Source organism: Acomys russatus, chromosome X, assembly GCF_903995435.1.
Source record: "Acomys russatus chromosome X, mAcoRus1.1, whole genome shotgun sequence".
Taxonomy (NCBI): domain Eukaryota; kingdom Metazoa; phylum Chordata; class Mammalia; order Rodentia; family Muridae; genus Acomys; species Acomys russatus.
In genome coordinates this window covers 78,998,639-79,070,481 of record NC_067169.1, presented here as the reverse complement: position 1 = coordinate 79,070,481, position 71,843 = coordinate 78,998,639, and the positions used below count along the sequence as shown (strand labels likewise).

Genomic DNA, 71,843 nt, shown 5'->3' with positions numbered 1-71,843 from the left:
CAAAACAAAAACTTAGATGAACCCTCTAAAGTAATTATTTATATAAATCAGCCCACCTTAAACTTGCTGTACTTCCCTCATCGGGGATGCAAACCAGGTGGTAGGTTATAGGAAGGAATCTTCCAGAGTTTACTTGTGGGATAGGCTATAGAAGTAAGGCAAGATGTTCATAAAGAAGGGAGAAAAATTACTAGTTTCTAAGGTAAGGGTAGAACTCGGTTAGTAGAATGTTCAGCATGCATGACGTTCTGGTTTCAGCTCAGTGCTGGAAAAAAAATTATAAATTTGAACTGATTAAAACACAGTAAGCTTAGTTGGACATCACAAATGTCTGTAATCCCAGCACTTGGGAGGCAGAGGCCAGATCAGTAGTTCAAGGTCATTTTCACTGCATAACCAGTTTTGCTGATAGACTAAGCTATGGCAGATCCCGGTCTCAAAGCAACAACCGGGAAAAAAGACTAATTTTTTAATGCTCCGGTACAATCTGGTTTAGGATGAGGCTAAAAGTTGAGAAAGGGGAGATTCGAGCCTTAAAAGTGCTTTCATAAGATCCACAGATCGATTCTGGGCTCTCAAATCCACTCAATAGGAGACCGGAAATGAAAGGGGTTAAACTTTTACAGAGGAATCTAAAATTCAACAGTTCGGGTTTAGGATTCTGGCGTACAGATCGGGGAGGGGGTCACGAAGGAGGTAAAGGAGATCTCGGAGGAATTACTAGAGTCCAAAGAGGAAAAGGGGAGGAAAAAAAAGCGCAGGGAAGCCAGTCTTAAGAAAAACCAGAGGGCAGGGGGCGAAAACAAGGAGCTGGGAAGAGGATTTGGTCAAAGGAAGATGGGGGAGGGGGTAGCCCGCAGCTCAACCCGGCACACGAGGGACCAGTAGGAGTCCCCCAGGAGGGCGACCTTGCGTCCTCAGGCCGCCCGCGGTGCTGCGGGAAGTCCGCCCCTGCTCTGGGAAGAGATCCTTACCTGTTGGTGTGAAACCGGTGGAGCGGATCCGTGCGATGGCAGGAAGAGAGCTGGCAGCCAAAGTCGCTGATGTCCAAGCACCCGGGTTCCTCGCTGGGGCAGGTGCCTACCCCGCGAGGTGCTCCTAGGAGCGGAAAGGGTTCCTCTGGGGTTAGAAACTTCTCGTAGGAAGTGGTGGCCGACGTCTCGTCGGACATGGTGGGAGATGGGCTGGCTTGGACTCACTGGCTGGAGAAGGGCTACTTCGGTGCTCGTCCCCTCCCCCACGCTAACCTGTCCGCGGTGGCCGACGCCCCCGGGTGTGCCCACCGCAGCCGCCCGAGGAGTGAACGGCTCTACACAAAGGTTGTTGGGAGACCGCTGCGGCCCACCGGCCACCCACTCCGCTTCCCCTAAACCTCCGAAGCCGCCACCACCACCGCCTCCGCCGCCGCCGCTGCCGGGCCCAAAGAGTCACTGCGGCGCTGCTGCCCGGCTCGGCCGCCCCGCCCACTGCGCTCGCCGCCCGCTGCGGCTTTGGTCCGCCCCGCGGCCGCCGCCAGCGACAGGGCCGCCCCAAGCCGCTGCCCTTGCCCCCTGCCGGAGTGGAGGAGGAACTGAATGTCTGTGGCTGAAGCCCACGGCGACCTGCCCCTGCCCTACCTAGTCCGGGATTCCGGGATGCTTGAAGGGCCCACGTCTCAACCAACCTCCTCCTTGCTCTTCCCATTCGCACTCAAGAATGGAGCCATGGCTAAATAACAACTGTAGCCCTTAGGACTAGGGACTTAGGCAAGGTCGCACTAAGGGAGTATGTGAAAAAAAAAATGAGTCCCAGGTGCCCTTGAATACGAACTAGCTCACGGGACCACCCTGTCTGGATTCTGCTTGTAGTGAGCTCCTGCAGTGTGTGTGCCCGGTCAAAGCAAAGAACTGTGAGGGAAATGGGCCTTAGAGCGAGGGAATAAAATCACCCTGCCTCACTTTTAAATCACCTCCCTCCAAAATCACTGATGACAGCCGCTAGGCTACTCAGAGCTGCTGGACAGTAACGTTCTTTTGTGCTCTGGCCTTTCCGTTGTGTACTCTCTTTGGAACATCCTGCCAGTCTCCTCTGCTAATCCTTAAATCCCCAGCTCAAGCACTATCTTCTTAGTGAAGCCTTCTCTATCTCCTAAAGGAGGCTTATGCACTACTCCTGCTGTTATGTCCTGCAACCTTGCTTCCGTTGATACTATGGAGCTTAACTCGTTCGATTTAAAACAACTTACTAGGTATCACGTGGTGCTTTTCTCCTAGCACCTCAAATTATCTGTGTCCTAGACAAGCGATTTCAAATCTTGGAGGCATGTTTTTTGTCTTAATATTCAACTTATTTAAACCCTTTTTAAAATGTGTATATACACCCTTGGTTGTCCCTGGAATAATTCTAATTAATCCTGACTGCAGGATCCCTAAACAAAGGAAAATTAATGGAAACTCAAATTCATTATATACAATTATATAGTATTTGCTATAATCTACACACATTTTCCAAAATACTTTAAATCATCTCTAGGGTGTATAAATGCTATGAAAAGTTATGCTACTTTGTTTGAAGAGTAATAAAAATCTGCATATTTAAAATACCTTTGTTTCTCCAGGGGCCATGGCTCATGGCTGTAATCCCAGTACTCAAGGAGTCAAAGGCAGGCAGATCATTGTGAGTTTGAGGACAGCCTGGTCTACAAAGCAAGTCCAAGACAGCCAAGGCTACACAGAGAAACCCAGTCTCCAAAAACCAATCAAAACAAAACAAACAAACAAACAAAACCCATACAACCCCAAACCACCACCAACAACAAAACCCATGTGTTTTAAAACACTATATGATGGGAATTGAAACTAGGGCCCTGAGCATGCCTCACAACTGTTCAACCACAGAGTTCTACCCTCAGCCCTGAGTGAATTCCAGAGATGTAGATAGCCAGCCAGCTATGTACTGGATGGAGGTATTCACATACCTGCTGGACGTGGATGTTTTATTTAGATTGCAAAAAAAAAAAAAAAAAATGTATTGCACTGAGAATGTGACTTTCAAAACTATCATTCCTTAAGATCTAACGGGGCCAAGTGACTTAAAGTCGGTTCACATGATGGTGTTTTGCCTCATAGTCCCCAATGTACCAATCTGCAGAGGGCTGTGTGGGATCGGTGAGGCTGAATAAGCCATAGAGTACACAGAAGAAGGTGAGCAGTATTTGGGGGGAGGAAATGTTGGGACTGTCGAGTCCTCACATGACCCCCTTATGCAGCATTCTGGAGCCCAAGAGCATACTCTGGCCAATAACTGTTTACATTTCCCAGGGAAGTTTTATTTCTGCAAATATCATGAGCCATATTAACTTTTCAAAGAATCCCATACTTAGTTTGTAAATTTACCTTCATATTGAATTTGTAGAAGAAGCCGAGTGTGCAGCAGCAAGGCAGATTTTCTTCTCGGTCCCGCCTGCGGACTGTAGATTTTGTCTAAACTAAAGGAACTATTAATAAGTCAGGGTAAAAGCCAGGCATGGTGACTGATGATGGCAATCACTGCACTCAAGAGTCTGAGGCAGGGGGATTGCCAAAAGTTTAAGCCCAGCCTGGGCTGCACTGTAAGGGCCTGTATATAAACTAAAACAACATGGTGCAATCATTGTACATCTTCACTATTATTCAAAGTGTTGCAATGATGCATCAACTTCTCATCTATGGTTCTTGGGACCTTGGGGTCTTGTGTATTGTGCAAATCCGTACGCCAGATTTCGTTGTACTTCTTGCTGTATGACAGTTTATTGGAGCATTAGATAGAACAGTGGATGTAATGGGAAATCACACACCTAGAACTGTAAAATAAACACATTTCTGTAAGGGCTGTGATAGAAGTTATAGCTAAGAATGCTGCTCAAAGCAAAGGACTAGGCTCCATGTCCAGTCTGAAGTCTGCCGAAGTACCTACGAGGTAATTATCCAATCTGTCCAATGTAAGGTGTACTCTCCGGAGATCAAAGCACGTGTTCTCTCTCTCTCTCTCTCTCTCTCTCTCTCTCTCTCTCTCTCTCTCTCTCTCTCTCTCTCTCTCTCTCTCTCTCTCTCTCTCTCTCTCTCCTCTCTCTTCTCTCTCTCTCCTGAAGTAACTATTCTAAACCAAGGGCTTTTCAATTTCATGGCCTTCTAGTGCAAAGGAATTCTTTAGTGCTTAGATTTCTGAAATGAAAATGGTAACTTAAGACAACAACAATTTATTTTCATGCTGTTCTGTAGGCTGAAAGTCTGAGGTCTGGGAAGGCCATACTTACTCTAGACTTGCTAGGAGGAGAAATGGGTCCTTGTCTCTTTCAGTTTCTGGTGGCAGCACATACCTTCCAGCACCCATGACTTCATCTTTACACTGCATCTTCGTCTTAACAACATTTTCCTTTGTGCGTGTGTGTCAGATCTCCCTCTGCCTCACATCTGTGACCACACTGTAACTAGGCTTCAGGCATAGTCATACAATTCAGTCCTGTGTGCTCCAATCAAATTTTTTTAAAAGATTTATTTATTATTTATACAGTATTCTGCTCGAATGTATGCCTGCATACCAGAAGAGGGCACCTGATTTCATTATAGATGGTTGTGAGCCACCATGTGGTACCTGGGAATTGAACTCAGGACCTTTGGAAGTTAACCTCTGAGCCATCTTTCCAGCCCTCCCCATCAAAACTCTTAATAAATCTATTATTTTGCCACCTACAGTAATAGTCACAAGTTCCACATATTAAGAAGTAGACATGGGGCTGGAGAGATGGCTCAAAGGTTAAGAGTACTGGCTGCCCCTTCCAATGGTCCTGAGTTCAAATCCCAGCAACTACATGGTGGCTCACAACCATCTGTAATGAGATCTGGTGCCCTCTTCTGGTGGGCAGGTGTACATGCAGGCAGAACACTGTATAAGTAATAAATAAATCTTTTTTTAAAGTAGATATATCTATCTTTTGAGAGAGCTGTTATTCAACATACCACAGAAGATGGTTTAAATCATGTATTATTCTCTGAACCATAACTTGACTTGTTTACTTATGACTCCTCTTATAAGGTATGAAATTAAGAGCGTCACAGAGACAAGAAACGGATCGACAATTTTGATCAAGTGGTTAGGGGGTCAGGTGTTTTGTTGTTACTGTGGTTTGAACCCAGTGCTTTGTGCATACTAGGCAAGTGTTCCACCACTGAGCCACATCTCTAGCCCAGGTTTCAGTTATTGAATCAGAGTTCCGCCTTCATTTTCTTTCTTTTTTAAAGATTTATTTGTTTATTTATTTATTTATTTATTATGTATACAGTGCTCTGCTTGCATGTACTCCTGCAAGCCAGAAGAGGGCGCCATATCACATTACAGATGGTTATGAGCTACCATGTGGTTGCTGGGAATTGAACTCAGGACCTTTGGAAAAGCAGGCGGCGCTCTTAACCACTGAGCAATCTCTCCAGCCCCCTCCTCCTTCATTTTCAATGTCTTGCATTATCTATTTTTTTCTTACAAGCCAAATAGTATCAAATGAATAATTTCAAAATCAATTCCAATGATAATAACTATAAGGACAATAATTGAGATAATTTCCAATGAAGACTTGAGAGGCAGAGGCAGAATGATTATGATTCAGGGCCATTTTTGGCTACATGTGGAGTGTTAGGACAGCCTGGTCTAATTGACACCTTGCTGGGCTTTGAACTTGGGAACTTGAATATGCTATAGTATGCTTCTACCGCTCAGCAAAACTCCTAGCCCTTGCTTTCATCATTTTTAAAAAATCGAGACAGTCTTGTTAATTAAGTTGCAAAACTAGTCTTAAATTTCCTATTTATTCCAGGCCACAACCTCCTATCTTCCTGTCTCAGCCTCCCAAGTTCCTGGAACAGACTACAACACTGCAGATATATAAACATTAGAATATATAAATAATTTTACAAATTACAGTGACATACTATGCCACAGGTACATCAAATATGTAAGATATAGCAATAACATCAACTAAAGAAAGTATTTATTCTCCAGCAGGTCCCCGCAAAAAAACCCTTTATTCTAATAAAATATCCTAAATTTACTGCGAATACCTAATTAAAAACCACTGACCTAAAAGAATACTAGATTAAAATGAATAAAATATTGTGACCAAGTATGTTTTTGTTAATAGTTAAAAATGAGATTATCAATTTTGTCTCATCAGGCAAAGTGCCACCAGCACTCAGATAAACAGTGATATCTCCCACAAAAATACCACTTCTGAAAATTTTATACCATTTTATACACATTTCACATGGGTAGTGCTGACATCTCTTCTGAGTAGTCAGTACTTCCTATGCTATCATCAACAGGAACATCAACTGAATATAATTGTCTTCAGTATCTCTATTTTGATAAAGCAAAATTAATAACTCCCTTATTTTCATCCATGAACCTCTGAAAATCAAAAGAGTTCTTACTTGTAAAACAGCATTTTGGAAGGTACTCTAGTTCACATTTAGAAATTGGTCTTAGCAAAAAAATAAAAGCTATCAGGAAACTCGAACAATTAGTCTAGTTAGTAATGAAAATTAAGTTATGAACTTATTGGAAAGTAACAGAAAAACATTTTTAAAATGGGTTTTATTATGATCAAGAACCATATCTTTTCATAAATGAGAAAACTATTAGAACTACTACAGAAGGGATTTCAAAAATCCCCAACAGGCCAGATAAATACAATGCCTTAATTTAATCAAAATTTCTTATGAAAACTGTTTATTTCAGTTACCAAACCAAAAGAAATCTTCTTATAATCTGATTTTGGAAGGGGGACATTGAGTATATTTTTATAAACAACAGAACATGTAAATTAATTAAAATAAGTTACAGTATAATAAACAAATGTAAATACTTTTAAAAAACAAACTAAGTACAGAAAGTCATACCAAAAGGAATATTTTTTTTCCAAGACAGGGTCTCTCTGTGTAGCCTTGACTGTCCTGGACTCGCTTTGTAGACCAGGCTGGCCTCAAACTCACAGCGATCCACCTGCCTCTGCCTCCCGAGTGAGTGCTGAGATTAAAGGCGTGCACCACCACGCCCGGCCCAAAAGGAATATTTTTGAATATGTTCTGAAATAGGTTTTCAGATAAGACTGGGTCCTTTGTATAGATGAAAGTTATTCGGGAAGATAATGCCAATAAAATTATTGTCTTGGATCTTTTATTATGGGACAAATTTGTTTTGACTAACTGAAATGAACATGGATAACTATATAGGGTCCATATAATATAATATACATGTTGGGGAGAAGAGTGATTAAGATGTCAGACGGAATGAAATTTTCATGGTTGCAAATGTACATTTTAAAAATCAGATTGTTTTAACCTACATTTTTCAGTTTTACCATTTCTCTTAACCAGTATTCCACTGATATCATAATGAGGGCTGCTATGTCTTGTGAATTATAATTTATTTGTTCAATTAGCACTGCAAAAAAAAAAAAAAGACTAGAGACTGAATTTTAGTTCAGTGGTAGAGTAATTGCTACCACGTGTAATGCCTTGTTTTCAATTTCCCCCAGGGCTAACCAAAAAAATATGCCTTGCTATATAGCCCAGGATGGCCTAAAACTGATAATCCTCTTGCCTCATTTTGCTCACTGATTACTGGATTATAGACCTGTGCCCTCTGGCACAGGGGGTGCATGTGTGCATACATACATGTATGTGTATTGGTGGTGATTTTTAATTGTTGTTTTGTTTTTGTTTTTTGAGACACACGTTCCTAAATAGCCTAAGCCAGCCAAGAACTTACTATGAAGCCGTATCTACAGACTGGTAATGTAGAAATTACTGAAATATCGGCTGGTGACAGAAGTGTTTATTGCAGTCTCTTGGTACTCAGCCAAATAAGCACCAATGGTACCCTATAGGGTCTATAAGAACGGAGCGAGGTGAGGAGGATCTTGCACTTTTACTCCCAGTGGCCTGAAGTGAAGTGCAGTATTGAGGTCAGCATGGCCTAAGGGGAGGTTGGTAGGTGATAGGGAACAGTGCTATTTAACTCCCACCTCCGCTGCCTAGCTTTCATGAGATATATCTTTATTGGTGGCTATCCTTATGTTCAAAAGAGAACCCATGTGTCTGACCTGATTCAATTCTTGTATGTGTTTGGGGGGGGAGAGGGGGGCAGCAATTTAGAGCACTTTATGGTCCTTTTCTTGATGACATTTGAGAAGTACAGAGGTATATCTAAATTTTTCTCAAGTGTTCCCCCCCCCCATGCTTCACCTTATTCCCTCAAGACAGCATGGCCTCTCACTGAGCCTGGATGTTGAGGTAATACATTTACAGATTTTTACAGGAGAAGTGGGGGTTTGAACTCAGGTCCTTATGCTTTCTTGCGACAAGTTCTCCTATGGGTGGATCCTCCCAGTCACACGTGAGTCTATTTGAATTAAAATATAGGCTCCAGTTATTCTTCATCAGTGCCAATTTTCAGGACATTGTCTTCTTTGCTAGCTGACTAAAATGAATTTTCAAACGTGCTGTTTCAAAAATCAACAGGATTAGCTGTCAGTGGGACTCAATGGGAGAACACTAGCCTACCATGCCTGATGCTGTGGAATCAACTCCCACTGGCGAAAAAAGAAACAAAAATCCACACAAAACAAATACAAAAGGAGAGCAATGGACAACATATTAAACTACCATCAAATGTTATTGTGAGGATTAAGCAACAATTGTTGTTTTTTTATTTTTTGCAAAGCCGTGTTACCTGCTCTATAGTTCGTTATTATTCATGGGCAACTCAAATTAGGTGAGACTGTAATTCCATCAATTTTGAGAATTATAATTGCTGGGTCCTGGAGAGATGACCAGTCTGTTTTGAGCTCTTGCTGCTCTTGCAGAGAACTAAGGTGGTCCCCAGCACCCACACGGTGTCTCACAACCATCCATACAACCCTTTTCTGGCCCCTGTGGTCACAAGGCACACATGGGGTGCACATGCATATATGCAAGCAGCAAAACACACAGATACAGAAAATACAATCTTTTTGTTTTTTAATTATGGGGCTGGAGAGATGTCTCCGTGTTTAAGAGTACTGGCTGCTCTTCCAGAGGACCTGAGTTGATTCCCAGCACCCACACGGTGGCTCACAACTTTCTAACTCCAGTTCCAGGGGACTCAGCACCCTCTTCCGGCCTGTGTGGGCAACAGACACCCACTTGGTGCACAGACATAAATGCAAGCAAGAGACATACATATAAAACAAGTTTAAAGATTAAAAATAATTATATCTATATCGATATACAGCTTAATTTTGTGCTACAAAATGTCTCTCTTCTTACTAGCATATTTGCAGTAGGTACTGGTAGTATACCCATTCTACAGAACAGAAAGACAATTGACTATTAACTTAATTTGCCCAAGACACCATGGCTGATAGTGGGGGAGTGGAGATTTCTTTCAATCCAGAAACTGCAGTTCAGAAAATTCCTATGGGCCAGTGAGATGGTTCTACAGATGAGACCCTGACGACTTGGGTTCAACCCCCAGATCTCACACAGTAGTAGCAAAAGTCAACTCCTGAAGAGTGTCCTCTGACCTCTACACGAGCGCGCCTTGGCACACTCGCCCATAAACATAAAATAATCAGCGCCGGCACTTAAGGCATGCAGTTTAAGTCACAGGAACCACAAGGATGAGAACGAGGGGTAGAAAGAGTTACAAGTTAAGTGAATGTATCAGAAATGGCACACGAGGGCCGGAATTGGTCCCAAAGCCTAAGTGGGTCTCCTCAAACTATCACATTAGAAAATGAATTTCAATTTATGAATAGCTGATTAGGATGAGTCAACCCCAGGCATTTTACAATCCGCCACCTAGCAACTCTCAGAGTCAAACCCTGATTGGACGTTTGGGCGGGCTGGGGCTGCCGCCAGAACGCTCCGGGGTACGGTGTCCTGGTTGGTCCCGGAAGGATAATGCGCACTTCTCGGGAGCCGCGACCTTCGCAGAGGCCTCTGGGATCGTGCCCAGTGTGGCTACAGCCCCTCGCCCCTCGCCATTGCCGCTGCCGCTGCAGTTGCAGCTGCCGCTTGCCGCTTCCCCCAGAGGCCTCAGGGAAAATGACAAGGCGGGATGTCGCGGCGGGTTTTTCCAGTTCAAAGCTAGAAACCTCCAGCCGCCAAAGGCACAAAGGGATGGGAACTGAAGTGTAGGGGTGTGTGTGTACGTGTTGGGATAGGGTTGGGTGGGAAATAAGAAGCGGACCGTACTCCCGGCCACTGTTGATGACGCCACGGGGGGAGGGGCGAGTCTGTTTCCGGTGTGCTAGCCTCCGGGTGTTTTATTTTGTTTTTAGATTGTTTGCGGTTAGCGACCAGCGGGATGCAAAGGTGGGCGCCAAAAGATGAAACGAAGATTAGAACTTGGCGAGAAATTGTTGCTGGCCAGTACTCTCACTCGGAGGTCTTGTTTGTATGAAATTAACTGGGCCTTTCCTAGGTTTCAGGTTTTTTTGGCGGGGGGAGGGGGAGTGAGATGGTTGTTTTGTTAAACAAATTATCGAGTGCTCCTACGGTGTTCTGTGGATTTGGTAATCCTTTGTGAGCTGGGGGCGGGGAGGGATTAGGCCTTATTTTTCCATTTTACAGTCTGAGAATTGTCATTTACTTTTGAATTTACTCTATACTGTACAGAGAGCGAAGGGTCTTTGATTGGACTGTTTTCAACTCTTGAATAGAAAATAAAGCAAAACTTTCCTCCAGGCATTTTTTCCCTCAGGGCTTTTAGTTCCTGTCGCAGCTATTTGGCAGGATTCAGGAGTGGGGAGAGCAGAGAGGTGGGGGCGGTCAAGTAATATTTAAGTCCCAAAGTAGTTTATTACTGGTGAGGCAATTTGCTAGTTAAGAGCAAGACCACTCTGGAAAAAAATTAAGTCTTAACCTGAGATCAAAGTCCACTCTTGCGCTTGGATCCTGTATGTAATCTGGTTAGGACATTGCTGCACTCTTATTATTTGCAATTCTTCTGTGCTATTTCTTTGTTTAGTAAGCCAAGTCAGTTGACAGCCTGAAATCCTGCACCCTTCAAAACCTTAAGCAAGCCTTAAAAGATTTTGAACGGCCTGACCTCTTGCTTTATTAATGAGAGAAAGAAGAATATACCAGGTAATCCGAGTTACTGCTTCTTAAATTTCTCTGGGCATCCTGTTTATCTGGGGTATGGGGTAACTTGTTAAGACAGACTGCTGGGCGTCACTCATAAAGTGCTTTCTTCCGTTTTTTTGTTTTTTGTTTTTGTTGTTGTTGTTTTGTTTTTTGGTTTTGTTTTGATGGGATGCTTTCTAGAATTGAAACTTCTAACAGTTGCCAGGAAACAGCACTGGCCATAGGACCATCTTTTCCAACCTCCCATTCCTAACAAACCTGTGTCTCCTGTGTGTATCAGCATAGCTATGAATGTGGCCCAAGACATTTTGAGCACCCACGACTGAAATGCCAAACATTTGAACACAGCCTTGAACAGAGGTGACATGTAAACTTGAAAGCATTACTGGAGGGCTTCAGTGCAAACTACTAAGTAGTATTTCCTGATGACTTGGGTCAAAGTGCTCCCTTACGTTAACAAGAAAAATATTATTTATGTATATAGTGTTATTAAGAATGAGATGCTACTCAACCCATATGATATGGAGAGATTTATTTGGGGAAAGGAAGAGGAGAGGAGTTAGGGCCTGAGTGCGCCACGAGGGGAGAGAGAGACAGTGGGAGAGAGAGAGAGAGAGAGGGAAAGGGGAAGGGAGCACTCTTTAGAGAGAGGTAAGAAACAGCAAGAGGTGGCTGGTTGGTCCTTTTATATCTGATGCTCTGGCACATACTTGGTGGATGGGTGCAGATGGTTATGTCGGAGGTTGCTGAGCAACCTAGAGGCAGATTAGATTGGCTAGCAGGCTAGCAGATCAGCTTGTGAACTAACATATATAACTGAATTTCTTCGCAGTTTTAATTAAAACTGAAGAAAGACCTTCTCAACCTGTCTCCACCTTACCCCTAGCAGTGTTACAGATTATAAAAAAAAAAAAGATGATGCAAATATCAGGAAATATATATCTATAGGTTGAGCTTTGGACTTGAGGTTACAAGAACTGGGAAATGGGTCTTCTTCCAGGTACCAGCGCCTGGTGTGAATCCATTCCCACTATCCAAATCATATTTCTTGTGGGAATCCTAATTTCCGGGGACTCATACCAGTAGAGAGCTGTAGGATGCCTAGAACACTCCCAAATAAATTTTGTTTATGTGTGACATAGAAAAAAATTTGTGTGTATATGCATGCATAGTGGCACCTGTGTGTACCAAAAGTCAACCTTTTGTCATTTCTTAGGCACCATCTACCTTTTTTTTTTTTTAAGACAAGGTCTTATTATGTAGCTCCTGTTTGGTCTCAGATGCAAAAAGATCTGCCTGTCTCTGCTTATGAGTGCAGGGACCAAAGATGTGTTCCACCATACCCAGGTCCATCTTGTTTTTTTGAGGCAGGGTCTCCTACAGGTCTAGGATTCACCAGTTAGGCTAGGCTGGCTAGCCAGCAAGCTCTGGGGATTTGCCTATCTCCCCCCCTGCCCCCCCCCCCGCAGTGGGAGGACCAGTGCACACTACAGTTTTAGGTGACTTCTGGGGATTGCACTCAGGTCCTCATGCACGCATGGCATGTGCTTTACTGAGTGAGCTATCTCCCAGGCATAATAGAAACAGCTTATCATTAGTTGAGCCTGGTCTCATAGGCCTGTAATTTCAGCACTTGGGAAACAGAGGAAGGAAGATCGCCATTTAAAAGCAAACCTGCCTTCTATAAGGAGACCTTTTCTGAAACAAAACCAACAACAACAACACAAAGAAAACAACTGCATCTGATTCCACTCATAGTGAACTTGTTGCGAGGACACCCACCAGAGACCACCACAGGACACTCTGAAAGTTAAAGTCTTTCTTGCTAGGTGGCAGCTGCCCAGGGAACTTTCCTAAATCATACAGGCCAGGGCCTTATAGCCCTTTGTCTTTTAGGCACAAAAAGTACATCCTGGTTGTCACACTTCAGATAGCAAAAAGCAGAACTACAGAAGCCAAAAAACAAGGCTAGTATATTTTGAGATTTTCTTAGACCTGCAGACTAGGTCTTTGGTGGATTAGGTCTTTGTTCCTGTTTTAGCAGGTGATAGGGCCTACTTGCTGGGTTTTAAGGTCAGAATGGTGCTTCTAATGTGTCAGTTGTGCTAAGGTCTAGGGGCCTGTTAGAATTCTACTGAGGTCTTTTAGTCATTTTGAAATTGAGTTGTTTTTTCCCCTCCTACTGTATGTAGAGTTGTATTATTTATAGATACTGATATCAAACCTCTTAGCAGTTATCCTTTTTTTTTTTTTTTACCATCTGGATGTTGTCTCTATACTCTTAGTTGTTTTCTTTGCTGTGCGGAGTGCCTTAATTTGGAATAACCCTGTTTATCTATGGTTAATTTTGTTACTTTGGGGTTCAAATCCAAAAATCTTCGTAGACAATGTCATGTCATTTTCTTCCTTCTTGTCTAGTTATTTTAGAGATGGGGCACTTATATTTGGCTTTAACAAACTGGATAGCTTTGTGTTGTCAAAACTTATCAGCTGTAGGCCTGTAACGCCATTGCTTGGGACTATGAGGCAGAAAGGTGACTGTAGGTTCAAGAAAGGCAGGCAGGGATACATGTTGACTCCTACCTAAAACAAAACAAAACTAACAAAGACAAAAGGCAACCAAACAAAAGTGCAACTATAGCAGAACAGTGGGGATTCTATACCAGAAACCAAGATTATAAAACATCTCTGCTGTTTAGGTATATGATAAAAGTCAAACAACAAGCTACAGTGCCAGGGTGAACACAGTGAACATAGCACATGGAAAGCAGCCGTTAAATCAGCCGCTAAAACAGGTCACAAAACACTGCTCACTGAAGAAGAAAATGAATTCCCACTTAGGAATGAACGGTGAGTGTGCCTCAAACACAGATTTGGGGAAATGTTAACAAATGTTTAAGCATAAAAGATGCTCAGATGCAAAAATCAGTGCTAGGAACTTCACAAGGTCAGACCAAGGTTGGAGGTTGGAATGGGCTGGGGATGTGTAATGTGATTCCCTGTGTCTGGTGTGGACTTCTATTTTGTAGCAACCTTCCCTGATGCCTCTGGGTGGAGCCAGTGAGGCCAGAGCTGGCTGAAGAGGAAAAGATAAAGCACCGCGGTCCAACCAGGGGTGCAGAGACTTGGGAGCCAAAATGAGAGGTGACTACAAGGAGGAAGGGGAAGAGACAGAGAACCAGTGAGGCAGCATGTGGAGGTTTCTGGTGTGTTGAAGAGATTGGAACATTATTATTGGTGAGCAGCTGGTTCTAAGGGAAGGCAGCAGTGGGCAGATAAAAGGAAGATAAGGTTAAGAAAGATCTTGCTGGCCAGAATACCTGTATCTGCATTGTTTCTGGACAGAATGAGTTTAGTGCCTTGGTGTCCAGTTTCACTGCTGGTAGACAGGTTGGGTTAAAAGTGCCAGATGGGCTGCTTGAGAGTACTGTCTTTCAAGCTCTGGCTGCGCAAAAGGAATAGCACTTTATTTTCACCCTTTGCAGCCTACCAGTAGCCATCTGCTTTGCAGCATAGACACATACTGTGTCAGGAAAACTTATCTGAGACTGCCAGACTTTTCCTATAGAGTCTGGGACAGGAACTTTAGTGTGGTACATAAACATGTTTTGGTGTATATACAGAAAAACTTTCCTTCAGGCATGTTTCTGACACACTTAGGTTCCTGTCCACCAACTTGGACTGACAGGCTGTAACTTTGGTCTCAAATCAATTTAATCCTGGTCAGACCATAATAGCAGGACCCCTGTGGAAGAATCTATTTTACTCGATGCTAAGTAGTGTCTCCCATTACAGGTAGAGCCTATACTGTCTAGTCAGGACAGCAATGCGCGAACTCAGGGATGGGCTTAGTCCACATAAACATTTGAAATCATTACGAGCACCACCACCCCAGCCAACTCAGGATGTGAACTGTGTGCCTGCCCCAAACTCTAAACACGTTTTCAGTTATTTTGAATTGTCCATCCTGCTGCTTTGGTCACCAGAGAAACAGCTGTAGTTCAGGCTTCTCAAGTTTCTCTGTGCCTCCAAGCCAGCGGTACAGAGTGCTGAGTGGTCAGCTGTGGGGTGATCACCTGAATGGAAGTCTCAAATACATTTTGGAGAAATGCCATTTTGCTTCTGAGCTGATGTTGGGAAACCTGGAAGTGTTGCAGGAGCCCAAGGCCATAAAGCCTGACCTAGATCAGCATGGTCTTCCACATTAACATAAACACATTGATAACACCACATTATGCATATACACATATGTATATATACATATGAATATATAAAAGATTTGACTATTTTAAAAATTATGTGCGGTGGTGTTTGACTGTGTGGGTGGGTATGTGCACCTGAGTGCTAGTCGCAGAGGCCAGAAGCACTGGATCCTCTGGAGCTGAAGTGGTAGGCGGTTGTTACTCATCTGACGTGGGTACTGGAAACCGAACTCAGGTCTTTTTGGAAGATCAGCAAGTACTGTTAACTGCTGAGCCATTTCTAAAGCTCCCATGAATTTTAATCTACCTATAGTTTTGGCAGAATCTAGAGAACCAGAAATTCTCAGTTTGTCTCCCATTTTCCTTAGTGGTGTTAAAGGAGGGGGAAAAAAAGAGGAAACAAAATTCAAGAAATAGACACTTGTGGAATAAGTTGTAGCTTCGCTGATGACAACTAGAAAATGAGTATTGCTCCAGGTACCAGGGGAAAGGGTTATTGATTGTGGTTCATTTTCTTTTGTTCTTTTTTTTTTTTTAAGTTTTTTAAGGCAGGTTTCTCTGTGTAACTTGGCTGTCCTGGACTCACTTTGTAGACCAGGCTGGCCTCGAACTCACAGAGATCCTCCTGCCACTGCCTCTCCGAGTGCTGGGATTTAAGGTGTGTGCCACCACCGCCCTGCTGATTGTGGTTCATTTTCACTGCCAGCATGACATTTCCCTCAGTAATGCTGATTCCTAGCTCCCCTTATGCAAGACCTCTATATGGAAGGATAGTCAGCTATGAATGACAGTGTACTAGAGAGGAAGGCAAATACATTGTTTTTACAGTGCAGGGAAAGAAACTCTTACAATATTTTATTTACATTATTTTCTTGACTATTGAAAGTTCTGTGTGTGTATGGGTGCACAATACTGTATGTGCTTAATATGGAATGACAAAATCAAGAGAACTAACTTATCTGACGCCTAAACTACTGGTAGTTTCTGATAACATTGGAAACATTTCCTTAGCAATTTTAAAACGTGGGATCCTGTTGTGAATAGTAGCCCCCACCCATTGTAGTAATCGTACAACATTCCTCACATCTAATGGAAAGTTCAGCCCACTTCAATTCGCATCTTTACTTTCTCCTTAATCTCCAGGCTCCACACCCTCCAGGTACATGATTGAACTCTGCTCCCATGAATATGATTGGCTGAGACTCCTGCAACATGTCAGCAGATAATCTGTCCTGTGAAGTTCTGGCTGTTTTCACTTCATACACATTCTTCTATGTTGGCAGGGTAAGTGCATATGTGCAGACGTGTGTCTGCATGGGATCCCTTTTATCGTAGGCACATGTGCACTACATGCTTTTGTATGGTGCTTTCCTCTAAGTTGAAACATTCTGTCTAAGCGTGTATGGGAAGTCTTGTGAGCAGACAAATTCTGGGAGAACAGAAAATTGGAAGGTTTTTTTTTTGCGTGTCATTCTAGCAGTATAAAAAGAAGTGAACAACTGCTGGGTGTGCAGCTTGGTGAACCCAATTTCAGAGAAGAGAGTCTTAGACTATCAAGTTACCTGCAAGCTGGGAAGAGCTCCAGGGTTCCTAGCAGCTTTTGTGAACGTCACCCATGTTGAGGTGGGCTTTGGTGATACAGTTGCTTTTGAGTTACTTGAGTCCCTTGTAAGCATCCCTTCACTCATTATTGCTGTTAGTACGTTCACTAAAAACTCACTGGTTCACCAAGTCAGACTTTGGTGCAGTCGCTACTTTCAACCACTGTAGGCTCCCTTTCTGAGGTGAGTAGACATGTGTTGGTTAAGTAGCCCCAGTAAAAGCCTGCCTGGAGGACAGTCTCCCATATCATTCTTCAGGCCATATATACAATTTTGTTCTTTAGATACTGTCTCTCATTGGCCTGGAACCCTTCATATAGGCATGAACCCAAGGGATCTGCCTGTCTTCACCTCCCCAGCCATGGGCCAACACATTAAAAACAGATTGATTTATTTCATTTGATGTGTACGGTTGTTCTGCTCACATGTATCTATGTGTACCATATGCATGCCTGGAGTTTGGGGAGGAGAGTTTCAGTGTCCTGGAACTGGAGTTGCAGACAGTGGTAAGCCACCGTGTGGGTACAGAACAAGTGCTCTTAACTGTTGAATCATCTCTTTAGCAACATGAGTACTGCGTGCGTGCGTGCGTGCGTGCGTGTCTCTATTCTAGAAGTTCTAGCCTGGGAGACTGGAGCTGATAAATGAGGCAAACTTGAGTCTCACGCAATAGCCAACTTTATATACTGTGAGGGCTAAGAAAAATCAAGGGAGTAAAGTTCGTATGAGTTCAAGCTGTTTACAATTACAAGGAAAAGCCACACATGACAAAAACATGTTTTTCCATTGAGGCATATAAAGGATACTTTAAATATTTAACTGAACAATAGCAGCAAGCAGTAATGAGTAATCTGACTTAAACGCAGTCCTATCTGCTACACCTGGGAAGAACAAGAAAACACACCCCCAGAACAATTCTGTGTTTTGAAAGAACTAATGTCACAAGACTCCTGTATTGTTTTCCTGGAGTTTTCTCACAAACACTTTGAATTCTCTTCACAGAACTCCATTCCTGGACTATGTTCAGACATGTCTGTGTGATATACACACTGAAGGAGGAGCTTATGACTCACTTAGTGTGGCTGGCCAGCACCCCCTAGGGCTTCTGTGGTCCTGCCTCCCAGCGCGAGATTACAAATTACCCTCCAGGACTATTTATTTAGATCATCTTGCTTATGGGACAAGCACTTTACAGCCTTTTGTACTTGGGTTCTGGGGATAGCATTAAAGTCCTTGTTCTGGCAAGGCAAACATTTTATGGACTTTGTCACTTCAGCAACTGAGCAGCCTAGTCTCAGATTTTACTTCTTTTTGGAGGCTTTTGTTCCATTGTGTGTATATACAAATTTTCTTTATCCATCAGTTGGCACATTATTAATTTTGCCATTTTTAAGATGCTTAAGTCAGTATTGGCATGTATCCTTTTCCTTCCAGCTTCCAATTTCTTGTTTGCATATGAAAAATTTCAGGCTGGGCCCATAGCTCAGTGGTAGAACTCCTACCTGGCGTGTGCCTGGATCTAGATTCTGTTAAAAAAAAAACCCACAATGAAAGTGAGGTTTACATATATATAATGTTGTGATCTTTCTCTTTATTCTAGTTTTTCTTTAAAAAAAAAAAAAGATTTATTATGTATACAATGTTCCACCTGCATGTGTACCTGCACGCCAGAAGAGGGCATCAGCCCTATTTTAGTTTTTTTTTTAAAATATAACATAATTAGTAAGGGAAATACTAAATTTCCCTGCAATCTGCATGAGTTCCCTAGTCTGTAAATTCTCCAATACTTATCTGTGTATTTGAATTTTTTCTCTCTTTCAAATTGTTCAGCTAGCCCATCTTCACCTATCCATAGAAGTTTTGATTTGATGAAACCCTGTAGATTGGTGTATGTACTTAGTCCTTTTGGGCTAAAATCAAAAGGCTCATTGCAAAGATCAGTGAGCTGTAATTTTCTGACTCTGTTTATGTCTAGCATTTTTACATTGCTGCTCTTATGTGGGACTGTAACAATGAATTTGTTCATGTTGTTTATTGTTGTAAGTTCTGAATTGTAGTGCTAAGATGATGATCTTTCTAAATTAAGAAAAGTGGTTTTCTGCCATTATTGATTTCTTTAGTGGTTTGTACACAAAGTGAAGAGCACAGAATACCTGTTTTGGTTTAAAAATCATCTGTGAGATTCTATTTACAGTAGCATTTACAATTGTACTTAATCTATCTTCAAGAACAAAGGGTATTATCTACTTTGTGGTAATAAACTAAAGGTAAAGAATCAGAAAGACAGACCAATTGGCAGAGAAACCATAGTAGGAATCAGTGTTTAGAAAGTAGTGTAGGTAGTTTTGTTTTCACCCTTGATAAAGCTCTCCCCCACCAATGAAGACATAATCACTGTAAGGAGTCCAAAGCAGATCAGGAGTACTGCTGTGGCCCACCTTCATTTATACCTTTTAGAGGCTGGCTCTTAATAGTCTCCTGGAAAATGGCAGATAATTACATCTGCCTTTTACATCCTCTTGCCAACCTGACAGGTTATCAGGAATTCTATGAAGGTGTCTTCCTTTCAGAGTGCCTTCCAGATCCTTGTCCTGGCAAGCTACAAAACAAAGTGAAGCCCAGATCAAACAGACACACAACAAAGAAAAGCAAAGAAATCCACTGAGCCAGGCACAGTGGTCCAGTGGAGTAATCCAAATAGGAGCAGGTCTCCATGGGCTGCTTAAAAAAATACCAGATCAGTGAGGAGCACATGGGGATAATGTGTAAAATTCAAAATCAAATAAATGAGGCAGCATAAAAAGATAAAAGTCAGGGAGTCAATAAAACAGTAAAGCCAAAGCAATTCAACAGGGCAGTTGTGGCACATGCCTGTTCCCTCAGCACTTGGACAACCTGTTTTAAGTCTAGCCTGGGCAGACCGAATTCACAGAGTGACTTCTAGGATTGCTAGAGCTACAAAGTTGAGTTGCCATGTAGCAAATACTCTCCTCCCAGTTCACACGCATACTTAGTGACAGATTGGCCGTTCAGTTCCAGATCTGAGGTTTAATATGGCTGTGCTTATTAGGTATACAGTGAAAGTCTGATAGTAACCAGAACTTAGGGGATCAAACTTGCCGGAAGTTGGAGTAGGCTAGGGGTGCAGGTGGTTTGTTTCCTGACACTTCTTGACCACCCTTGGAAGTATGCAGGGCGCTCAGTGATGATGATCACCCTTGGGGCCTCCCAGAAGGGCTGGTATGGCCAGTGTCACCACTACTGCTCCAGAGGCCAGTAGAATGCCAACACGGGGGAGGAGGTGGCAGTGGATCTCGAGGCTTTTTCCTGCTTAAAGCCACCCAGGGCACAGAGGGGACAGCAGTGAGAGGGAATGATGAGGGGAGTGAAAATGGAACAAACTCCGGGCAACTACTGATGATGTCTTCATGTTTTAAAAACAGAAAAATCTTCCTCAAGGCCTTGGGTATTCCCAGTTCAGCCTCCTTGTGCAGCCTCGTGGGAGAATTGAGCAGCATATGTGCCCAAGCTAGTTTTTTGTTTGGTTGGTTGAGAGTGTTTCCCACATAATAGGAGGATCTAAAAAAGGGAATCCACCTGACCCAGCCACAAGGGCTTCCTCAAAGGTGCAGCCTATCATCTTGAGTTAGGTAACACAATGCAGAACTACCAAATTTGCTGGTCTGAACATCTGACATATTTGTGTGCACATTCATTTTGCAAAGAACTCTTTTCACATCAGGGAATTGTGCACATACCAGAAAATTATAATTCTTTTGAATTATACAGCCTAATGCTTTGTATGCCATAAAATTGGTGCTATTGCAAGCAACCTAAGTCAGCGATTCTGACTTCTCCATGCTTCTGAGTCACCTGCAAATCTATTTAAAGCATAGGTCACTAGATTCCCTATGGAGGGAAATGCTAATACTACTGAGCTTAGGATCATACTAAGAAGCCTTATCTACACCAACCTGACCTAAATGAGCTTTCATGTCCAACCATAGCCCCTGGCTCTAATGCTTTGGCTTTAGTCAGAATGCTCAATTTTTCTCTCTCTCTCTCTCTCTCTCTCTCTCTCTCTCTCTCTCTCTCTCTCTCTCTCTCTGTGTGTGTGTGTGTGTGTGTGTGTGTCTCTCTGTGTGTTTCACAATTTGTGTGTTTCCACAGGGAAAGGTGGTAGTCAGAAGGCAGCTTTGTACTTCTACCCTTTTTCGGCTAGAGAGGTGGCTCAGCAGTTAAGAGTACTTACTGCTTTTGCAGAACACCTCAATTGAGTCCCTGCATCCACATGGTGGCTCACAACTATCTGTAACTCTAGTTCCAGCGAATCTGATGCCCTCTTCTGGTATTTTTGGGCACTGGGAATGCATGTGGTACACAAACACACATTCATGTTCATCTGTGTATCATGTGCATGCCTGGGAAGACAGCATTGGACCTCCTAGGACTCTAATTACAACTGTTTGTGAGTCAGCATGTGGGCGCTGGGAATCACACCTGGGTCCTCTGCAAGAACAACCAGTGCACTTAACCTCTGAGTCATCTCTCCAGCTCTCTTCTTCTACCTTTATGTAGACACAAGACTAAGCTGTCTTGCTGGACCTTAATGGATTTTTTTAAAAAATGAAAAGTGAGTTTACTTAGAGTTTTATTCAAAATTGGAGAGTGAAAAATTCTTAGTCTTTCTTGGTCTTGCCAATATCAATGTTATACCTCATAGAAGAGATTATATTCACCTGCAGAGTTAGCTGTGGACTAAGAGGTAGGGAGGTGGGGAGACACGGAGTACCAGCTAGAGGGCTTTGTTCTCCTGATGGCCTTCATCCCCTCTGCATCTTACCTTCTTTCTGCCTCCACTTCCACAGGGTTCCCTGAGCTCTGAGGGGAGGGATTTGATGGAGACCTCCATTTAGGGTTGGCTGTTCCAAGGCCTCTCACTCTCTGCGTGTGTCTGGCTATGGGTCTCTATGTTTATCCCCATCTGCTGAAGGAAGAAGCTTCTCTGAGGATGGCTGAACAAGGTACTGGCTTATGAGGTAGCAGAATATTCTCATATTCCCTACTATAACCCCCTCTCCTTTCCCCCTTCCCGCTTGATCCTCCCATTCCATTCCCCCCTTCTATCCATATCTGTCTGTGTTATTTACCTTCCCTAATGAGACCTATCTGTTCCCTTTAGTCCCTTACTCTATACCTACCTTCTGTTTGTCTATGGATTATAGCTTGGTTATCATTGACTTAACAGCTAATATCCAATCATAAGTGAGTTTATACCATGTGTGTCTTATCTGGGTCTGGGTTACCTCACTCAGGATGATCATTTCTAGTTCCATCCATTTGCCTGCAAATTTCCTGTTGTCATTTTAAAATGTTACATATTTACTCAGTTTACACCCCTAATGCAGCCCCCTCCTTCCTCTCCTCCCTGTTCCACCCATTTCCTCCTTTACCCCTTCCCCTTCTCCTCAGAAAAGGGGAGTCCCCCCAACACCAATCTGTCCTGGCCCATCAAGTCACATCAAGACTAAGTGTATCCTCTTCCACTAAGGCCAGACGAGGCAATCCAGTTAGAGGAAAGTAATCCAAAAGCAGGCAAAAGAGTCTCTGAGGAAAGAATTGAAGAATGAATCGGTAGGATTAATATAGTAAAAATGGCCATCTTACCAAAAGCAATCTGCAGATTCAATGCAATTCCCATGTTGCCAGATTTTTAACAGCTGCATGTTATTTAAAGTATATAGTTTACAACAAGCTTTAAAGATTAAGTAAATAATGGAAAAATTCCTTTGGGTTTTTTGAGACGGAGTCTCATGTAGCCCACGCTTGCTATTAACTCTATATAGCTAAGAATACCCTTGATTTTTTAGACTTCTGTCTTCACCTCCTAAGTGCTAGGATTACAAGTATGCACCACAAGTCACAAATATATGCACTTTTCTTATTATACAAAATTTCCTTTGTTTAATGAAATTGTAAGGTGGTTATAGTGCATTGCTTTGATTTAAGGATTTTAGAATGCTATATGCTAAAATTCAAGGCTACAAGAATTATGGCCTTAATCAATTTATTTTATTTAGTGTTAACATTTTATTTGGGTGACTTTAGGGAAAACTACAGACAGTTCTCTGTAGGCTGTTTGGTCTTTAGCACTTGTGTTGAAATTCTGTGACTCTCATTCAGCAGGAAAGGCAGCTTTCATTTCTTTTAAAAAAAGATTTTATATGTATGGCTGTTTTGCCTGTATACCATGTGCATGCCTTGTTCCCCTGGGAGCTGGAATAGGGAGTCAGCTCACTTACCACTGAAGTTACAGACAGTTGTGATCCACCATGTGGATACTAGGAATTGAATTCAGACGCTCTGTAAAATCAACAAGTGAGTTTCACCACGGAATCATCTCTCCAGCCCCTTCTTTGCTTTTCATGTCCCCATAATTTTCATGGCATTTTATCCTGCCTCAGACTTATGTTACCAAACAGCTCTTTCTCCTGGCACCAAGCAGAAGGATTCTTGCCAAGGACCATTTCACTGGGAGTCTGGCATTTCTTGGACTCCTTACTAAAGGACATCTCTGTGGATGGCTAGGCACATTGCAGGTCGTCAGATCTGAGTGGAATTATCGCAGACAGATGGATTTTTGTTGCATACTGCATAGAAAACTTTATTTACTTTTATTTGTATCTCTATGAATGTTAACAAATTCAATGTTAATGAGATTCAGTTTGATAGACTATTACATGTGTTCAATGTGGAATTGTCAATGTAGGTGGTGAGATTCATCCCAGGTGCTTGATTATGCCACTGAAAACTATCTCAGCATGAGCTTCAATGAAGCATGCTTGGAGGCTTTTGAAATAGGGATATTGAGGAGCACACACTGCAAATTTAATGTGGGCATTCAGAGGGAGCAGTATACACATAACATGGTTCTGGGCATCTCACAAAAAAGAAGGATACACTGTATTTTATTAGCACATATTAATTATACAGAACAGTGGGTTTCGTTATGACGTTTTCATATATATACATGCAACCTATTTCAATATTACTACCTATTAACCCTCTCTTCTCTCCTTCCTCTTCTCCTAAGACTTTTTTAAAAACATTTTTATTAAGTATACAATGTTCTGTCTGCATGTGTGCCTCCAGGCCAGAAGAGGGCACCAGATCTCATTATGGAAGGCTATGAGTCAGCATGCGGTTGCTGGGAATTGAACTCAGGACCTTTGGAAGAACAACCAGGGCTCTTAGCCTCTGAGCCATCTCTCCAGCCCCACCCTCCCAAGACTCAACGATAGGTAAGAGTCTTTTAAACTGCTCAGAGGATATAATTTATAATGAGTTCAAGGATTAAGCCACATTTAAAAAGCTAGGCTTAAAATTAAATAAAATATGATCTTGTTTACTCATTTTACTGAAATTATTTTCTTTTCTAAATGTAATTGTTAATGTATTTTTTCAGTTGTGCTATTTGGGATTCACAGTGGCAGGTGCTAATATAGTTAAATTCAAGATCACGCTCAGTAAGGCTTTTAGGGAAATACTTCATTAGTTGTTTTTATGAACCTCACTTGAAATATCTCTAGGAAAGGGGACATTATTTCTGCAGGCAACTTGCCTTTCCTCTCTTGTGCTGAAATGACTTGTTCTCAGATTCTGGGATGAAATGCTTCTTCCCCTGTAATCTCCATACTTTTCTCTGTGATTTTTAAACTTATCTCACAATGATTCAGTCAAGAAAATTAATATAACCACTACTTGGCATATTTAGTTTATCAGATATGAACATTAGAAATATACTCATAATAATTTTCAAAGCTCAATACCTTCTTTGTTTTTTTTTTTTAAAGATTTATGTATTTATTATTTATACAGTGTTCTGCCTGCCTGTGAGCTTGCATGCCAGAAGAGGGCACCAGATCTCAGTATAGGTGGTTGTGAGCCACCATGTGGTTGCTGAGAATTGAACTCAGGAACTTGGGAAGAGCAGACAGGGATCTTAACCACTGAGCCATCTCTCCAGCCCCCTCAATACCTTCTTGTTACCATAGTGATCAAACTAATAAGAGAGCTCAAAAAAAATCTTTCCTCTAGGGATGGAGATGGCTTAGTAGTTAAGAGCACTGGCTGCTCTTGTAGAGGACCCAAGTTCGATTTTCAACACTCATAGGCAGCTTACAACTGTCTGTAATTCCTGACCCAGGGGATCCAATGCCCTCTTTTGGCTCTTACAGGCACCAGTTACACATGCAGTGCACAGGCAATAAAAAACACCCATACACACAAAATAATTAAATAAAAATTAATTTTTTTTGTTTTTTTGAGACAGGGTTTCTCTTTGTAACCTTGGCTGTCCTGCACTCACTTTGTAGACCAGCCTGGCCTTGAACACACAGCAATCCGTTTGCCTCTGCCTCCCAAGTGCTGGGATTAAAAGCATATGCCACCATGCCCGGCTAAAAATTATTATTTTTTAAATAATTTCTCTGGGTTGCTGGATAGATGGCTCAGAGGTTAAGAGTACTGGCTGTTCTTCTAGAGATCCTGAGTTCAGTTCCCAGCAACCGCATGGTGACTCATAACCACCTCTAATGAGATCTGGTGCCCTCTTCTGACAGGCAGAACAGTGTATACTTAATTAATTAATGGATGTTAAACATTACTTTTTCCTATCTAATTGAAACTTTCCATATTTTGACCACAGTCTCTCCACTCCTCTCAGCTTATAGTTCCCAATCACTACCACTCTATTTTCTGTCTCCTGATTGTAATGGATTTAGATTACAAAAGCTAAGAACATGCAATATTTGCATTTCTCTAAAAGCTTGACTTGTTTCACTACATGTAGGAAAGTTCTTGTAAATGTTGTACCTTATGTCAAGTCCTTAGAGACACAGTCCCTCTATGTAGTCCTGAATGGCCTGGAATTGGCTAGAGACCAGGTTGGCCTCTAACTTATAGATATCCTTCTGCCTCTGCCTCTGCCTCCCAAGTGCTGGGATTAAAGTCCTGCACAACCACACCCAGCTTTGTGTCAACTCTAAAAGCACAGCCTTTGAGTCCAAAACAAATAGAAGATTCTTCACACTGAGTTTTAGACTTATTTATTATGAGGCAATAGGAAACCAAACTGGTAGGAAACTGAGTTAATAAAAAGAGTGGTCTAAAGTAAACAAGGTGGCAGTGGTTTATATATAAGATGGACTGGTAGAGACGGTATTTATTTTGCTGTTGCTGAGTGGTAATTTTTGATCCAGAGACTACAGAATGAACTGAGGTGGACACTGAGAGGCTATTGGGAAAGGAAGTTATATAGTATAGCCACTGTGGATAATCACACTTGCTTTTATAAAAAAAAAATCTGGAAACATTTCTTCATTTCCTTTACTAAGTATGTTTGTTAAGATCAGAGAGTGGTGGAGTCTGTCTAAGTAAAAATAAAGTAGCACCAGCACTGGCAAACCTGAGGAAGTTCCAATGTTTTGACATGGGCATCGGGTTGGGGATGTGACACAGGTGTAGCCGACTTCAAAAGTGAACTGAATATATCTATTTGAGCTGATACGAGTTTATCTGACTTGATGTCAGCAGCTCTGGAGAAGATATTTAGTTATCCATTATCAGACTTAAATGGAGTTTCATCCCTGCTTTTAGGAAACAAAACAAGAGGAGGATGGGCTTGTAAACCAGTGGCAGAACACTTGACCAGGATGCATGAGGCTCTGGGATCAATCCCCAATGTAGAAAAAAAAGGAGGCCAAAAAAGTTAAGCAACCTTCCAACAACAGCAAAAGCACACAAACTACCACCAAAACATAAGAGGTAAAAGAATATATTTAACAACCACCAAAGTGTTGTTGAGGGTTAAATGAAAAATTAATGTGTAAGTACTGGTCGATTTTCTACAACTCCTAGTTTAACTGGTAGCATTTATTATTTAACACTACATATTCTATGAGATAATACTTTACATTTTATGAATTATAATTTCTAGTTCAGTATATTGCTTCTCTTGCTCATATGCCTATGCTCCAGAAGAGGTGGCCGTAGAATAGCAGGTGTCAGATTTTTACATGTCATGGTTTTGATAAAAAAAAAAAAAAATGAGTGGAGAGTCCAACTTAGAAATTCTGGTTTCAAAAAGGCCCCATGCTTTAGGCTTTCAGGGAGAGTTAGGTAGAAGACACAAAACTGGGAAAAAGAGTAGAAAGATACAGAGTCAAGGAATGTACCAGAGATGACACAGTGAAAGTCAGGGTTGGTCCAACAGCTCAAATGAATCATGATAAACATTTCCTAAAAGAAAATTAATTCTCATATCAGAATGATTGACAAGCTTCCAGATCATCTGAGAACATTAATTGGGCAAAGCAGCAGACCCAGGACTTTGTTTTCAGCTTAAATGACACCAGGTTTAAGAACGAGTTGACTCACCAGTGCCCTGGAACTCAAAGGGTTCAAACTCTGGCTAGAGTTTGGAGATGGCTGGAGAAGCAGGAGGTGCCTCCCCGACGCTGTGTTTAAACATACTTCTAGTTAGTGGTGACCTTCCATTAGGCCTCCAGGGAGCAGTCAGTCAGTGTGGCCAGTGCCATTGCTGCCGTACCCAGAGGCCACAGAGAACAGAACTGGGCAGGAGGTCAGAGGGCTTTTTTCTTCTCTCAAGGCCAGAAATGTCCAGCTACTAAAGATACATAAAGAAGGGAACCACGAGAGGAGGCAGTAAGAGATGGGCCTGACTCAGCAACCAACCACTCATGATGTTCCTGTGGGGAACATGTCTCTGTTTCTGGTGCTTGGATACTGAGTCTCACCTAGTTGTTTTTGATGGAAGGAGGGTGGCAAACTGTTGAAGGGAAGGTGAGATTCTGGGGACGATTGTTGCCAGCCAGAATCCATAGATGCCTTTGGGGTGTATTTCATGTCGTGTTCTAGGCCATTGGTTTCAGATTTCCAATACTGGTGGGAAGATTCTTCTGGATGCCAAGTCTGTGCTGAGTGCTGTGTTTGAGGCTCTGGGTGAGCCAAGGAAGTAATGCTTTAGTTTTGCCCTTTACAGGCTGCTAGTTGCTGTCTGATTCGGAGCTTGGGAGCTGACAAAGTTTAGAGGGTGATCTGTCTTCTGTTAGAAAAACCTACTGGAGACACCAAGCTGCCCTGGGAATGGGTCTGAGTGGATCCATTGATGTGGTGCTTTAAGATACTTGCGGGAGGGTTTGGGGAGTTGGCTTGCTATAGAAATAATGTGCCTTCACAGTGAAAAATCACCCTGCACACTTAAGAGACTAATAAAGGAAAAGCTCTTTTCCTGGAAAAGTCTGGCCAGCTGTTGCTAATGCCTAAAGAAGTGCAAATCTCCAGTAGAAGGTTTTACTAACTTATATACACCTTAGTCTTATTTATTTTGCAATTGCTGTAATCCTTAAATTTCTTTCATCTCCAGGACCCAGGTTACACTTTGAACAATTTAAGAGGCAGAAGCCTGCAATTCTGGTCACTTGGGCAGAAGGGAGATTTACCCAGCAAAGGTATTGCCAGAATTGTTTTTAAGTATGCTAATGTTCTTTTCCAATAGTTCTTACCTGCATTCAGCTTGCCCACCTGACTGAATTATGCTTTCCCTGATAAGAGCACAGGGGACCTAATTGCAGACCAGGACTTAGTGATGCTTGTGACCCCACACTACTCCCTCAAGATGCCTGTTGAGACCTGTTCCTTGTGGATGGACCTAAACTCTGGTCAATCCTGGTGAATAGATTTTAAATGTACATCCTACTAAAAATGGTCATTTTGCTTATCTCAAACAGACCTGGTTAGTGTACTACTTATCTCTGGGTTTTTTTTTTCTTTTTTTTGTTTTGTTTTGTTTTTGTTTCCCCTGGGGACAGGGTTTCTCTGTGTAGCCTTGGCTGTCCTGGACTTGCTTTGTAGACCAGGCTGGCCTCGAACTCATAGTGATCTGCCTGCCTCCCATGTGCTGAGATTACAGGCATGCACCACCACTGTCCGCCTACTACTTATATCTGGATAAGTAGTTTGGAGAGATTCTCCCTTAGCTAAGTTCTGCTTTCTGTGATTTAATGTGTCCTAAGCAAATCTATTAGTAGATCCTTTAGACATGGATTCTATCACTTTGAGTTTCTTTTGCATCAGTCTCAGCGGATAAGAATTCTTGGTGTGCAAATATGAGGACACTAGTTCAAAACCCTAGCACCCACATAAAAAGCTGTAAGTGGCGTCCTAGACAGGAAGCCCCATGGGGACTTGCTGCCAGCCAGCCTAGCAGCAGGTTTAGTGAGACACTCCATCTCAAGAGAATAATGTCCAGAGTGGAGAGCAGGATATCCTAGATCCTGTGGCCTCCATGAACAGCTCCCCCCCCCAAGTGTAAAAAAAGATTCTAAAGATAAGCCCCATTACATGGGAGGCTGATGTAGGAGGACTCACAAGAGTGGGAGGTCGTCCTTTGCTACACACACACAGACACATGAAGATGGAAGAAAAGGAAGGTGAAGAGAAAGAGAGGTACATGCTGGCTGGTAAAATGCACAAAAAAGTCCTCCAGGCTTTTTTCTTCCTGATGTTATCTCCACACCACACTTGTTGGAGGGCCAAGTACTACTTAAGGCCTAAGACTCAAACTTCTTAATTGGTGGTCAGATCATTTGTCCTTGCAAGAGTAGGACCCTCTTGGAAAATCAGTTTTAGCTCAGGGCAAGTGCTCCATTTACCCACGGTGCCTATAATTTCACATGAGGACTTTGATACAGGGCTCACCACCTTGCAGGCTTGAATATGTGGAATACTTACTTCTGTTGTAATTATATGGTGGTGTTGCAAGCTTAATTCATGGCAGGGAATTAGGCACCTACCACTAAACAGTCTTTTAGTGATTTGGAATCACCTAAACCTGCTACCGTTAGCCAGAGACACAACTGGATAGCAGATAATCTAAATCAGTGGTTCTCAAACTTCTCTGTGTCTGAATCATCTGAACTTCCCAGAAAAATGTCCTCACCCTTGTTAAAGATGCTACAAGGCTGTGTGACTGGTTAGAACTTCTATAATTTTTTTGTTGGAGTGGTACAGATCTGGAGCCAAATTATCTTGTGCTATTTATCTTTCTTTTTGTTGTTGTTTGTTTTGTTTTGTTTTGTTTTTGAGACAGGGTTTCTCTGTGTAGCCTTGGCTGTGCTGGAACTCACTCTGTAGACCTGGCTGACCTTGAATTCACAGAGATTCACCTCTGCCTCCCTAAGTGCTGGGATTAAAGGCGTGTGCCACCATGCCTGGCTTTTAGCCACTTTAATAGCCATTCATTGCCCACATCTGTGTTTGTCCTAACATACTTTTAGGTAAATCCTTTTGGAATTTCCCAACAGACAACTAGCTTCTACCAATCCAAAGGCTAGTAATGTCATTTACCAAGTTTTCCCACATTGCTATAGCCTGCCTCCCTGATATTCCTATGAACCCTTTGAAAATTGCCTCAGTCTGTGACTTTGTTTTGTTCTATTACTATAACTTCACAACCTAAAATCATGTTGGAGCATGGTATTCAGGGCAACCTGAGCCTGTGTTCCTGAGTCATGGTCACTCAGATTTGTCTCCCTTCAGACAAGTGCTGTGTTTCTGCATCGAAACTGGTTTCTATCCATAGCATTCCCTTTTTCTGTCCTTTGATGAGTCCTGAAATTAAGTTGCAAACCAATACTGTAAGTCAATATGTTAGCTTATGGGCCATAATTAGAGAACTGGTGCTCTAAACAGAGATGACATAAGAAATTTTTGTTTGTTTGCTTGAGACAGGGTTTTTCTGTAGCCCTGGCTGTCCTGGAATTCAAGAGTTCTATCTGCCTCTGCCTCCCTGAGTGCTGGAATTAAAGGCATGCACCATCATGGTTGACATAAAAAACAAAAAGAAACCAACAAACAAAAACCTCTTAAAGCTATAAGGCTGGTGTGTAGCTCAGTTGGTAGAGCACTTGTACAGGATGCATGAAGCCCTGATATTCCCATTTCCCAGAACTGTGGCTCGACCTCAGTCAGGCTTAGTGGTAGATCCATTTACTCACTGAGCCGTCTCAGCAGTCCTTTTTGAGGTATTGATAAACCCTGGGGTCTTGGCTTGCTGAACAACACTCTGTCATTGTGCTACAACTCTGGCCTTTCATCTTTCCAACACATAGATGCAAAGAAAAAAAAATCTTCATTTGCAAGTGTAGTTTGCTGTACTTGGAGAAACCACTTTTCTTTTGCCCGTATAAGCAGACTGGTGGCCGTCTCCTGTCCTGCTTCCCCTGGTGTTGTAGCATTAACTCTAACAAAACGCTTCTTCTCAAAGGGTCGTTTGTTTTCTGGCTCTAGGAATGTGGGGACTGCACTGGTAACAAGAAGGGAGAAGCCACAGAGTAGCAGCCTTGGGGACGGTGGCTCAGAAGCTCCTGCTGTCAGAGTGGCAAGCTGGCCTGCTGCACGATAGCTGAAGATGCGCGGCTAGGAGGTTGACGGACCAAGCTACAAATGTGGCAAGGCAGCTCATTGCAGGCAAGCTAAAGGATAAGCTTAACAGTTCAAACAGGCGGGAATGTGTCATGGGAGTATAGGGAGGGTGGAGAGCTGAGGCTGAAGAAAGATTAAAGACTGTAAAGAGCCAGAGCAAAACCAGAGGTCCTGGTTGCCAGAAGAGTTCCACAGACCTGTCAAGCCTCAAACCCCCTAAGGCTCGAACTGGAACACTGGTCCATGTCAAGATATGAGCAATGCCCATACACAGGCCTGGTGAAAAGCTACAACACAAGCAAGCTGCTGCCAAGGGCTAAGGAATTCCTTGCTTCCCAGGCAGAAACAACACTTGCTTTTCGACAGCAGTCACAGCATTCCCTAGCTAGGCCACCAGAGGGAGCACTTCTCCCTAACAAGGTGGAAATGGTCCCAAGCTATCTGGAGTTCACTGCAAAATCAAAATTTCTCTGAAGTTTGCTTTATCTCCTCACATAGATAGTCTGTGGAACTAGGTGTGCATTAGGCATTGGATTAGTACAGAGAGGAAAAATCAGCACCTGAGCAAATGAGAGATCACTCATCAGGTGAGGTCACACACCACGTCACAGAGTGACACTTATAACAGCAAAAGGTCTACCCTACACTGGGACTGTGCCTTCAGAAGTCAGAGCAAGCACCTGGAATCACTGTGTAGTTCCTCAGTGCATTTGTGGAGTATCTAGACTAGCAATACTGGTGTATAGGTAGCCTACCAGGCTTATAGCATCAAGCTTTCCCTTAAGACAAGTGGAGGTGGGAGCTGGAGAGATGGCTCAGAGGTTAAGAGCACTGGCTGCTCTTCCAAAGGTCCTGAGTTCAATTCCCAGCAACTACATGGTGGCTCACAGCCATCTATAATGACGTCTGGTGCCCTCTTCTGGCCTGCAGGCAAAACCTATATACCTAATAAATAAATAAATCTTTAAAAAGTATATTAGGAAAAAAAGACAAGTGGGAGAACACAGGAGAGAAGGAGTTCAGCAACTTGCATTTAAAGGGACAGTGGTCTTGCCACTGATGTCTTTGCTTATCAAAGGGAAATGACCATCAGAAGGAATACTTATAATTGGAACCTACTGTAGCCTGGTGTGGCACTACCGCACACCACTAATCCCAGCACTCACGAGGCTAAGGCAATAGGTTCATGAAGACTGGACCAGCTAGGGGAATATAGCAAGTTCCAGGCCAGCATAAACCAAATAGCAAGACATCTCAAAAGCAAAACAAAACCTCAGAAAACTACAGAAGTAAATCAGCATTAGCACTCATAATAATTTTAACTGATTTTGACAATTGATTAGTGCCTTAGGGAGATATGGATTCCCCCATCAGTATCCTTTTGTTGTTGTTTTTTGTTTTTCGAGACAGGGTTTCTCTGTGTAGCCTTGGCTGTCCTGGACTCACTTTGTAGACCAGGCTGGCCTTGAACTCACAGCGATCCGCCTGCCTCTCCTCCTGAGTGCTGGGATCAAAGGTGTGTGCCACCACCACCTGGCCTTCTTTCAAAATTTTTATTTCTACCTCCAAGTATTCATTTATTTTGATTATAGGTGGAATACACAATCTATATTTTTGCTAATATAACTTTTATCTACCACGCCCAGATCCCATCAGTATCATTTATGGGCAGTTTTTCATATGTCTACTGACCATATATGTACTTGTGCCTCTTTTCAAGAAATGTCTTAAAATTGGGTCATTTGTTTTCTTGCAACTGAATTCTTTGGTTGTTTTTTCAAGACAGTTTCTCTGTGTAGCCCTGGCTGTCCTGGAACTCAATCTGTAGACCAGGCTTACTTCAAACTCAGAGATCCACCTGCCTCTGCCTCCCTAGTGCTGGGATTACAGGTGTGTGCCACTTCCACCCAGTGCAACTGAGATCTGTTATTGCTTTTTTTTAGTACCAGCCTTTTATTTGGTGTGTGGCTTATATTGAGGATGTCTCTTTACTGTTCCTTTAACTGTGCAGTACTATTTTAGTTTGCTGCACTCCCATTTATCTATGCTACTTCTTGTTGCTTTTTTGGTTAAATCCTACTCTCGAAATAATTGTGCAGACCAATTTTATGTTTTTCTCAAATGTTTTTAGCTCTCTTTTTTCAGCTGTTGTTATTTTGTTGGACTGTACTAAAATGGAATTGTTCCTGTTGCTCTTTGGTGTATACTTGGATGGTGAAACAAAGATGATCTTAAATTAAACAAAGGCATTTTCCTTCAAGTTGGCCTTGAGGCATACATGTTTAAAATGACAAATTACCCATTTTCAATTAAAATATTCAAGAGGCAGTTATTTGTAGTGAATGAGACTCTTGTTCCCACTTGCGTCATCAACAATATGAAAGAGGTGTTTCTAATTTCTGGTAAATTATGTACAAAAATGCATTTGTGACAGTAGCCACAGAGAAGGATTAATTATCAGAAGGTATATTCATTTTTTTAAACTAAGGGCTGCAGACCAGAAATGCAATTGCAGTAGCTTTTTATTTGAGGTCTCCTTTCGCAGATTAGCCTTAAGCAGTTTCCTGGAAGGAGGAAACAGTTAACACCCACTGTTGGCAGCCGGCCACCAAGCCTATAAATCCTCAGGACAAGTTTCATTAATCATAGATTCTCATCAGGCTCCCTGCCAGATCTCTCCCCAGACAGATTACAAAACAAATGAAACCAGGCCCCAAACACACAGATACACATAAAATAACAGAACATCCAATGCGGCCTAGGTAGATCTGTTCTGCCTCTGCCAGGGGTCCAGGAAGATGCTAAGATTGAAAGCTTGCCTTAAGAATTACGGACATCCCCAGAAAGGCCAGGTTGGGAGTGAAAAATCCCTGTAGAAGAGCTATGGTATTTGACACTAGGAGAAAGACTTACTTTCCTGTTCAGGTAACTGGGGGACTCTAGGGCCTATGGCTAAATCTTTACATGCATAGTTCCTGATTTTTGCTTCATCTTTTATTCTTCTTACCCTTTTAAGTAACGTGTTTAACTTAGGGACTTATTCCTGTTAGGTTAGCACTCTACCGCTGAGCTAGACTGTCAACCCTGGTTTAATCTTTTCTGTAAGTTACATGGCTAAGGGCAAGGCAGGGGCATTGAAAATTTCTTCCTCCTCAGCTTTGGCCAAAATTCTAAATAAATTAATTTTACCTGTTTTATATAGATTGATTCTTGTATTACTTCACACAAGCATTTGGGCCCAAAGCCAGGCCTTATAGCTGGAGGATCTATCAACCAGGTGGAAAGTACCTTAGAGGTTGTAGAATTCTAATGTGTGCAGTAACCACATTCTCTTAATGTGGTAGAATTTGGATTGTGTGCATGCATGCATGTGTTGGAGACAAGATCTTTCAATGTAGCCAGACTGGCCTGGCCTTGGTATATTCCTGCTGCCTCCTCCCTAGGACTGAAATTATAGGCATGTGCCCTCACGCTTAATTTCAGTTCACTTTTAAATTATTTTATAATTTGTACATGTCAATAGCTTTTGTGAACACTTCATTATTTCTCTTAATAAGAATAGATTCCTAGTACTATCGTTGGAATTATTTAGTTAGTGAGCACTCAAAACTATCAGTTATAGGAACACCATTACCGATTGACCTCGTGTTTCATTCATGTAAAAGTTCATGTCAGTTTCTAAGCTTACAGGCATTTATATTTGTGCTTTCTTCTTTTCCAGGTAGCTATCCAGTGGTGTCAACATGTACCTTCCACAGCATGGAAGGGTTTCAAGAATGACCAGGGGTAGAAGTATTGAACTAAGGAATGGTAAAAGGCCACAAATATCAGTGTTTTCTTTCTTTCTTTCTTTTTAAACCATTGTTTAATTGTTTTCTTTATTATTAGATTATTTTAAGATTTTAAATATTTTCTAGAACATTAATAGGTTGGTTTCAACACTGCTGAATCTGTGTGTGTGTGTGTGTGTGTGTGTGTGTGCGCGCGCGCGCGCGCGCGCGCATGCGCGTGCACGTACACACAATGGGGATTGGTCTAGTCTATGCTGCCTGCTAGGCAAGTGCTTCATTACCAACATATATCTCCAACTCACTCATTGCTGTTTTGAGAAGGGAAGGTATGGGAAGGTTATTATTCTGCCATTCAGAAAGTCCCAATGCATAGGTTTTATTCTGTGTAGGGTACAATCAATTTCTATATGAAATAACAATCTTATTATGTGTGGATATTTGAGTTAGAACTTCTTAGCAGAAGTCAGAATTTAAGCTAATATAAAAATGCACAATGTTGCATATTCTTGTATCTTAAGAATTCTGCAAGTCTGTCTTAGAGTTGAGGCTAAACTGTTCATGAGCAGGCTATTGCATGAGTACCATTGGTGCTGAGTGAGACCATGTGTCCATGGACATGGAAGTACAGCAGAACCATCCCATAACCCCCATAGATAAACAATTTCAACCCTCAGTTACAAGTATAATTTTTTTATCCTCAGGAAACTCTGTAAGATATGAGGAAGAGTATGATTAACTTTAAATGTCTCACAACATTTCTCTCAGAGGCTTTGTACCATTCCAGCCAGAAATGTATAGAGCCGCTGATTGAAGTAATGCTAGGTAGCCACCAGGTGGCGAGATTGCATATGGATTTCATTCAGCAGCACAGACCAAGAACAGCCTCATTCCAGCCTGGAGGCCATGCTTATGTCTATATCGGGTTTTCTGTCCTGGCTACAAAAGTGCAAGTGGTGATTTTATTTCTCTTTATTCAATTGGTTTTAGAACACTGCCATTCCTGTCCAAGGCTGCTTCGGGAGTCACGTGGTGCTGTACCTGCTGTGTCAGTACGAGGTAGAAGATGCACAGAATGTTTCTAGCTCTTCGGCGGTTGAGACTCTGGTTCCCGTACTACAGATCATCCCTGGATTTGCCACCACGGGTGTTTTTAAAGGATGAGGAGACAAGCAAAATGAACAATTTTGAGATATCAGATACTCTAATCAGAAATATAGTAGTATAGCTTAACCTAATTGCTATGAAAATATGAGACCCTGAAAGATTAATTTCTTGTTTGTCTGTCACCTTGATTTAGCAGTTACTTACTAGGAATTGCCAGTATTGTTTCAAATGTAACTGCCCTAAGTTCACAGCCCTGTACTATTTTCAGGCAACTTGAAGATAACATTCATTTTAAAATACTTTCTTCCATACTGCTAGAATATGAGGACATTTAAAATGACAGTAGTAATAGGAAACTTAAAAATCCAGAATATTTTAATCAAATATCTGGCCAGTATTCAGACTTACTTGGTTGTGTCATTTAAAGTTTTCAGTTGGCTTATTTCACTCACAAGGTTTGTACACTGGCTTCACTTGAAGTGTGAGCTATGAGGCATTTTATGTGGCTAGAAGCTCAGGGTCAGAGACGCGCATATAGCTTAAGTATCTCTGCTCAGTCAGTGAGTCCTTCTGTTGAGGCCACAGATTTTAGGAAGCCATAGTGTTTGTCTTCAAGGAGTTCATCCTTTCTTACTCCAACGCTCTCTTAAGTGTAGGCATCCCAAGTCTTGTTATTAGTGTGCTTATGCATCTGTCCTCTCAGATTGTTGACAATTTCACTTAAAGGCAGGGAACATTTCATCTTCAACACTGCATTTCTTCTACCTAGCATAGCTACTGGTACGTCGTAGGAAGCAGTGTACTTTTCTCTAACTTGGGAGTGAGACCTAGTGAAATTTTTGTAGCATGGCTAATGCCATGATAAGGCTTTCACTGGAGGTAGATAAAGGTTGCTAGTTGTTTTGGAAACATGGCAGATTGGAAACAGGGAGGAGCCTGTTGCAGAATTCACAGTAGAGAGGATGAAGGTCAGAACTAGGGTGATGACAGTGAGTATGAAGACAAGACAGAATGGAGAGTTACTGAGAAGGCAATTTGTCACAATCTGGGACCCTTTTCTACTTGGAGAATGAAGAGCTTCAGGCTTGGGTAATAGTGATGCCTCTTGAAGATGAAAAGCAGGATGGGGAAGCAGGTGTGAATTAGGGAGATCAGCTTAGGCCATGCTAAGGTTAAGGTGACTGCTAGGAATTTGTCATCTATCAGTATTTGGGAGATCAGAACTTACAGAGAAGTCAGGAGTGAAAACTGGGGAGTCTTAAGTACATAAGCGGGGGCTCAAAACTAGACTCTCATTCACAGACAGGTTATGTCATGAGGCAGGACATGAGGCTTTAAGGAACTCTTACATGTAGCAGCCAGTTAACTAAAGACTGAGAAGCCCTAGAGGAAGCTAGAAAAGGAATGTCTGGAGAAATTAGAGGAAAGCCAAGATAGTATAGTATCGTTGCAGCCAAAGGAGGAGAGGCTCCAGGCAAGAACAAACATGAGCATGTGACACTTGGTAGTCAGCTGAGATGGTAAGGAAAGGTCCCATGTACAGCTGAGATCAGTTGTGGCAGGAGGTAAGGCCAGAAGGATTAGTTTGGTCCTCATCCAAAAGAGGTTGGTTATCAGACTAAAGGACTCTGGGCTATATTCTGTAGATATGGTTCTTAGATGGGAATAACCTGGTCAGAAGCAAGTTTTCACAAAGGTTGAGGAGTGGGAGTGGAGACAGAAATCATCAAAATGAAGTTGAGGAGCATTTAGGTTGTATGGAGAGGTACCATCTTTGAAGATCTGTAGCAGATAAAATTGGCAAGCCCTAAAAGCAATAGTGAACACTCAGTGAGCCATATAACCACTTAAATTATCTTGTTAATCCTCACAGCAAACCTACGATATAGATAAGCATCATTAATGTCATTTGTGCATGATAAAACAGGAACATTTAGATAGAGATATTTGATGAACAGTAATTGAAAGAGCCTTTATTCCAAACTCTGGTGGTTTGACCAACTGTCACCTCCCCCCTTCCTCCAGTAGATTAAAGCTGTTGCCTTCCACAGATACTCCACTGCTGCCCATATCCGCATCTCTTATTTATTTATTTATTTATTTATAGAAAAGATCTCACTAACTACCATAGGCTGACCTTGAATTTGTGCTGTAACTAAGCAGGCCTTCAACTTGCTATCCTTCTGCCTCAGTCCTCCAAGTAGTTGGAGTGACAGGCCTGTGTTTCTAGGCCTGGCTCTAACATCCATTTATATGGACTGCATTGTTTTTCTGTGATTATCCGTGGGAAAGGGGGATGTTAGGAGTTAGTAGGCTCGGGTATAAGTTGCCAGATATCAAAAGCATAGTGGGTTGAACAGGATGGAGTTTTATTTTATTCTTTAAGGGTCTACTATCCCATCATCTCCACAATGTGGTATTTGTCCTCAGGATGCTAGAAACAACTGCAGTCTCACAGTCACATTGTAAGCATCAAAATGCGAGATGAGGAAAGAGAACAGACAAAGAGGGATACCTAGCTGGCTCTGCTCTAAAAGATAATCCAGGACTCTGCCATTACCTAGAGGGTTGTCTGGAGCATGTAATCCATTAATTAAAGTTGAAAACATAGGAATCCTGTTAGACTTGAAACTTCAATTATATTTTTGTTGATTTGTGTGTCTGTATAGGCAAAGATAGAAAACAACTTGTGGAAGTCAGTTCTCTCTTTTTTACCATTGCAGGTTTTCCTCTCCTTCCACCATGTGTGTCCTGGGGATTGAATTGCAGTGGTCAAGCCTGGGGTAATACTTTTACACACTGAGGGTGGTTTCCAATCACACTGTCTGGTCTGCCTAGTCCCAGTGATTTGATTGGTTAGTGTATAGCTATGTGATGTAGGACAGTCAGAATTCTTCTTTTGCTTTCTCTTTCCCTGGCTTAATTGGGGAAAAAGAGCATGCTCCTGTTTGTGTTAGGTACCTAAGTAATCTCAGTTTCTCCCTCCTCCCCCCCATCTCGTTCCATCTCTTCATCCCTCCCCCCCTCAGCCTGTCTCTGTTTCTGTCTTGTGAACTCAGCTCAGATAGCACTCTCAGCCCCTATGAAGAACAGCTGGAAATGAGTTCATTTAGTGTTATCTGGGCTACTTAGAGATGGTGCTACATGTGCATAATTCAGAGGCCAGCAGGAATCCTGGGCAGTTTCTATACAGAATTGGGCCCTCCCTGTCAGGCTCTCTCCATTCCAGGATTGTACCCTGCACACTTTGGGTACGAAAACCCTGACCTCTGTCGTCTGCTCTTCAAGCCTGTAAGATTCAATTTAAGCCACCAGTCAGGAGTATGACTTAAGGTTATGTTGTGGCTAAAAGCCTTAAAAATGGGGATCTTATTTACTTCTGGCCTTTGAGTTGAAATGCCAGTTTAATTTCAGTTTCTTGGTGCTTCAGGTTACTTGTCAATACTTAGATGAAAAATTTTTTAAAAATATTTTTTCTCTAGAGTCTACAGTTGTTATATCTGAATAAAGGTCAGTTTTATGGGAGCTACTTGGGTACTAAGTAGAAATCACAACCTGTGTGGACTGTTACATAACCTGTGGTACATATAGCATGAATACTCTGGTGGTGCAGCAAAAATGTATACCTAGTGTACTGGCTGGTTTAATGTCAACTTGACACAAGCTAGAGTCATCAGGGAGGAAGAATTTTCAATTGAGAAAATGGTTCTATAAAAACCATCCATGAAGTGTTTTCTTAATTAATGATCAATGGGGGAGAGCCTAGCCCATGTTGGGTGGTACCATCCCTGGGCTGGTGGTCCTGGGCTCTATAAGAAAGCAGGCTGAGTGAGCCAGTAATCGGCACACCTCATGCCCTCTGCATTAGCTCCTGCCTTCAGGTTCCTGCCCTGTTTAAGTTCCTGTCCTAACTTCCTTAGAGATGAGCAGCAATATGGAAAGATAAGCCAAGTAAACCCCTTTCTGCCCCAAATTTCTTTGGCCATGGTGTTTCATGACAGCAATAGTAACCCCAGAACATCTAGGATCTCCATGTTTGATTCAGCTGATGTGACTTGATACAGACAGGGTTCATAAGCCTGTAAGATAAAGCTAACATTTTCAGTTGGCATTCTTAGATCAATAGAAGCTTGGTAATTGTCCATTTGGAGGGGAGTTCTCACGAATTCAAATAGCCTCACCATAAACCGGTAAAATTCCACTACAAGTAACCAGAGTATCTCTCCCATTAGGAGCTTCGGGGATCAAGTATCCCCTGCCCTAATATCCCTGAATTTTAAAAAGCAATGTTAAACTTTTTATAGTAAACTAATTTCCACACAGTCTGTAGGTCAGATGGATAGACAAGACCTCCACACACCTGCCAGTACTGGTGTCTATGACAGAATGGAGGGGATAAATAGATAAGATGTTTAAATAGGGAGGAGTGACACAATGCATATAGGGAAAGGTAATATTAAGAATGAAACCCAAGTTTCTCCTGTGGCCACCTAGGCATATGGGAAGTGTAGGATCAAAAGTATAAGAAAAAGAAAACAAGTTTAAGGGAGAAGATGTTTCAGCTTTGGCCCTGTGTGAAATATCTGTGAGGCATCTAGATAAAATGTACAGCAGTTTGGAAAACTGGAGAGGACTCTGAGATAGAGATATACATTGGGGAAGGACCAGTGGAGAAGTGATAAAAGGCTGTGGGTATGGACGAGATGGCCAGATAGAATGTGCCAAATGAGAAGAGAAATGATGACAAAGCTTAAAGGGGAGAGAAGAATAAATAGATCAGTTTAGGAAATTGAGAAGTAGCTATAAAAATAAAAGATAAATTAGAAAAGGTTCTGTGTAAAAGTAAAGGAGATTTTCAACCTATTGATGTTCAGTAGCATCCAATTCTATAAAATCAAGATTGTAAGGCATATACCAGATCTAACAGCAAAGGGCTTATTGTCGTCTCACATTTGTAGTTTGAGTACAGTGGCAGAAAGCACAATCATTTTGCAGTGGTTTAAGGAGTTCATAGGGGTGGTAAACTGCATCATGTTGCCCTCACTAATTGTTCTTCCCACTAGCCATCGCCCTGTGTGGTCCCTTACTCTCAAATTTCCTATAAGTAGTTTTAGCTGAAAGTATGTATGGAAGTGATGCTGTTTGTTTAACTATAAGTGTAGCTCGTATCTCTCAGGAAAGTACCCTTTATTCAGGTGTGGTGGTGCATTTCATTAATCCCAGCACTTGGAGGCAAAGGCAGGTGAATCTTTATTAGACCAGGCAAATCTGGTCTACATACTGAACTCCAGGCCAGCTAGCACTACATAGTGAGACCTTGTCTGTACACGTATGGATGTGCACACATGCGCACACACACAAGTAAATAAACAAAACTTCTTTTTACAACAGATAGAGATTAACATAGAGATACACAACTGGTCAGAATGCAAAGAATAAGTGTCTGTGGCATAGCCAACTGCAACTGATACATCTGGAATGGAACCCTACATCTATGGCTGAGGGAAAAAATCACAGAAGAGGAGGTGGGAAGACTGTACCATAGGACCAGGATACCTGCTGTTATATAGTGTCCCATACACATGACAGAGGAAAGTGTATCCATGACCTGTCAGCACTATGTGTGTGTGAACATGACCAGCATAATGAAAGCACCAGTTGACATGCCACTACAAATAGAGGAAACTCTACATAGTCCCACCCCTAGATCATGAGCTACAAGTGGCCAGTGGCTGCTGAGATAGGGTGAATTGGTTTTCTCTAGGGATTAGCTTTCATAGAAATCATCCAATCCCAAGTGGTCAGTCCTAGGGACACATACATGCAAGTAAAGCCAAATAGACTCAGTAGGTTATATAAATGTGTACATATACACATCCATATGAATATACATATGATGATAATTAAAGGAGAGGCTGTGAATTGGGAAGGGGGAACAGGGCTGGGACGAAAGAGGAGGGACAGTACTTATGTATGAAGTTTTCCAAAGCCGTTTAAGAAAAAACAGTAGGTTGTAAAATGCCTCACAACTTTTGCTTTGGCCTTTTGGTGCCAGGAACAGCCATATAGGAAGTCTAGCCACTTTGCTAACCCGAACAAGTGGAGGAGCCCTGAGATGACATGGAGAGAGAGCACCCCAGCTAAGCCCAGATTTCCAGGTCTGAACAGGCATGTGAATGAGGTCATCAAGGTCCCTGTAGACCAGCTACCTCCCAGCTGAGAACCATGGAGTGGCCTCATAGAAAGACAGCAAAGTAGTTTTATAGTAAATTCCATCCAAGTTCCTCACCTTCACAATCATGAGAATAGTAAGATCATTGTTTTGAGCCCCGACTTAGGGAGTGATTTATTCTACATCAGTGTATGACTGGGACATAGAAGTGATGAGAGTGTAATGGAATGACCTGATAGCCGCAGCTGCAAGCTTAATGCAGCTAAGGGAGTGTTTTCTTAAATGGTACTTTGGCGTAATGTGTTTATTTATGGTGTTATGTTTATTTTAGTGCATAGGTGTTTGCCTGGATGTATGTGTGTACGCTACATGTATGCCTAGTGCCTGCAGAGGCCAAAAGATGGTGTTGAGTTCTCTAGTACTGGAATTACAGCTATTTGTGAGCCATTGTGTAGGTGCTAGGAATCAAACCTGGGTCCTCCAGAAGAGCAGACAGTGTTCTTAACTGCTGAGCCATCTCTCCAGACCCTAAGGGGATTTTTATAATGATGGTACATATTTGGGAATGTGTACATATTAATAGGGAACTTTCCTGTAATGATGGTAGGTGCTTGGAAATGTGTCTATGTTAATAGGGAAAAGCTAGGAGGAGGATACAAAAGAGGGAGAACACAGCTGATGTGTGAGGTATCTAAGAAATGAGATCCAAACTGCTGATGGAAGTGATCTCGGCTATGAGAATGGTAGTATACTCCAGCCTCTAAAGCAAAAGGTGCTTGCTCTCCCATAAGTCTTTAAAATATGAAGCTGCCCCATGTACTAGAGTTAGGAGACTGTATAAAGGTTTAGTAGAAATTAATTGGCATCCCAGGAATGGTTGATGTGCACCTTATCAGGATTGCTGAGAAGCCAGGATGTAACTGGTATCTATACCTGTGGACTAGCAACTGGATTATCTTCTGCTAATGCCATCTCTGCATATTAAAACCATACCTCCACAGAGTTGAGCTGCTCTGGGCTTGGTGGTCTTTCAGAATAATAGAGGCTCTAGGTTGGCTAGTGGTAACTAACTGTGTCATAAAAGCATGTTGACTTTCCCTTTGTTATCCTCAGACTTCCACATACTAATAAGGAAAAGATGTGTCAAGGGAAAGTGGAAAAGCAATTCAGTGTAACAATAAACCTCTCTAAAATCACCTATTACAGAAAATCGTAACCATACATAAAATTGGACAAGCTAGCACAATGAACCTACATATATCGATCTTCAATAATTACTCATTTCTTAAAAATCAAAAAGTCCGTTGTGGATGCTAAGACCTGTAAGTTCTATACAAGGGAGGGAGAGGCAGGATAATTGCACTGCCAGCCTGTGCTACACAGTGAGTTTCAGAGCAGCCTGAGATGCAGGGAGGACCTGTTGATAAAAATTTTTAAAGATAAATATTTAGCAAGTTTTTGCTCATAACTTTAATGGTTCATATATTTTATTATATCTATAATCGATCCTCATTTTAAAATTTCATATTTATAACTTGGCTGTTTGCTAAAATGTATCTGTACTTTCGTCGTTGGAACTTCCAGTACTTTCATGGTAGTTCATAGACTTGCACAGAGGGCCAAGCACTAGATGTTCTAGATGAAATAGAATAGGGAACACACTGCTTTTCTCATATCTGTTATCACACTCTTAAGTGTCCCTTTCATGGTCATTTTAATGCTGCCCTTTTGCCCCTTTTGGTGATTTCATTGCTTAAAGTAGCCACTAAAATAATGCTAATGCCAGAAAGCTGTGCTGTGTCTTACGGAGACCATGTATGTGTTAGATGAGCTTCATTTCAGCATAAGCTATAATGTTAGGGATGTTTGAAGTAATAAATCAACACTTGTAAATCTAGAAAAAGAAAACAGTTGTCAACCTGTTACATGATGCTGCTCAGAAAAGCGATGAAATGCTGTATTTATTTATTTTGGGGGTATATGGTCTGTGTATGTATGTGTCCATGTGTATGCAAGAGCATGCCATTTGTGTGCATACCTGCATGCCCAGGCACATATATGCTTCTCTGTGTGAGTGTGTGTAGGCAGGAGGTCAACATTGGGTGATTTCTACATTGTCTCTGTCTTACTCTCTGTTCTATTGTTGTGAAGCGACACCATGAACAAGGCCACTTATGAAAGAACAGGGACTTGATGACAGTTGCATCATGAAGGAAGCATGACAGCAGGCAGGCATGGCACTGGAGCAGTAGCTAAGAGCTTACATATTATCCAAAAAAGCAAGGGAAAAGAGAGACAGGAAGGGAAGGAGGGGGCCTTGGCATAGGCTTTTGAGACCTCAAAGCCCACCCCCAGTGACACACCTCCTCCAACAAAGCCACACTTCCTAATGCTCCCCAATACTCTTCTGCAAACTGGGGACCAAGCACTTAAATATGAGCCTGTGGGGCCCATTCTCATTCCACCTTTCATGCTGTCCATCTTTTGTGAGATAGGCCGTCCCAGTGAGCCTTTAGCTCCCCACTCGAGCCCCAGCGATCCTCCTATCTGCTTCCACAGAGCTCTGAGATTGCAAGCACATGCCACTGTGCTGGCTTTTTTACATGAGTCCTTAGGGAGTTCAGGTTGCAGCATTTGCTTTACTGGCTGAACTGCCACCCCAGCCTCAGTACAGTTCTTATTTGTGTTTCTCTGATTGCTAGGGATATTGAACTTTTTCCTTTGTTTTTCGAGACACGTTTTCTCTGTGTGTAGCTCTGGTTGTCAGGGAACTCACTCTATAGACCAGGCTGGCCTCGAACTCACAGATATCCATCTGCCTCTATCTCCCAATTGCTGGGATTAAAGGTATGCACCAGCATCACCTGGCAAGGATATTGAACTTTTAAGTTATTTAGTTTTTAAATGTTATTGATTAATTTATTTGTGTATTTTCTCTGAGTTCATGTGTGCATGTCTGCATACATACATACATTGAATACATATTGAGGTCAGGATAATTGAGGCAAATCACTTCTCTCCTAATGTGGGTCCCGGAGTTTGAACTCAGATTGCTAGTCTTGGCAGCAAGTGCTTTTACCATCTCAGTCATCTTGCTAGTCCTTTAATTTAGTTTTTTAATAAACTTTTCATTAGGGTATTTCAGAGCAGCTTGGTTTTGTTGATATTCCTGCCCAATCTCCCTCACCCCCACTTATACCCTCCATCCAGTCCTCCATTTTCAACTCTCATAGCTTAGTATTCTATTATACTCTTCATCTTCCTTCCTTCAAGCCTCTTTTTCTCATTCATAGTCTCTTTTTAAAGTGTTATTGTCATATATTGTTTATATATAGTGAGGGATTTACTATAAAAATTTTCACACATGTACATAATATATTTGGATTATATTTACGCTAGTCCCATCTTTTGTCCCACTACATTTCTACTCACCCTCCTCCTGGGCCTTTCTTTCCATTTTCATATGTGACTCTGTGAGTTTTATTAGGGTTCTTTACAGGAACATTGGCGAGAGTTTGTTTGCAGAGCATGAGTACCTGCCAGTGGCTACATGCTGAGAACTCTCTTCTTCCTCTGGCAACATTAACTACACACACAAGCCTCAGCAAGGGTGAGAGTCAGGGTCCTGTCCCACAACCATCTTATTTCTTCTTTTGGTAATTGTTTGTTCAGTTCACTTGCCCTGTATTTCTGGATTTTATTTTCTGGAGTTCTTTGTAGATTCTGGATAATCAGTCTCCTCTTGTATGTATGGCTGGCAACATTTTTTTCTCCCGTCCTATAGGCTGTCTATAGAATTTGTCCTTTGATGTGTAGAAGCTTTATAATTTTACAACATCTCACTTGTGAATTCTTGGGATTATTGCCTGTGATAATTGAATCCCTTTTGAAAAGTTCTTTCTTACGCTTAAATCTTAAAAAACAAAGCAAAGCAAAAGTAAAACCAAAAAAGAGAGAGCACTGAAGCACACTGGTATTACAGGAGCTCCGTGATGCTTGTTTGCCTTTCTGGGCTTTGACTTTGCTCAGCTACAACTCCAGCTCTTTGCCATATACGACATAGCATCCGCTCTGCCGCACTGAGCCACTCCTGCTGCAATATAGGCAAGAAGCTTCCCCTGCTAGAATGTATGGCTGTCTCTTGAAATATGGCCCCTTATGTTTTTCTCCTGTGGTTTCAGAATTGATGCAAGCTAAATTACTTTTTATTTTTTTGTCCAGTGTGAGACATGCATATGGTTTCTTTCTTTGATTTAGTTTCCCCAGCACTATTTGTTGTATGTTTTTTGCTCCTTTGTTGAAAATGAAGTGGTTGTAGCTGCGTGGTTTTATTTATGGGGCCCCTCTTTTAGTCCGCGTTGGCGTTGTACTGCTTTTGTTACTGTGGCCTTGTGGCATAATTTCAGATTAGATATTGGGACACTTTGAGCACTGTTCTTTCTGCTCAAGATTTCCTTGGCCAATTCAAGGTCTTTGCTGCTTCCATAGGAATTTTAGATTTTTTTCTAGTTCTGTGGAGAACATTGTTGAGATTTTCATGGGACTTTTATTGACTGTATGTACGAGAGTAATATTTTAAATACCAATATGTTGTTACATATTTTTAAAACTGTTCTCCTACTCTATAGCTTAGGTTTTTGTTCTGAGTCTTTTATAGAACGAGGAGTTTTACTTTGATTGAATTCTAATTTAAAAATACATGCTTCTTAGATGGCCTCGTTTTGCCCATTCCAGAGAACTTGTGAAACTGAATTCAAAAGTAAAGGGCAAAAAAGTAATGGACTAATTTGTTAAGCAGAGGAAAATTCAAGACAGGCTAGCATTCAGGCTGGGATTCCATTATAGTGAGAAGGAACAACAAGTAAAGCAGAAAAATGGGGAAATGTGCAGTGTGGCAAGGAAAAGAGCGCCTAACCCAAGCACATCATTACAGTGGTTCCTTGCTCCAGAACGGATGCACAGGGAAATATTTCCTCATGGTCAACATCAAAGGCGCTCTGTGATCTAATAGGATCAGGTTACATCTCAAGCTAGAAGCAGAGTTCAGCATAAGCACTCACTGGGGCTCTGCTTTTGCAGGCATAGAAGAAGCAAGTATGAGTGAGTCATAACTTGTTCTAGGGTTACAGAAAGCCTCTGAGTCTGGGCACCAGTGACATTGTTAGATTCCCAGAGAAGCCATTGTATGGAGCTGGGAAGGTGAATCCCAAGGTACAGTGGAGGGACCCAGTTGTTAGAGGCTCTAGAACTATGCTTATCCACTAAGGAAAGCTGCAAGAACAAAGTTGAGGAAGTGCAAGCCAGAAGTCACGTGTGCTGTAGGTGGCAGAACTGGAGTGCTGGTGCTGACTAAAGGTCGAGCTCAGATGATTCCGTCCTGAGCTCTACATGCTAGATCTGGAGCTATAAGATAGGTGGTCCTTCTTCTGGGGTTTTGTTTTGCTTTAATCCACCTTTTCCTTGATGTTCCTTGCTGTTATTTTTTTCCTCTTTGGAATGTAGATGTTTATTCTTTGTTATTAGAAGTGTTCAACTTATATTTTGAGTTTCTAGGTGCTCAAAATTAAGAGATGGTCTTGAGTCTCAGAAGAGACTTTGAATTTTTGAGCAGCATTGTAACTGTTAAAGACTATGGGGGCTTTTAGCTATAGATCGATTGCATTATGAGATGAACTTGCTACCTTAGGAACCAGGGTGGAATACTAAGGTGATGGGTTTGGTTGGCAGGTTGGCAGGAGGTGAAACTGTAATGATTAATTTTTGCTGCCAATTTAATGAGATTAAGAATCACCTAGAAGAGTGCTCTGCTTGTGTTTAAATGCAGTTCTAAGGCATTTATCTTAGAAGGGAAAATTCGTCTTAAGTAAAGGCTTTGCCATCCTGTGAGCTGAGGTCCCAGACTGAGTAAAAGGAGAAACTCAGAGGAGCACCAGCATTTGTGTCTTTATGTTTCCTTCTTCCATTTATCAACTGCCAGGTGAGTGTATTTCTGTTTATCTCTTTATGGGCTCTCTATTCATTTCTGGTTTGTATCTTATGCTATCCCAGTAGGACAATCTCAATGGACTCTGTCTATATAATAAATGTTAATATTCCAATAATGCAGTTATGCCTAGTTCGTTCATTCAAAAAATGTTTTGGCTATTCTTATTTCTTTACTTTTCCTTATATGTTCTAGAATAAGCTTGAATATATCTATGAGAAATCTTAGCAAGGTTTTGATAGTAATTATATTAAACTACTTATACACATAAACTTATACAGAGATAATTTTGAGGAAATATGACACCTTTAGTATCTTACATGCTCTCTTTTAAGATATAGTCTCAGTAAGTAGTACAGACTGTCTTTTAATTTGCTGTGTAACCCAGGGTGACCTTGAGCTAATGGCAGACTTCCTGTCTCAGTCTCCTGAGTTCCAGAATTTAGGTGTGTGCCACCATGCTATACAGAAGCAGGGTGCTAGTGTGGCATTTTTGCCTTCATTTTGCGTCTGCCTCCTTTACTTTGAGCTATTGAGTGTTCTAATTAGTGAACAATATATGCATCTCCAGTAAAAAGTGTTGCTAATTTATTTTCATCAAAGTTTTACAGGAACTGTTGTACTTAGAAAAATCTAAGTAAAGGAATTATTCTTAGAAAAATCTGAGTAACTTTATCTTAGACTAGAGTAGAAATGCTGCTGGGTCTGGGAATACTGCAGCCCTTCATTTGCTCATTTGTGATGATAGCTCACTCAAATCATTGTGAAGATTTAAAGAGGCAATGCAGGTTTGAGCCCTGCCTCTGACATGTTTACTTTGCCCTTCACTTTCCCCTCATATTTACTTGTTGGGCTCTCAAGCCATCATCTGTGAACCCACAAGCAATAATAGAGAGATGCCTCAAAAAACTTGTTGTGAATGTTGAATGTGAAAAATTAAATAATCAAGCAGTATAGACACATCGTAAACTATGGCCCTTATTAATATTGTAATGTGGATATAATTTGGTAAAAAATGATTTTTGCATATCAGTGTGGGGGAACTGTTAATAGAATTCAAATAGCTAGCCCAAAGAGCCATAGGCCGGGACAGATAATAAGATCTTGCTGTAGGTTTGGGACAATGGAGATGTTGCCAGTGTTGTTAGGGTCACAGCTTGGATCCTAGCAATCCTAATAAGCTAGGCTCATCTACCCCTCTTCAATAGGCTAGCCCCAGGCGTCAATCTTTTCCTTCCCACAACGTGAGATTCCTAAGCAAATTTCATTTCCTTTGGGTTCGGTGTCTTAGTACTTGGATAATCAAAATGAGGGAAACAGGTATCTTTTAGAATCTTTGCTCCTGCCAGGACTATTACAGAAGCAATCCATTCCACCACAGTAGAAAGGACAAAGGAAAATCTCAATATCATGGGATGTCCATAGCCCAACAATTATCCGAAAAGTGTGAGAATATGTATTTCTCTGTGTTACAGGGAGCTCACTAGAGATGGAGACTCAGATGCAGTTTATAGCCAGTTGAAAGTTTTTATTCCAGGCCTCTAAGACTCCATTCAAGTATTTGGGACCCAAGTGTAGCCCTGGGCATTTCAAGCAAGGGGCTCTTAAAGGCAAAAACCACATCCTGAATCTCACTTTGCAGCTGCAGAGGGAGGTTTTACATAAGGAAGTAGTTTAGCGGAAGCTGAGATAAGCTGGTAGCCAGAGGGAGGCATGCACCAGCAGGCAGGTTAACAGAAGCTAAATTAGCTGGGGAATTTGTGATCTCTCTTTTCTTGAACAGAGTTGCGTAACTTGAACAGAGTTAGGATTCTCCATCAAGGAGATCAAATTCTATGCAAGCCTAAAATGGCCTCAGTGGGAATAGAAGATGGAAAAGTCTCTGCCCTGCCTTGATCTGTCACATGTGCTTGTATAAAAGCAGATTCTGAAGAATATGCACCAAATGGAACTCTGGAGAGCTGGAAAGTTCCATTTACTTCCCCCTTTCTTTTGTTAAAGGTACCCTGAATCTGGCGAGCTCATTGCTATTCCATGTTTGGAGGTGGGGGGCAAGCTTTCCCATATAGTTTGTTTCACAGCAGTTATACATTTTAGAAATAATGATAGAATTTTTATGTCACCATGATATGCATTTCCCTACTATTAGCCCTATATTCCAAAGAAATAGGGAGTCACCTGACTTCTAATAAAAGGCGGTTGAGAATGCTCATATACCTGTAATCAGGTGACTTAGTGTTATCTTGAGTCAGGCATGGAAGAGAATGGACTGTGCTTTTGGGAGTGGTTGGTAGATGAGATGTTATTGTGGGGTATTAGAGGTTTGAGGGAAATGAAAGTAGAAAGACATGGAATATGTTGGAAATACCTGAAGGGGCACGCTGACAACAGGTAAAGGAGAGTTCATAGATAACGCTGGGGGTGTCAGTGATAGAGTAGGTGTCTATGCACAAGACCTTCATGTCATCTCCAGCATCGCAAACAGCTTGTTGACTTGAACACCTGGGGAACTATGGGACTATTTGCTGAATAAGAAGCAACTGAAAGGGAAATGATGGAGGAGCAGAGATTCTGTAGAATTAATTCAAATTGTATTTACTTTTGTATGCATGAGTTGCTTCTCTATATCTGTACCATGTGTATGCAGTGCCCTTGGAGGCCAGAAAAAGGCATCAGACCCCCCTCAAGCTGAAGTTACAAACAGTTATGAACTGCTTTATTTGAGTGCTGGGAACCAAACTTGGGTCCTCTGCAAGATAAGCCAGTGGTTTTAGCTGCAAAACCATTCCTCCAGGCTAGGGAACATTTTTAAAAAGAATTCTGTTTTGAGTTTGTTCGATTTAAGTTATTTTTTCTTCCAACTTGGTGTGTGGCATACACCATGGGTTATATGAGTCTGGAGTCCATAGTTAAAGTAGAACATGTAATTTTGGAAAATGGTATGAAATACTGTGGGAATGAACACTAATGTGTAGAACTATATAACAATGAAAAATCTGCCTTTCATTGACACTTGTAGAACACAAGCAATTCAAACAGTCCCCAATGGTAATTTTATGGCCAAAGTATATATACTGTGTGTAAAATGAAGATTGAAAAGAAATGTAGTATATTTTCAATATAATAATTTAAGTAAGAGAAAAAAGAGACTATATAGATGAGTGGAAGACAAAACAAGTGATATGAAAAATCAATATAAAAGTCAAGTTGTAGAAAGGACTTGATACGCCTTTGAAAAAACTAGCCCAAAATAAGACAAATGCATGAACTAAGAAATACTTGTAACATGTACTCATTGTCGCTGAATTGTACACTAAAATGTTTAAAATGTGAGTTTTATGACTCCAATAAAATGAGCAATAAAAGAGAGGTGTATTATGGGTACAGTACATAAAAATCATATCAGTTTTCATGTTGTCTAATAATTCATCAGAGTATGAAAGGTTATAGAGGAAACAAGTTATTTAAAACATGAACAATTCTTTTTACACACACACACACACACACACACACACACACACACACACACACACACTTGAGTTTTCATCCATGGTTCATATCTCATTATTCCTTTGCCATAGCATGCTTAGAAAACTAAAATGTCTCATTACTAAATAATTGGTCCATAGAAGCACTGACCTTTCCCTGACTTTCTGTCATGAACATGGCCATGAAGAAACTGTGATTACCTATAAGTAGGTCATAAGGCCCTCCTCCTCCCAAAGGGATCCATGCTGCTCAGAGAAGACAAGAGGAATCTGAAGAAGACAGGTTTTCTCAACGGGGTAGGCTATCTACCTCTCTGTCCCTAAAACATCAATTAGACACATGATCGTGAAATGCACAGAGAGGTGTTATTCAATGTGAGTACATTGGGAAGAATGACTGATACCCCCAAGTCCATCTTTTGGGTACCCACATGAATTTAGGTTTAAATAGTGGGGGACTGGGACGAGGGGCAGGAGGTATGCATAATTAAGCAGGCCTCCTCTGAGTGTGGCCTAGTTACTCTTGGCACCTCAGTCCCAGTTCTGCAGGGTGGTCTGACAAAGTCATTATTGCTGTAATTTCTTGAGAGAGTCTATCTGGTTCACTGGTGTTGGTTTCTCTACTGTCATGCAGCTATGACATCACAGAGAATTGCCCTCATCTGAGGGAGCATCTTTACTTGAGATTCTGTTGTTCCTAGAATCCATGGTGACCATAGGTTTAGGACACTGACTTCTCTATGCATTTAAGCCTTGAAGAGGGGTGGATGCATAGAGGCACTCCTTGAGCAGCTAACGTGCCTATGTGCAGAGGTAAACAGGTAACCCAAAGGAAAGGAGGACAAACACATGAAGGCAGAAGTGCCAGGTGTTCTCCTCTTGGTATTATCTGTTAGAGAAAGTACATTTTTAAAATTTAATTTGAGACAGGGTTTCTCTGTGTAGTCCTGGAGTTCCAGACTGTAGACCAGGCTGGCCTCGAACTCATAGAGATTTGCTTGCATTTGCCTCCCAAGTACTTGGATTAAAGATGTACCCCATTAGGCCCAGTTTGTATGTATTTCTTGAATGAAGGAAAATTCAGTGTCCCACAAGGTAAAATAGAAATGAACAGTTTTGCATTCTTTTGGCAAAATGAAATTTCACATACTTTGGGGAAGGGAGACATTAAGATGATGAGTTACAGAATATGTTTTCCCATCAGTGGTCTGAACTGTATTTCCAAAGTAACTGCAGCGAGAAGGATGGCAACGGGGATGTAACATATTTCTTTTCAAAACTACCTACTTTCTGAGTGAAACTGTAAACCTGGGGAAATTCACCCAAAAACAGAGTAAGACAGAAAAGGTGAGCAGCCAAGGCAGATATTATCTTATAATCTGGCAATCACGTTCAGAAAGTGTTAGAGAAAAGAGCTATAAACCTGAAAGAAGCTTCAGGACCCTGTGACTTTCTAGGCCTGATGCCTTACCTAGGCAGGAAGAGGTAGGGGAGAGGCTCCCCTTGGCTGCTGAGATATGGAAGTGGCTACCAGAAGCCCAGAATTATTCCAGAAGGATACGAGAAATGGCCCCCCTTGAATCTTTGCCCCTGGCAAATTCTCAGCTGGGGATCCCAGGAACGCAGGCCCTTCTACTTATTTCCCTTCTGGCCTTGAAGCCAAAGGGGGCTCTGAGGCTTCAGGACAACATGAAGTGCTGGGAGCAGGGAGGTGGCAATGGGCAGAGCACAGAAGGTTGGGCCTTCCCCCATCGCCAAGAAATGGGTGTGGCTTCAGCAAAGGGTGTGCAGAATGCTATTGTGAGGGTAGGGGTGGAACAGGACAAGAGGCCAGGGGGCCAAGCAGAGCCAAGTAGGGTGATTCTAGGAGCACTCTAAGGCAAGCTGTGGTGCAGCATCCCAGATAAGGCTGCATAGCTTGCATGTGGCATCTGGCCTCTACATCTCTTGACACGATAGCTGCTGCTGCTGCTGTTGCACACCCTCTTCTCAGACCTGCACAAACCCAATATTGGTGTAAAAAGATTTGTAGTGTGGCTGCAGAGATATCTTAGCATTTTATGCCCTGGAAGACTTAGATTTAGTTCTCAGTACCCACCCATATGGTGGCTTACAAACCCCAGTTATAGGGAATCTGACACCATCTTCTGGTCTCTGTAGGCTCAATATATGCAGGCAAAAAGTCCTACACTTCAAAATAAAAATAAACCTTTTACAAATGCTTCAGCTCCTTAGCTCGGCATCCATTACACTCCCTGTCAGCCTTGTATGCAATCACTCTCCATCAGTCTTTTCAGTGTAAAGACTAGTGAACCCATAAGAAAGATGCCCAAAGACAGATGTCAGAACTCATTTTTGGCTTCTGATCTCAGATCAAGAGGTGAGGCAGAAACACAGGGATGGCTCCTCTTTTGGCCCCTGGTCAGATTTCTCAAGATATATTTGAGGACAGTGAGATATTAACTAGTTGGTACAGATGGCTCTGTGAACTAAGGCTTTGAAAAGATACTTAGCTCATTTCTGTTTCCCTTCTCAAGTAAAACACCCCTATTATAGCTGCCAACATTAGTTTCAGTTTTTATCTTCCCCCAAAATATTGTATGCATGACATTAAATTAGATGCTTATATATCCATTTATTTAGAAGTCCACAACATCTGCCTGATGAAAAAATACATATTATAGAACAGCACACAGGTACAGGGAAAAATACCAAGGGACATTCACCGAAGGGCTGTGACAGTGACTGTATCAGGGTGAGATTTACAGGTAATGCATACTTCAATTTTTTTTCTTAATTTCATTTGGAAAGTTCAAAAAAAAATACTACTTCATGGACAGATTAAAGCCACCAGAGAAGGACACATACAGAAACAGCTATTAAGCAGTCTGTGGAATGAGCAAGGAATTGGCAGGGTGGGGTGGGGGCATCCCTTTATGTTACGTGGTATATGAGTCTGCTTTTTCTTCTCCAAAGAAAACTGGTTTTGAATGACTTCCTTCAGTTAGAAAGCTACCCACCCCATCACTGTTCCTCCAGAATCGGTTTCTGGGGAGAGTTACATTGATCTGGGGCTGAGTCTCATGCCTTAGTATGGGGCAGAGGATTTTGTTCTCTCCATATGAGTCAGCTCCTGCAGAGTGACTATCAGATTCTCAAAAACCTGTGCCTTGTTGCTGGCATTGTCACAGGTTTCTTTCACATGGCCCTCTTCACCACAATGGGGACAGCGAATTGGGTACTTTCGCTTTCTGGTTCTCCTGAGATCCCCAGGCCCGTTATTCCTTTGCCCAGAACCACTGCTAGTGGAAGGAGACTCATCACCAAAATTGTTGGGGGGTTCAATAACTAGCATTTGATCCTGAGTAGTGGCTCTGCCTCTGAGAGATGAGTCACCTGGGGATGAGAATGAGGGGTCCTCAGACTCCACCAGGATCACGTCTTCATCTGAGTCATCCTGGGAATCCTCTATCTCTATCACATTGCAGTCAGCGCTGCCAATCACTATGGGCAGGGAGCCCTGAAATACTACAGGGCTGGCTGCCCTCTCCATTATTGTCTCAGATCTTCTGGGCCGCTTATTTTGAAGAAAAGTGTCATCCCAATCTTCTTCTTCCCTTACCATCCTGATCAACTCAAGGAAATCAGGAAGGTCTTCCTGCTCATTATGTGCATGCATTTGGAGAAGACCCTTAAGCTTGATGCGCAGGTCCCTACTCAGCTCAGCCCCTGCAAGGAGCTGATGCAGGCGAATCCTGTTTGCCTCACTCTCAGCCAGGACCCCTGCTTGAATCGCATTCTGCAGCTGCACCTCTAAACGGATCACATACAGGGATGGCTTCTCTCCCTGTGCCTGCAGGGTGTTTAAAAATTTACCATGGACTGTCACACTGCTCTCAGACTCCCCAAACACCAATTTCATTGCCCGCAAAAATTCTGCCACATTTAGGTTGGGATTGGCAGCCTGGAGCAAACGCATGACCTCCCGGGCAGGGCCCCTAAGGGTTCTCATCAGGCGGTTGAGTTTTTCCTCCTCAGGCATATGCCAATCTGGCAGGGCCTCATGGACTTGGCTTAGCCAGTTCTCAAAGGTTTCTTCCCCCGGGGCTGGCTCTGCCCTCCCAGAGAACAGCTTCATGTTTCTGTCTGCCATGTTGGCTATCAAAGGACCAAGACTCCGCCCCAGGGCCCTCAGCATGGAATGAGCCAAAGGCAGAAAAGCTGCATTCTGCCTGCGACTGTTACCCATCCGAGCAAGGATGCTAGCCATGCCTGACAATTGGATATCTGAATAAAAGATGCTGGGCTTTCTGCGAACAAAACCAGTCCAGTTTGCAGAAACCTCCAAAGAAACGTTCCCCAGCAATATCTTCCTTGTGTTTGGCTAAGAACTGTAAAAGAAAGAAGAACGATTCAATAATACAGTGGACTTGTGCACGACCCTCTAATCATATTTTTTGACAGTCTTGAATATTTGCCCACTGCCCTGAAACTACTCAGCAAGAAACTGGCACTTAACAACCTTGAGGAGCAATTAAATTTCTCTGTGCTAGGGGGACGTTTGCCAGAGTCATTTTTACTCCCTCCCCAGTGTACCCCACCTCAATGCCTGTTCTCTAGGAGAGGCAGCAACTGTTGCTTAGAATTCTAGCTCCAACAGCCTTTGGAGCCCATACTAGGCTCTTAAAATAGAAGGCAATAGCATAAACCTCACAGAGTTATGTTAAATGAGTAAGGCCTTAAAGATATTAGGTAGCAATGTCCTGTCCCATACCCACCCCTCTACCCTCCCACCCCACCCCCACCCTTTTTCTCGTTTCTTACCAGAGCTCAGAAACTGGCCTTCACCTTTATTTCAAGCCCAGCCTCTGCAACAGGTGCTTTCCGTGAGAGTTTTGGTCCTGGGTAGGGTTGATCTCTGCTCACAGGCTTCTCAGATCCGGTTCCTCTGGGCCTCTGGTTTAGACTGCGCCACAGCAAAGGGAAGGGAAGGGTCTTAGACGTCAGAAGCAGTCTCATCGTTTCTTCACTGGCTCCATTGTTGCCAGGAGGAAAAGGCCTACCTTCAGAATAAAAGCCAAAGGGCCCACCCCTCCCCCAATCCACTTCACCAAGGGAAAACAGTGGCCTACCAGCTCCGCAATCAGCCTCACAGAATTCAAGTCTGAAATCGGCTTTGATGAGCTGCCATGGAGAAAAAGAAGAGAAGTCGGATACCCTACCACCTCCGTATTTCTATCCAGGAAGAGATGAGAGAAAGGGGGCTTCAAGACAGACCATGCCTGTCCCTCTGCCCTTTGCTACCTTTTTGGGGGGAAAATCCCCTCTCCAATCCAGGCAAATCCTACTCATAGGGTAGCGTCCAGTAAAGCTCACCTCATCCCACCGTACAGCCCAGCCACTAGGGTTGTCACTTCCTTGCTTCGAAGTTGCCAGTTCTGAAGCCCCAAATGTTACGGTTTCATCCTCCCATCTCCGCCTTATGCCGCTGCACCTCCCTTTCTTTACCTGGATTTCATAGATGGACAGAGGACGATGGATGCTCAGGAACCTCGATTAGCTATCTTGCCTCTCAGGCCTGCAGGGGGAAAGGATGGCGCCTCAGCCACCGAGCTGTCTGGACTGCCCAATAGAGCTAGCCTCTTTGCAGGGTTGCCCAGGCAGGGGTTGCAGAGTCGCAGCGGCGGTTTCCAAGGCAGCTACAGCTGCCCCCGCCCTCCAGTTCAGCCTGCAGAGCGGTAGCGGCTGCTTTTAGCCTCAGCCCATTGAGACAAAAGAGAGTGACGAGAGGAGTGGTGTGGCCAATCAGCGGTGAGCAGGAGCGGCCTCCCTGCAGAGCCTGGGCCAGGATGCTAATGCCTGCCAGAGGGGGGAACCTGCTGGAGGGGGCTGCGGCAGACTGGCGCGGGAGCGGGCGCGGCGTCAAGTGCAGCTTGGACTCACGGACCTGGCCCATTTACATTTAACTCGTGAGTTTGCAGCTTCACCTCTCTCCCCTTCTTCCTATTGCCTTCCACCTTGGCTCTCCTCCGACGCTTTGCGACCGGATGCTTTAAACACGAGGTGGGACCAAAAACAAGTGAACAATGAGAGTTCTTCACCTTTGTATTAGGGGAAGGGGGTAGCCTTTGCCAAGCGCTTTCTGTGTGCTCAACGCGCTTGCAAGGACATCTCCTTTATTTTTCTCATCAGTCTTGTGATAAAACGTAGCAGTGTGCCCATTTAACAGAGAGGGGGATGTTAGGCACCTAGGCAGTATGGGTAGGAAGCTTAGAATTAACAGCTCACACTCCAGCCCTGGCATCTAACCTCAAAGGTTACACCGTTTAAACGCCCCTCTCTGGTGTCAGATTAAGGGTTAGAGGAGAAAAGCCAAATTGAGGGTGAGAGGACTAGTTTAGGACTATATAAAATTAATGACCAAAAACTGCTGTCTGCAACTTACAGATAAGAGAATTGAGCCACCAGGCTCTTAGGTCCTGTGTCATGCAGCAAATAAGCTAATAGCATCGGATTTTGCACCTCCTCGGTCAGTTGTTCTGTTGATGCCAGCGTTTTCCTCTGTGTTGATGCCAACACTTTGCCCTGCTGGGCTGCCCAGAGAGAGCATTTTCACTCTTACATATGTATCCACAAACTATCTCAGCAGCTTTGCTAATAAAATGGTTGTACCGAAGAGGGGAGTGGGGAGAGATGAGAAAGAAGAGGAGTGCAACCCTTTACAATATGCATAATACCGAGAAAACCGACGCACTTTTCTGCTCACATTTTTTTACACTAAAATAAACCACCTGTTTATGAAAATAGCAACATTTCTGTCTGGCCCCAAAGGAAATCGGACCAAGAGATAGCTTGCCTCAAATTACAGGGTGACGCCAGAGCTCTCAATCCAGAATTTATGCTACGAACTAAAGTATGGGTGCTCAGCTGGCTATCACAGAGTGATTTTTGAGGGCTTGGTAGAAATGCAGGTTCCTGGGGCTCCCGCTCTGGGGATTCGGCCTCCCTGGGACTGGGGATGAACAATGTCACTTGTATTTTACCTGTTGCTCTAAGTGACTCTGAGTTGTAGAGAGCCTGTGAACCACTGTTCTGAACACCACACCATGCTGAAGGCAATCAGTAAATGGGCCTGCCACTTCAACGCGTGCCCACAGCCTATTTGTCATGAAACGTAATCTCACAGCAGAAGTTCCTACCCCAAGTCCTTCTTGAAGCTGCATGCAAAGAATTTGACCACTTCTTTCTGATACCATAGCTCTGTGAATTTTCAAATGGGCCCGTGGCCTCCAAACAGTTAAGAACCCCTGCCCTCCAATCTTCATAACATCTTCCTCTTTCAACACCTGCTTGAGGAAGAAGTGTGAGAAACAAAACACCATTTGCCCTGACCCGGACACCACAGCAGTCTGCCGCTGATACAGCTCTTTCATTTCCTGACTCGAGGATAGGTTGCTAGGTTGCCCTTCTGTGAGCTCTTCAGGGGGACTTCTCCTTTGCTGGGTTTGGCATCGCTGGCCCCAGACAAGGACCAACTCCATGGAAACGGCATGCAAGGCTTTCCAAAGCGAATGGGCCGTGAAGTCAGAGGCTAGAAAACCTGCTCCACTTTCCCTGCCTTCTGGCTCTTGGACAGCAGGTATCACTTCTCTCATAGCTAGGAGACCTCTGTAGGGTTTGCGCTTGACTCCTGATGCTTGGAAACACAGGAACCTTTTGAAACCCTGCAATTGCCATTGCCTTCGTGTTCAATCTGCAAAGGTATTTGACCTATTCCTGTTTACAAGCGTAATGACAAGAATTGCATAAGCAATCCAAATTTGGAAGGAGGCATCCTCTGTTTTAATGTTGTACTCTTTCTCTTGGGGATGAAAGAGTGGGGATAATGGTGGTAGAAAGTAGAGAGCATTGGAGCCACATAGGAGGCAGGTGGTTCGCCTTGCACAGTTGAGGTGGCATTGGGAGTTGAGGTGGCATTGGGTAGGTTTCCTTCATACTTTTCTTCTTTTCCCTAGCACCATGACATTAGACAACGACCTCACAGCAGACACTTGTTCTCTGTTTCCACTGGCTCCATCACCAAAGTAGATGTTATGTTGAACCTGATGGATAAGAGCAAAGAGCTAAGGATGGACCTGAGAATTCTGATTAAAAAAATAATAACGAAAAGAATAGATTGTGTATAGGTTCAGAGGTTGGAGCAAGAATGTTTTAGAGCAGTTACTAGCAAAGTCCGTTGGGATACGGAACAACTCTTATCTCTGGCCATGTGTGTGGGAGTATGCACCAAAGGATGGTTCTAATGAGGCCGCATTTTCTCATTTTGACAAATGAACCATAAAAGCTTGGAGGTTAGGAGGTAACGCTTTCAGATGAAAGAACAGTGGCTACTTTTGGCAGCAGGCCTCCTCTGTGCCAGGAACTTTCCATCTGTTATCTCATTTAAACTTCTCGGCAGCCCTGTTGACACAGGCATTGTGTACCTTTTTTTTTTTTTTCCAGAGAAGAAAATGGAGTTTCAAGGAGGTGAAGTCACTTGTGTAAGGCCACACTCTTTGGAAGTGGAGCCACTGGGATGCTACCCCGGGGCTGCCAAACTCCAGAACCTATGAATACTTCCTCTTTTCCAGTTTTAGGGGAAAAGCATAAATGCAACCTGCAGGGCTATGCATGCAGTTCAGTGGAAGACTATCTTCTTAGTATATAAAACATCATGACGTTGATCCCTAACACTGAGGGGGTCGGGGAAACAGGATAAAAGAAACCATTATAATCGCAAATCCTAATGCAGCCGTTGGAACAGGTTAGCACTTTTGTCATAATTTGAGCTTCACTGCTGCTGTTTCACTTTGAAAAATGAAACTTACAACACAGGATCTTTATATATTTTATTACATATACGCTTCATTAAAGTCACTTAAAAAAATAACTATACAGGGGGCAGCATGGCTGCTGGTAACTGTGCTTGCTACCAAGCCTGATGACCTGACCTCAATCCAGGAACCCATGGGGTGGAATAAGAGAACGGAGGGCCCTAATTGTTCTGTGACCTCTGTACCATATCTCCACACCAAAATAAGAAGGGGATATAAAAAACAATAATGATAGCAAGGTTCAGAGGGTGGAGAGAATTGGTCAAGGACATAAAACTAGGGAATGGCAGAACAGAATTCAAACCGAGGGTTGTCTGACTCCAGTGGTTTGTTCTCTACAACATACAAATCAGTGGAGAAAATAAACATGGTCCTTATTGTGACTCCTTGCTGTTCGTCTCTGTTCTGTCTGTTCTGTCTTGTTTGTTGTGTTTTGCATGCGTTTGTTTGTTTGTTTGTTTCTCACCATTTACCACCAGCACCATGGCTATTCTGTGTTCACAGAATATATATTCCTGAAGATTAGTCAGGACCAGATGAAGCAATTTGCAGGAATACATCTGTGTTCATAGGGGAGCCATGGAAGGTCTTTCTTCTATGACTGTGAAGGCCAAGAACAATGTTCTGGGACAGAGGCTCTCAGCTTTCCTAATGTGGTGACCCCTTAATGCAATTTCTTATGTTGTTGTGACCCCCAACCATAACATTATTGCATTGCTACTTTATAATTGTAACTTTGGTACTGTTGTGAATCATAATGTAAACATCTGATATACAGACGGCCTTAGGCAGTCTCTGTGAAAGGGTCAGTTAGCCCCCAAAGGGGTCATGACCCACACGCTGTGAACCACTGTTCTAGGAGCACCTACCCCTGCCAATGTTAATTTTTGTCCTTTAGGTCTCTTCCTTGACCTTAAACACCTGTTTCAACCTTTCCACTTAACAAGAGGGGATTTAGGGATTATGTCACATCTTTCCTTTAAAAAATTAATTAACACACAATAATTGCACATTTCAGTGCACTGGAAAGTATTGAAAACTCCTATGGAAAGAGTAACTCCTGGCTTTGGCAGATCTTGAGCTTTTGAGTGGGGTTCTGTTTAATGCTGCCTTATATAAATACAGCATGCATCAATTATATTGAACCATCCTTTTTATGCCCTTTGCCCTCCCAATTCCTAACAATTACTCTTCTACTTAGAGGTCTACACTTTTTAAATTTCCCAATATAAAAGCATGCTGTATTTGAGTTCCTGTTCCAATTGAGTTCCTGACTAATTTCATTTACCACACAGTTTCTCCCATTCTCCTGCAGATGACAGGTTTTACTTTTTGTAGCAGATTAATACTCCACTTCCTAATCTACATACATCATTTTAATTATCCATTCATTTGTTAATGGGTTCTTCCACTGATTCTGGACCAATCATCAAGCGTAGTGTGGCAACAAACGTGGGCAATCTCTCTGGAAGGCCCATTTTATTTTTTCTGGGTATATACTCAGGAGCGGATTATGTGAATCATATGCTTTAGCTATTTTGACTTCTTTTGATGATCCTTCATACTGATATTCACAGCTAAATTACATTCCTATAAATAGTGTATACTGCTTGTCTTTTCTACACATCTTTGTGTTTTCCTTTGAGTTTTCCTTGTCCTGTGTAAAATAAATTGTTCTTGTCTATCTACTTTGGCCATGATTAGTTTTATTTTGTTTTCCAGTGTGGGTTGCTCTGTTGCTGAACTGTCTACCTCGACTCAAGTCCCATATCATTGGGGACAGGCAGTGAATCCTATCTATCTTTTGCTCCTCAGTGATTTTACCCATGACTTAAAAGATGATCAATGTGTGTGTGTGTTTTTTTTAATTGACCAAAGGACTGGCTGAGAATTCCCCCAAATGAACAGATGGATGCAGGGCCGATTCTTAGGCTACCCACCCATGATACCCATCCTCGCCAGACTAGCCTGGGAAGTCTTAGTTCCCATGTGCTTATGTAAGAGGTTTGTAGACATAGGAGACAGCTCATAGGGCTTAGATGCTAACTGTTAAGACGGCCTCCAAGTGCATTCTCCATCCCATACTTTGAAATTAATGTTAGGGTACCAGGTTCCCCTGGAGGATTGTGTTGAGCCTTTGAATTCATCGAAGAAAGATCTTCTCTGGCTCCCATAGGAACAGTGGGTATGTTTCCGCATGCCACTTCATCTGGCTTTCGCTTGCCTTCAGGAACATGTACTCTGTAAAGACAGACACTGAGGTTGGGAATAATCTTTTTTGACACTTTAAAACTTAAAGCCACCAAGTCAGATTTTCAACAACTTTATCTCATTTCGCTGCTAATCTTTACAACTGCCTTCTGCAGTGTAGGCCTTATTGGCATCACTTTGTAGCTAAAGAATGTGAGACAGCGGTGGTGGCGCATGCCTTTAATCCCAGCACTTGGGAGGCAGAGGTAGGCGGCTCTCCGTGAGTTTGAGGCTAGCCTGGACTACAGAGCTAGTTCCAGGACAGCCAGAGCTGTTACACAGAGAACCGCTGTCTTTAAAACAAATGTGAGACAGTGAAATCCCTGCTTTTCCTCCTAGATCACGAAGCTAAGTACGTGATGAAGGCAGAATGTGGTTCTAGATCTATGTGTCTCCCAAAGTATCTTAAGAGAAAAATTCACAAGGGAAATATGAACTTTCTTCCCTGGGTAAAAATACAAGTAATTAGATTTATAAGATAATATATGAGATACTTAAAGTATGAGGGTTGTAAATTGATTACCTTTCAGTTTTAATCCCTTAAAGTTATTGGCATAAACCATAGAAGGAGCTGGTGGTGCAATGTCATTATCAACCACAGGTACAGAATCTCCCATATGTAAGCCCTTGTGACAGAATACAGTTTGGGCTTGTTTACAGAAGAGTTTTTCCCTGCCTGATAATTTTATAACTAAAGTAAAAGAGGCTCCAAGGGGTCCTGTAAAATGTTAGTGACAGAACCAGAGCTTACAATGTGGTTGTGCCAAGCCATTTTCCTTCTACTAAGTCCGACTGCCTCTTGGAGTGATGTACACATCTTTATAAAAAGGTGGGCAGGAACTGGAATGTGATTGAACCTGGGGTTAGATGACTTGAAACCCCTTTATCTCATTACTTGTCCTTATTAAGGCCAAATTAAGATTTCGAAGGGAAGGCTATGGAATGTTCCAGACTCAAGTAGCTTTGGAAGTCTGAGTGACCAGGTCAGGAAGAGGTAGGGGAGAGGCTCCCCTTGGCTTCTGAGATATGGAAGTGGCTACCAGAAGCCCAGAATTATTCCAGAAGGATACGAGAAATGGCCCCCCTTGAATCTTTGCCCCTGGCAAATTCTCAGCTGGGGATCCCAGGAACGCAGGCCCTTCTACTTATTTCCCTTCTGGCCTTGAAGCCAAAGGGGGCTCTGAGGCTTCAGGACAACATGAAGTGCTGGGAGCAGGGAGGTGGCAATGGGCAGAGCACAGAAGGTTGGGCCTTCCCCCATCGCCAAGAAGTGGGTGTGGCTTCAGCAAAGGGTGTGCAGAATGCTATTGTGAGGGTAGGGGTGGAACAGGACAAGAGGCCAGGGGGCCAAGCAGAGCCAAGTAGGGTGATTCTAGGAGCACTCTAAGGCAAGCTGTGGTGCAGCATCCCAGATAAGGCTGCATAGCTTGCATGTGCTATCTGGCCTCTACTGAGGGCCTCAACCTGATCAGACCATTGTCCCTATTGAGTGAGCCATACAGCCTACTAACATAACCAGAGCCTCAACCACAGACCACAGTGTCTTAGGTTCTGTGTGAAACTTGCTGTCTACAACTGTCGCTAGACTTCCTGTTTTTGCCTGCCTTCCATCCTGATCAACATGTGCTCTCTTCATCCTTGTTTCTACCTGGCCAGTGATATGCTTCCTTTCCCGTATATGCCAGATGCCCCTGCTACACATCCTTTCTTCCCAGATCTATACAAACCCACCCTCCTCCCTTCCCTCCCTTCCCCACTATTTCTTGCTCCCTTTTGTCCTTTCTTTCTGACAGGGTTTCACTATGTTGCTCAGGCAGCATTTGAAGTTCAGGTTCAAGTGATTCTCTCCTACCTCAGCCTCCCAAGCAGCTCAGATTCCGGGTTTGTGCTACCACATCTACCTTGTCTTTCTTTCTTGATTGTAAAGTTTCCTTCTGTGTATTGGCCCACAAATTGCTTCTAATGCTACTTCTCCATGTTTTAAGATTTCTTAAGGGGGGGGGGGGTCTCGTGTTTCTTCATTTGTCCTTGAACTCCTCATCGCCGTGTCTTCACTTCCAAATGGTGGGTTACACACATCTGCACCACTATGTACATTTTATATGGTGATAAGGATTAAACACAGGGCTTTGGGAACAGTAAGAAAGTATGCTGTCAACTGAGCAGCATTCCCTGATGGCGAGCCTTTGCTTATCACACGTGGATCATGATATGTGCTTCTGGTGTCTTAGCTCAGTGGCAAAGACAGGCACTAAAAAATACAGAAGTATCTTGCCCCAAATGTCAGCATAGCCCAAAATGGGAAATGCTGCTGTATTATGTAGCCATACATATAAGAAGAAAAGCCTGAAAATTGCTAGATGCCGAGCAACATGGCATGAAACTTCCAGAAACAGCTGCTTTTTCCTTCCTTCAGTTATGGAGGAGTAGGGTGTTGGCATGAGACAGCTATAGTTTGGGCAGGAATCTACAGAGGTGAATGGGAGGAAGTTCACACCCCCAAATTTACAACCAACTTTGAAAGAAAGTTTTGCACTGTGACTTTTTACCACGTTAAAAACGTGTTGATGAGGAGAGGGCTGAATCAGTAAAGGGCTTGTTCTGTGAGCACGAGGCCAAGCTTGGATCCCTAGCAGCTACATAAAAATGCCAGGCATGGTGGCACATGCATGTAACCCTAGAGCTGGGAAGGCAATGACAGGAGGATCTCTGGAACTCTCCAGTAATCTATTCTTGCCAAATTGGTGAGCTCCAGGTTCAGTGAGATACTTGAGTGCCAAAAAATGAGCTGGAGACAGGTAGAAGGCAAACGGTATCAATTTCTACCCTTTACAAGTATACACATTCATGCACACGCACGCGCACGCGCACGCACACGCACACAAACACCAAAAATAAATTGTGGAGTGGAGCCTGTAAATCTGGTTGTGCACTTGCCTGGCGAATACAAGGCCTGGGATCAATCTGTAACATGACAAAAAGTAGTTTGGGAATGCCGAGTAGGGTAATAAAAATGCAAGTTTCGGGGATGAAGCAACAGCTCAGCAGAAGACCAAGGTTCAGATCCTAGCCCCATGTTAGGTGACTCAATCTGCCTGTAACTCCAGGAGATCCAATTTCCTCTTCTGGCCTCTGTGGGTGCACATGGGCATGCGCGCGCGCGCACACACACACACACACACGAATGGTCATTTTTAAAATGCAAAGTTTTGTGGCAAGAATTAAGGGAATGGGTTTTTAAGGCCTCTTTCTCTGTTTCTATGATTTTTAGTCATAATTCTTTTGAATGTTTGGATTTTATGTGTCACTAAAGTACCACAGACTATCAAAGGGAAATAAATACGAAATTTTCATTTAAGATTGATGACTTCTTAATTTCCTAAAGGTGTGTCTATTCTTAGGAACTGCCCGCAGTTTTTCCTGACACCCAAGTTTCTCATGGTTCTGTGTTAGATCAAGCCAGGGCAACACTTAGCATTTTGATGGTTAGCCTAACTCCATGTCTCCTCTTGCTAGTTTCCTCCATCCGCGTCCAGCTGGCTTCAGCATGGAGGAACGGAACAACTCTGCTGGGAAGGAGCTTCAACACAGGACACGAGCAGAAGTTCCCGGAAAGAAAAGCTGGCCCTCACAGGCCTACACCCTTGGGGCCATTTCCAACTTTATGTCTACTTTTCTGACCTTTCCTATCTATAAGGTGGTGTTCCGGCAGCAGATCCATGCCGTGGCAGTGTCAGAGGCTGTGCGACAGCTTTGGCATGAAGGCCCTCAGTACTTCTACCGGGGCATCTACCCTCCTCTCCTCTCCAAGACCCTGCAAGGGACTCTGTTGTTTGGCACTTATGATAGTCTGCTGTGTTTTCTCTCCCCTGTTGGGCCACACTCCCTTGGACAGCGCTGGACCGCAGGGCTCATGTCTGGTGTAGTAGAAGCTGTAGCGCTCAGTCCCTTTGAAAGAGTACAGAATGTGCTTCAGGATGCTCGCAAGCAAGCTTGCTTTCCTAGCACCTTCAGCATCCTCAAAGAATTCAATTCTTACGGGCGTTGGGGGCGGCTGTCACTGGGTTATTATCGCGGCTTCTGGCCAGTCCTTGTCAGAAACAGCCTGGGAAGTGCTCTCTATTTCTCCTTCAAGGATCCTATCCAGGATGGTTTGGCAAGGCAAGGCCTGCCCCATTGGGTTCCTGCTTTGGTATCTGGCAGTGTCAATGGAACAATCACCTGCCTGGTTCTGTATCCTCTGATTGTGCTGGTTGCCAATATGCAGTCTCATATTGGCTGGCAGAGAATGCCAAGCCTGTGGGCCTCAGCACAAGATGTGTGGGATACTCGCGGTCGAAAGGTACTCCTGATTTATAGAGGAGGGTCCCTGATCATCCTCAGGTCCAGTGTGACATGGGGCCTCACTACTGCTATACATGACTTCTTGCAGAGAAAGGCTCATACCAAGAAAGAGATGGAAGACTGACTAAATGAAGTGTGGCCAGGGCATCTTTGTTCCAAATCTTCACTCGCTGGTTGTGTGTAGTATATCTTTGGCTTGGGTACCATTATTTACTATCTATAAAGTGTCGCTGCGTGGGAGAAGCTCCAACTTTTCACCTGTTTGAAGCCTACCAGGATTCCTTGGTCAAAGGAAGTCTCCGAGTCTATAAACAGCTTCAGTAGCCTCAGAACCTGGAGCCCAGGTTAAATGTCATTCCTTTAAGGATATTTTTTAAACTAGAGGAAACTTTAAATGAAGGCTCTGCTCAGTACTGTCAGTCTGGGGTCCTTCTTTGTGCCCTCCTGACTAGACTGAGTGTAATTCCAATTTCAATGAACTGTACTAGACTATGAGGCCAACTTCCGAGATGCCTGTATTTTGCTGACACTGCTCACTGCCTCCACCACAGCCACTCTCACTTTAAGTGGAGATGGGTTCCACTTTCAAGGTACCCACGCTGATTACAAATCTTAGATTAGGGTCACTCCAACCAATCAGGTGCCACAAGAGCTGACAATGCTGGACACAGGACTGAGAAGATATTTGGTGCCTGGATAGAAAAAATAAGGGCTTTGAAGCAAGAGATTTAATTAATTTAACTACATGCCAAATAGAGAAAAGGAGTACTATATGTGGTTTGGTGTCCTCTGTTAGGACTAACACACACACTATAATACATACATACATATACATACACATACACACACATATGATTATGTTGCCTATAAACCGTTTAAGTTTCTATAAGAAACCTGGAAATAACATGACCATATTTCTTCACAATTAATTGCTAATTATGTTGATGTGGACAACTATATAGTAACTAACCATAATGATCTTAGCCTGTCATTCAGAGCCATTGCCAATATGGACCCCATATAACTCTGCATATAATTACACCACATGCATGGACGGCATACACCAACCAAATGCAGCGCTTTTTTTTCTCCCCAAGCATTTCATGAACTTACCTAAGGGCCTACTCTGCTCCACACTTTTCTCTCCACTTGCACTGCACTCCCACCCAATAAAAGGTCTCCAATTTGCGAAAGCCCAGCTTCTATGCCACTGTCTGTATGGAGCCCCTTTCCTATTCCTCCAAATTGAATGTGGTATTAGTTTTGTGATATCCCCTTCCAACAGCTCACCCACATGCACTGATTCCATTATGTCACTGATCTCATGTGGCCATATGTTTTTGCTGTTCTTCAATACCTCCTACTAGATTGTAAACTTCTTGAAAGCAGGGATTCTTGTATGAATTTTTTTTTAAACTCCTCCATTGTGCCTAGGTGCTCAATAAAGTTTGTGAATTATTGAATAGATTATCAAGCTGTGATATACTCTATATCCTCAGGGTGCTATCCCTATGACACGAAGATAATGTTACTGACTCATTGTCAACAAGACACATGCCTTTGGGATGTGTTTGTTTCCTTTTAATAGTGGATTTAGTTTTGTGCTAATTATAATGCCAATGAGAATAACAATAATAATAAAATTATGTTCAACCAGAATCTTTAGTGAGTTTGTGGTGTTTACAGCCATTGTTTCTATTATACTGAGTTTAGCACCAAAATTTCACAAACAGAATCATATTGCACAACAGTTCTCCTCCTTTCAGCTCTAGAATTTTGAGTATTCTAGATGGCTTGTGCTGCAATTCTTGCTTCATACGTGACACCATGATAAATTCCTCTGTCCTCGCCTCCTCACTGAACCAAAGTTGTCCTTTGTCTAGTGACAAATATTCATCACTGAATGCTACATGCATAAAAGTCAGGATTGTAGGCCAGAAGATTGTTAATATTTATTTGCCAAGAAGGCCAACAGAAAATGGCCTTCCAGAAGAGCTGCCGATAAACTTCCATAGAGGAGATGTGCATGGGCTGAAACAATGTTCTTAGCCTTTCTTACCTGCAGATTTTGCATTCATACATTATGGATAGAAAATATTGGGGGGGGATTACACATGTATTGAACGTGTACATCTTTTTTGCTTGTTATACATTCAAACGATGCAGTATGAAAATAACGTGGAGATCCCTTCACCATGTATTAGATATTATTAATAAGCTAGAAAGGATCTAAAACGTATGGAATAGAGCAGGGCATGGTACCACATAACTGTTATCCCCTTGCTGGGGATGTGCGGGGTGGGAGGAATAGGAATCCAAGGGCACCCTAGGCTACATAGTTCCAGGACAGTCTGGACTGCATGAGATCATGCCTCAGCTCCTCCTCCTCCTCCATCACCACAAAATAAAAAGCATATGTAACAATAAAACGTATTGGATGAGAAGTTTCATGCAAACAAAATTGTATACGTTTTGAAAATATGGGGCTACAGGAGAGACTGGTTTGGGTATTCACAGAGAGTCTTGGAACCAGATCCCCTTGGATACTGATAGATATCAATGTTTATTCATTGAAGGAAGTGCAATATGTACACAAGCAAAGAAAGGAAAATTAGGATAACAAATACTTCTACTTGTGTCTAACTTCCAAGAGCGAGCATGATTCCCCCATATTTTTATCCAAAAGATGCATTTATCTCCAAGTACACTGGATTCACTGATGTCAGTCTGTCAATTTGTGTCCCTTTATTCACTCTAACAATTTATTTAGAGATATATTTGAGATTATAGAGAATTGTCGTGCATAATGCTTAAAGAACATCTATATATCCTTTACTCAGATCCACCTATTAACAGTCTCTCTCATTTGCTATACTATATGAGCATGCATTCTGACTAGACACAAAGAAACATTTTCCTAGACTTAAAATTGCATACATTGCCCATTTTTGAGACTTAGAATTTACTTTATATATCAGGCTGGCAGCCAAGCAGTGGTGATGCACACCTTTAGTCCCAGCACTTAGGATGGAGAGGCAGATGCAGCTCTGCGAGTTCGAGGTCAGCCTGGTCTATAGAAAGTTCCAAGACACTCAGGGCTTTTACACAAAGAAACTTATCCCAAAAAACAAAATAAAACAAACAAAACAAAAAAGATACATCAGACTGGCCTGTAACTTAGAGATCTACCTGCCTCTGCCTCCTAAGTGCTGGCATTAAAGGGCTGCACCACAATGTCTCTAGATATGATATTAATATATTCAAGTTCTTTTAAAAAGACCTTCTTTTATATCTCTGATAATTCTATATAGTCCTGTAGCTCAGTGGTAGAGGCTTTACCTAGCATCTTCAAGGACATCCCTAGCAGTACAAAATAAATCAATGCATAACATTATTACCAAATAGCTTTTGACTGAGAGTCTTTAGTCCAGGCCAGCTTTGATTTCATTATATTGACAAGGATGACCTTAAACATTTGATCTGCCTGCCTTCTGCCTCCATCTCCCAAGTTCTGAGATTGCAAGGTGTGCACCACCATATCCCATTTATGTGGCACTGGAGATCCAACCCAGAACCTTCTATATGCTTGGAAAGCACTTTACCTGAGCAACAGCCCCGCTCCTGATTGAAAAACAGTATAAAATGAAAACTCACATGTCATGTTTTAAGACTAATTCATGGTAATTATTTACATTTTCTCAAATTGCTTTACACATAAGTTCTAAGTGTATATGTTTAAATTTGAGGTTATGGAATTATAAACAAAGATTTACAAACAAAGCATGGCATAACTTATATGCTTTTTCAAAAGTCTGTTCATAAAAAAATCTAGATAATGTTGTAAAGTTACATAGACCTATTAATATTTTCCACTTAAATTTTCTGAGTAAAAAATTAAGACAGCAATTACTGTCTAGTGAATTTAAATGTGAATATTAGTATTCTAATTTGTGATATAATCTAGTAATTTTATGGTATTTGAAAAATTACTTTTAGGACTTGAGATCAACAGAATAAGGAGGTAATAAACATCTGTATTGGCTTAAAGACATTAAATCTAGAATTTTAACACTGACATATAAAATACATTAAAATATACACAATGTGATTCAGCCATAAAGAATTACAATATGTCTACATAAACACGGGTGTCTGTGGGATGTTTTTCTAAAGCTAGAATTACTGGTTTGTGGAGTGTGCACACAATTTAGCTGAATGCTGCCTAACATTTTCTAATGGCATATACAATTCCTACCCTTAAAATCCATGTTCATCAGTTCCTGTTGCTCCACCTGCAGGCCAAAACTTGGTATTACCGGAAATTATTTTTTCAGCCCAGTGGCAGTAAAATGAAGTCTTCTGGTTTGATTTTTCTGATTATTAATAATG

General features: G+C 42.4%; 3 protein-coding genes and 1 long non-coding RNA gene across 4 annotated transcripts in view; 2 read left to right on the top strand and 2 right to left on the bottom strand.

The window, feature by feature from the left end:
- The window catches only part of Fam199x (family with sequence similarity 199, X-linked), an 18,684-nt gene extending 17,302 nt beyond the window's left edge, over positions 1-1,382 (bottom strand). The window contains exon 1 of the mRNA XM_051141613.1: positions 975-1,382. Coding sequence (XP_050997570.1) covers positions 975-1,171 — 197 coding nt within the window. The 5' untranslated portion in view covers positions 1,172-1,382. The remainder of the gene's footprint in view (positions 1-974) is intronic.
- A 12,514-nt stretch (positions 1,383-13,896) lies between these two features.
- LOC127185098 (uncharacterized) lies at positions 13,897-36,319 on the top strand. Its single transcript, XR_007830180.1, has 8 exons — positions 13,897-13,991; positions 14,171-14,378; positions 16,487-16,627; positions 21,813-21,968; positions 24,097-24,245; positions 28,391-28,475; positions 35,171-35,259; positions 36,228-36,319. It is a non-coding gene; the product is annotated as an uncharacterized LOC127185098 (long non-coding RNA).
- Positions 36,320-55,012: 18,693 nt separating this feature from the next.
- On the bottom strand, positions 55,013-57,271 carry Zcchc18 (zinc finger CCHC-type containing 18). The gene is made up of 3 exons (XM_051141612.1): positions 57,120-57,271; positions 56,812-56,953; positions 55,013-56,378 (listed from the first exon to the last, which is right to left on the bottom strand). Exon 3 carries the CDS (start codon positions 56,255-56,257, stop codon positions 55,076-55,078), a length of 1,182 nt encoding a protein of 393 aa, XP_050997569.1. The 5' UTR covers positions 56,258-56,378; positions 56,812-56,953; positions 57,120-57,271; the 3' UTR covers positions 55,013-55,075.
- A 608-nt stretch (positions 57,272-57,879) lies between these two features.
- On the top strand, positions 57,880-67,789 carry Slc25a53 (solute carrier family 25 member 53). The gene is made up of 2 exons (XM_051141614.1): positions 57,880-57,956; positions 66,627-67,789. The coding sequence occupies exon 2, from the start codon at positions 66,658-66,660 to the stop codon at positions 67,576-67,578; it is 921 nt and encodes a 306-aa protein (XP_050997571.1). The 5' UTR covers positions 57,880-57,956; positions 66,627-66,657; the 3' UTR covers positions 67,579-67,789.
- Positions 67,790-71,843: the final 4,054 nt, after the last annotated feature.

What these genes read in the sequence shown, in the direction of transcription:
- Zcchc18 (XM_051141612.1), bottom strand. Translation starts at nt 56,257, where the DNA reads ATGGCTAGCATCCTTGCTCGGATGGGTAACAGTCGCAGGCAGAATGCA.
- Slc25a53 (XM_051141614.1), top strand. Translation starts at nt 66,658, where the DNA reads ATGGAGGAACGGAACAACTCTGCTGGGAAGGAGCTTCAACACAGGACA.